General features: G+C 43.9%; 2 protein-coding genes and 1 long non-coding RNA gene across 4 annotated transcripts in view; all 3 read right to left on the bottom strand.

Moving 5' to 3' along the window:
• The window catches only part of krr1 (KRR1 small subunit processome component homolog), a 17874-nt gene extending 328 nt beyond the window's left edge, over nucleotides 1–17546 (bottom strand). The window contains exons 1-10 of one of the 2 annotated variants that reach the window (XM_067999298.1): nucleotides 17425–17546; nucleotides 13547–13722; nucleotides 10237–10371; nucleotides 9746–9871; nucleotides 8532–8615; nucleotides 7760–7816; nucleotides 6342–6512; nucleotides 3859–3936; nucleotides 3588–3681; nucleotides 1–803 (exon numbers count right to left, since the gene is read on the bottom strand). The exon at nucleotides 1–803 is cut by the window's left edge and continues 328 nt beyond it. In XM_067999298.1, coding sequence (XP_067855399.1) covers nucleotides 679–803; nucleotides 3588–3681; nucleotides 3859–3936; nucleotides 6342–6512; nucleotides 7760–7816; nucleotides 8532–8615; nucleotides 9746–9871; nucleotides 10237–10371; nucleotides 13547–13722; nucleotides 17425–17479 — 1101 coding nt within the window. In that variant the 5' untranslated portion in view covers nucleotides 17480–17546 and the 3' untranslated portion in view covers nucleotides 1–678. The remainder of the gene's footprint in view (nucleotides 804–3587; nucleotides 3682–3858; nucleotides 3937–6341; nucleotides 6513–7759; nucleotides 7817–8531; nucleotides 8616–9745; nucleotides 9872–10236; nucleotides 10372–13546; nucleotides 13723–17424) is intronic. The other variant, XM_067999299.1, reaches the window with a different exon arrangement.
• A 4268-nt stretch (nucleotides 17547–21814) lies between these two features.
• Nucleotides 21815–48238, bottom strand: zpd (zona pellucida glycoprotein d). The gene is made up of 14 exons (XM_067999996.1): nucleotides 48196–48238; nucleotides 47607–47858; nucleotides 40311–40607; nucleotides 38175–38426; nucleotides 34962–35201; nucleotides 32314–32471; nucleotides 31277–31478; nucleotides 30763–30909; nucleotides 28769–28959; nucleotides 28387–28544; nucleotides 27031–27291; nucleotides 24903–25068; nucleotides 24612–24765; nucleotides 21815–22077 (listed from the first exon to the last, which is right to left on the bottom strand). The coding sequence occupies exons 1-14, from the start codon at nucleotides 48236–48238 to the stop codon at nucleotides 21914–21916; spliced, it is 2685 nt and encodes an 894-aa protein (XP_067856097.1). The 3' UTR covers nucleotides 21815–21913.
• A 5-nt stretch (nucleotides 48239–48243) lies between these two features.
• LOC137334934 (uncharacterized) lies at nucleotides 48244–55789 on the bottom strand. The gene is made up of 5 exons (XR_010966269.1): nucleotides 55712–55789; nucleotides 52372–52441; nucleotides 51013–51164; nucleotides 48403–48461; nucleotides 48244–48304 (listed from the first exon to the last, which is right to left on the bottom strand). It is a non-coding gene; the product is annotated as an uncharacterized lncRNA (long non-coding RNA).
• Between the last annotated feature and the right edge of the window lie 16086 nt (nucleotides 55790–71875).

The following is a 71875-nucleotide window of genomic DNA, read 5'->3' as shown; positions in this document are numbered from 1 at the left end:
GGGGGCTGCAAAAGCATGAGGCTTGAATTTTCTTAAGTTGGGATCTGGGCAACACAATATAACTAGTTTAAATCAATGGTAATTTGTGTGCAAGTTTCTGATTGCAATGTACACTACAGGTAAGGGTTAAAAGCAAGTGAAACAGAGTCCAACAAACAAAATGTTCATGCAGAAGATTTCACTCATTGTGCAACACTGGCAGCCTTCACCCAGTAGTCACAATGTTTGATGTGGATTTTTTTTTCACCTGCATTGTTATAAATCTCAAACACAGCCAGAGTCCCATTCCATCAAGGTCACGATTCCACTGATGCAGGCTGAGAAGCACCTAGAGCTCAGCTGTCAAGATCGGGAGAAGAGCAACTCCTAACTGGCCCTGTTCCTATTGATAAGAGCCACATTAAAGTAGGAGATGGCTGAGGAGTCACGAGGATCACTGGTCCAACTGCACACAATCCAGCTCCTTCCTTAAGCATCAATGGCGTTGTCAGAGGAAGAGAAATGAGGAATTTGAAGTATACTGGCCATCTGTTTTTACCATTAGTTAAGGTGGTGAGAAATAGGACAGCGGCCTCCAAAAGAATTACACCCATGGTTAAGCAATGCAAATTGGATAGTTCCAATAGTTTAACCATGCTTGTCAAAAGCAGGGTGGGAGATATGGAAAACCAAGTCAGATTATTTCTTCTTCTTTTGAGCTATCTTCTGAGCAATTTCCTCTGCTGCAGGGGCTCCCAGCTTCTTTTTCTTGGCCGTTTTCACTTTTTCTTTAAGAACTTGAACGTTAATTTTGGTTTCGACTGCTAAAAGAAAATGGAGAGAACATTTTTCTTTTTAACAAAGAACATACAAATTTGCTTGGTGCAAACTTTACTGACCAATTTAAAACACGGTTTGGCCAAAGTAAGAAAATTGACACAGTCTTTCCATCAGGTCTTCTGTACATCACAGCGTAATCCATGCACACAAACACCAAGATCCTAACGATTTTTCCACTGTGGCACTAAAAAATGTTCACCCTGGACTGCTAACATGCACCAGTGGTAGTAATGCTACCAAAGTGTCTTTATATTGTTACATAATGATGCTCAGCCGCACGCTAGACTCTTAAAACCGCTTGCGCTATACTCTAATTGAGAAATGGTCCAAAATTGTCATATGACAGGTAACGCACAATGCCGTACGAAAAGAAGGACAAGAAAAGCCCACTGGGCTAATCAACGCTCTCCCTACCATTGAACAACAGAAACCTCATGTATCACCTTTCCCAAATCAGTAGTGATGCTAACGCTTTCATAGAATCATAGAAGTTACAACATGGAAACAGGCCCTTCGGCCCAACATGTCCATGTCGCCCAGTTTATACCACTAAGCTAGTCCCAATTTCCTGCACTTGGCCCATATCCCTCTATACCCATCTTACCCATGTAACTGTCCAAATGCTTTTTAAAAGACAAAATTGTACCCGCCTCTACTACTGCCTCTGGCAGCTCGTTCCAGACACTCACCACCCTTTGAGTGAAAAAATTGCCCCTCTGGACCCTTTTGTATCTCTCCCCTCTCACCTTAAATCTATGCCCCCTTTGTTATTTGTACTCAGGATGTGGGCTAAGCTGGCAAGGCAGCATCCTCAAGAAGGTGGTGGTGGGCCTTCTTGAACCGCTGTGACAAGGCTAAGACAGGGAGAACTAACCTATGGACAATTTCAAGAAAAACTGGGCATTTTATTTTTTATTATTCATTCATGGAATGTGGGCGGCACTGGCAAGGCCAGCATTTATTGCCCATCCTTAATTGCCCTTGAGAAGGTGGTGTTCTTGAACCGCTGCAGTCGTGTAGTGTAGGTTCTCCCACAATGCTGTTAGATAGAGAGTTCCAGGATTTTGACCCAGCGACGACGAAGGAACGGCGATATATTTCCAAGTCGGGCTGGTATGTGACTTGGAGGGAAACGTGCAGGTGGTGTTGTTCCCACGTGCCTGCTGCCCTTGTCCTTCTAGGTGGTGGAGGTCGCGGGTTTGGGAAGTGCTGTCGAAGAAGCCTTGGCGAGTTGCTGCAGTGCATCCTGTGGATGGTACACACTGCAGCCACGGTGCGCCGGTAGTGAAGGGAGTGAATGTTTAGGGTGATGGATGGGGTGCCAATCAAGCAGGCTACTTTGTTCTGGATGGTGTCGAGCTTCTTGAGTGTTGTTGGAGCTGCACTCATCCAGGCAAGTGGAGAGTATTCCATCACACTCCTGACTTGTGCCTTGTAGATGATGGAAAGGCTTTGGGGAGTCAGGAGTTGCGTCACTCGCAGCAGAATACCCAGCCTCTGACCTGCTCTTGTAGCCACAGTATTTTGTGGCTGGTCCAGTTAAGTTTCTGGTCAATGGTGACTCCCAGGATGTTGATGGTGGGGGATTGATGGTAATGCCGTTGACTGTCATGGGGAGGTGGTTAGACTCTCTCTTGTTGGAGATAGTCATTGCCTGGCACTTGTCTGGTGCGAATGTTACTTGCCACTTATTAGCCCAAGCCTGGATGTTGTCTAGGTCTTGCTAAACGCGTACATGGACTGCTTCATTATCTGTGGGGTTGCGAATGGAACTGAACACTGTGCAATCGTCAGCGAACATCCCTATTTCTGACCTTATGATATAGGGAAGGTCATTGATGAAGCAGCTGAAGATGGTTGGGCATAGGATAATGCTGAGGAACTCCTGCAGCAATGTCCTGGGGCTGAGATGATTGACCTCCAACAACCACTACCATCTTCCTTTGTGCTAGGTACGACTCCAGCTACCGGAGAGTTTTCCCCGATTCCCAATGATTTCAATTTTACTAGGGCTCCTTAATGCCATACTCGGTCAAATGCTGCCTTGATGTCAAGGGCAGTCACTCTCACCCCACCTTCCAGACTTCCTACGGCAATCAAACGAACTTCCAGGTTTTACTCATGATGTGTAACTATGCCTTTAACTACTCCGCTTCCCAAATGTGCCCCAATGTTCTTAGCAATAAAGGATTATATAGGACCAGAATATACCGTATAACAGACTGATCATTTTTGCTAATTTAAGGAAAACACACCATATATACACACACACCAGAACAATTTACATTTATATTATGCATTTAACATATAAAAAAAAAGTCTCAAGGCACTTCACAGAAGAATGAGGAAAATGGACGTCAAGCCAAAGGAGATCAAAAGTTGAGAGCAAAAGCTTGGTTGAAGAGGTGGGCTTTAAGGGGGGGCTTAGAGGAGAGAGGGGTGGAGGGGATTAAGGAGGAAATTCCAGAGAGTGGGACAATACATACACCTACACAGGTTGAACACAAGCAAGATTCATTTGCAAACTGGTTATTAGGTTTGTCTACTCCTGGGTACTGCTCATAGACTAACAGGTGCGCATGGCATCAGAAATAGCTTAAAATCTGAGCCAGTCAAACTACATACAATAGAATAAAGATCCCCTCTTAAGGAGTCAATAGTGGGTGCCGATAAATGGGGATTTTGTTATAATTAGCAAATGGGACCATCAGGATTTTGCTAATTGCAGTGATTCCTTTGTAGAAAGCGAACGTATAAAGATCAGTTACCTTTTTTCACTTTAACCACAGGTTTTTCTTTAGGAGGAATAAAAGCTTTATTTCTTTCTTCCTTTCGCCTAGCTGCTGCCTCTGCTTCTTTTGCCTAGGGATACGTATACAAAACATTTAGAAAGAATCATTTGGAATAAAGGCTATGGAACACCTTAGGTTGCCAAATTGAGATGAATAATCAATACACAAAATATAATAAAAATGTAAATACAGATTTTAACAGGCTTTCACTTTTTCCATCTGAATCAATTAAACAGTAAAGACCCACCTTTGTTTCATGTAATTTCTTCTTCTTCTTATCTTTCTCTTTGAGGAAGTATTCACCAGTGGCCAGTTCTTGATCAACCTAGACAAAAAAAATTCAGCAAGTAATTAAAAAAAAATCCTACAGTACAACTCAACTCCGCAGAAAATGGAACATATTTTCTCTTATTTTTTCCTTTTGTAGATGAATTAAAACCCTTAGACCTTAAAATAAATGATCCTTTAAATATCCATCTTAGTTTGTCCATAAAGCCATAACAACTTGCATTTATATAGCGCCTGTAACGTAGAAAAACATACCAAGAGGCGTAATCAAAAAAATGGATGCCAAGCCAAAGGAGGAAATAATTAGGAGGGGTGACCAAAAGTTTGGTCAAAGAGGTAGTTTTTAAGGAGGATCTTAAAGGAGGAGAGGTGTAGGAATTCCAGACCCTATGACCTAGGCAGCGGAAGGCACTGTTGTCAATGGGGGAGAAGCACAAGAGGTCAGAATCTAAGAAATGGAGAAGTTCAGGTTGTGGGGGGGGGGGGGGGGGGGGAGGGAGGTGGTGTATAGAGTTGGAGGAGGTTACACAGATAGGCAGGAGGGAGGTCAATGAGATATTTATACACAAGGATGAGAATTTTAAAGAGGAGGCGTTGAGTTACAATTACAGTGTAATAGTGTACAACCATGGTATATTTAAAAAGGTACTTATAATCATGTTTAAAAGCACACTTTGTAAATAGTGTCACAGAAATTCATCTGTGTGAATATTTAAAACCAGGCTTCATATCATATGCCTATATAACCGTTTTCTTAAGCAGAGATTCTTCTATATAAGACTCCTTTTTCACCAGTCGCAAGGCAGCGGACCCTGAATAATCACACCCAACTGAATTTGCATGAACAATACTAATATTTTCTTTCTTCATTGATAATGCCACCAATTTCTGAATTTCATGGACAAATGAAAAAGAAAATCTAGAATACCCTGTCAAGATACTGGCAAAAATTTAGAAAAATACAGTCATCAAGGATAAATTGACAGCTGTAGAATGTAATCCCCAAAGTACTGGTAAGAATCCTGGAATCCCATGCAATGAAAACAGAATTTGACTGATTCAGTTACTATAAAAGAATGGCCCTGATCATTAGAAAAAAAAGCTTTCCTGGAAGGATGCAGAGAACAAATAGAATATTTGCTACAACACCTGTAATCTTTCACAGGCTGACAATGTCACAGAAAGCGGACGAGGAGATGAAAAATAAAAATAGAACGATAGGATCTGGTCTTGGAGTAACTTCTGTTTCACTAATGAACTATTGTGACCATCTACTTGAGCACCCTCAGCAAGCAGACAATGGTGAATATACAGACCAGTTAGAACTTGGACCAAGATTCAAGACTGCAGCTTGAACAGTGACAGACCTGGAGCTGTTACTTGGACAAGAACCTCATGCATTATGAAACAGTGCAGAATATTTAAACTTATTATAACCGTAACATGTTGCTCCTTTTTTTTTTACAACTAACAAGATTTATTATAATTCATACCATGCAGAGGTCACTTAAAATAGCTAATTTTGTTGCCAATTGCCTAGCCCTTTTTGCCAAATTGCCTCCCTCCCTGAGGTTGGTGACTCACAGAATTACACAGAAATTACAACGCTGAAACAGGCCATTCAGTCCAACCAGTGTTGGTGTTTATTCTCCACACAAGCAGTACTCCGGATCGCATGTCCCCGCCATGTTGCCCTATCCCTTTATTCCCCTCCTTCAACCACCTATCCTTAAATGTTGACATGGTCTCTGCTTCAATCGCCAACTCTGGTAGTGCATTCCACAGCCATGCATCCTCTGTTTAAAATAGTTTCTCCTGCTCTCTGTTTTAATGCTCATACATTTAATCTTATATCCATGTCCCCTTGCTCTAGATCCCCCTCAATCACTGGAAAGTCAGTTTCCATCTACTCTGTCCCAACCTTTAATAATTTTAAACACCTCTAACAGATCACTTCTTAATCTCCTCATGTTGACTGCAGTTGCACAGGTGGCAACAGCCTCGCCATATCTCATGCAAACAGCCATTTAGTGCGAGACGACAGCAAATACTGGAGGGCTTTTGAACCATAGATGCGCCACTTTAGCCGAGGCCAATGCTCTCCTCAACCCAACATCCACACATCTAATTTCCAGTAGGAGTTTCCAGGTAGCAATTGGGAAGTCCTGCAGATTCTGGCAATTCTGTGGTTAACTGTAGCACTACAGCTAATAGTATATAATGGGTTTACTCTGCGGGGATAATTTTTGGAGCAGTCACTGGTGACGGGAAGCCTCAGTATCGGGATTGCATCGCGGAAAGTGGTAGGCATCAGACAAGGTTCCCTACGCCAGAGTGTACTCGCAAAGTACCTGTTAGTAGATCATAGAATTATACAGCACAAAAAGAGGCCACGCGACCCATCTTGCCTGTAATTAAGATATGGTGGCAAAAAGTACCCACCTTGCTTTCCGGTTGTGGTGGTGGGAAGGGTGTGTACTCTTTCTTAACCTTCTTCCTCTTTGGCTCTTTACGTTTGTTTAGGTTCTTGTGCTTGAACGTAGGCAGAAACCGCTCCCAGTTCTGTGTTCTAAGCTCAGTGTCTTTTGCTAATTCTCGTTTAATCATCAACGTCTTTTGAAAAGAACACAGTTTTCCCCCATTTAAATATCATGCAGATGAAATACGCAAAAGAAATCCTTAAAGTCTCAGAAACACTTAATAGAAAAAACATTTCTAGTTAAAACAAGTCTTCCACAATCGTGGTTTAAGTCCCATTACCCTCAAACAAGCTCAAATTGCAATACTAACTAGATTTCATACAGAACTGTTGTGCACCAGAACTGGTATTTTGTTAATCATGTGAAAGTGACCAGATACAAAGATTTGTTGCCAATACCAAATTAAAGGGCACGGCAAACTGTGAGAGAGAATACAGAACAGCAAGGTCAGATATGAACCAAATGGAGCGCAACATGAATAAATGTGAATTAATATCTTTTGGGAAAGGAACAGAATGGAAATATACCCTTAACGGAAATATTCGAAACAGGATGAATAAACAGAGATCTACGGCCCCTGAAAGTTGCAAGGGAAAATGTCCATAAAAACAGAAAAGATTCTGGGCTTTATACATAGGGGCACTCAATATAAAAAAAAAGCAAGGAGGCAATGTCAAATCTGTGCATTTTGTTGGGGCACAGCTGGAGTTCTACGTGCGGTTTTAGGCAAAACACAAACAGGATATTAGAGCCATGGAAAGGACACACAAAGGGTGGTAGAAGTTTGGAACTCTCTTCCGCAAACAGCAATTGATATTAGCTCAATTGCTAAATTTAAATGTGAGATAGATAGCTTTTTGGCAACCAAAGGTATTAAGGGATATGGGCCAAAGGCAGGTATATGGAGCTAGATCACAGATCAGCCATGATCTTATCAAATGGCGGAGCAGGCACGAGGGGCTGAATGGCCTACTGCTATTCCTATGTACTTCCTATGTCCTGTGATGCAAGTAGGATAGGATATACTTATAGGAAAGCGGCATTTAAGAGGGAACTGGACAAACACTTGAAAGATATTAAAGGATTCAGGGAAAGAGCAGAATAGATTGCTCTGATAGAAGAGCTGGCACTGACTAATGGGCTGAATAACCGGGTTCTCCACTGACATTTATACAATTTTGAAAACAGACCTGGAAAAGGATATTCAAATTTTAGCATTTCTCTAAAAGGGCTGAAAGAGACATTGCTCTGAGGCAGAGATAGTGCTGAGAATACACAGGATTTCTCTTTTCAGATGCTGACGAGCATGCTGGATGTCTTATCATTTTATTTCAGATTTCCAGCATTTGCAATTTTACTTTTTTCAATTTGAATAAATACCTTGATATTGTAGATGGGATGAATGTTCTTCAAGGTATCGATTACTACTTTCCTGGCCTAGAAAAGTTAAAGCACAATGAAATATTACTGCAATTATAAATAAAGTACAACTAGTACAAGACTGAACTGTTTTTTTACTTGTTCTCAGGATGTGGGTGACACTGGAAAGGCTACATTTACTGTCGATCCCTAGTTGCCCTGAGTATGCCTGTCACAGAAGTTATTTAATCATACACAGCGCACTCACTATTTGTCGCAAAAGAATGGATATCTCTACACAATCACCGGAAAAGCCACAGCATTCGGGCTATGACATAAAATACAGCAGGGCACTGCTTTTTCTTCTGCTGAAAATCCATCTTTGTTCTGTGAAAGTGCTACAAGTAGAGAAGTGCTTTCTCCAGTCCTATCCTGCGGTGAGTGTTGAAAGAAAAGTAAGAGTGGGAAAGGAATTTGCATAGTTTTAGGAAAGGCTGTTAACTTCAGACTTTAGCAGTCTAAGTTATCTTCTGAATGAACAAAATATTCTGTAATTTCCCAAACTATTTCCCTAATTCACCCACATGCCAGATAGAATTGCACTTAAAAGACAAAGCTCTAAATATAGTTTAGGGATAGCAGATTAGTACAGTGACTAAATGTAGGAAAATTATAAAAGGATTTTGTGTTACAAGAAAAAACATCTAGTTTTGTGGTCTGATTACTGAGCACATCCTTAAGTCTGCAATTCCTATGGTGAGGAGCAGCAGCATTACATTTCTGATTTATTCACCTCTTTCAGTCCAGTGTATGGTCCTAATACAGACACAGTATTTCCTTGCACCATAATATAGCAGTTTGTCAACAGCTCCAAAGCCTGTGGATAGAAGATACAATATAAAGATTCCCCATCAATAACAGAAATTTGACATTTTACACACACCTCTCCCGTGGCTCTGCTCATATGCAAGTCTAAAAATGCATTATTTTGCAAGGGCAGAAACATTATATCATGTAAAATGATGTGCTATTCTGCTGCTAAAGTGCAATTATATGAATACGACAACAAGGTATAATTGCTCTGTATTCTTGAAATGAATAGTGGGATCAATTAAAGATCAGGCTGTTTCTTCCCCAAAATAGCCGGCGTGCTTAATAATTACAAAAGCGCCGCTTATGATGTGACACTTATGGTAATGGCAAATAGTTTGCCCGATATAGGCGCCTGCCTGTGATAAGCTTGGACGGTGTAAGTGGTGGGGACTGTACCAATATTTGAAAAGTAAATTCAAGTATTTTTTTCAATCATAAAAATGCTTTAGATGCAGGGTGTGCCGCTTTCTCCCTCTTAAACAGAAGCATATACTGAGAAAAAAAACATTAAACCCATGATTCAAGAGACCAAAAACTCTGACCACCAGCAATTTTACACAAACGTAACATAAATGACTGGCCTTTCCCCAAGTCCACTCTGCTGCCTGAATTTGTCTTCAATTTTTCTTTCCAACTTAAACTATTAATATGTATCAATAGTACTTGATTATGGAATTCCTTTTACTTTTATATTGGTGAGGTGCCACCAATTCACAGTAATTCTTTTTTTAAAAACAGACACGTATTCCCCTTACGCATATATTCCTAGTGTACTAATTAGTAAAAGGGGCACAGAGGTCTTTAACATCAAAAAATTAATCTTGTTATTGTGATGATAATCCCACTCTCACACATTTGCAAACAGAATATCTAGACATTTTGAAACAAACCCAGCGTGGTTAAGGAACTTACAAAGTTTTCTTAAAATTCAATCAACTGCTTTAAGGTTAGGAGATACTTGACGTTCTCAAAGAACTGTACAACATAAATCTTCCTGCATCCCGACAGAGCCTGGGGGGGGGGGGGGGGGGGGAAGAGATTAAATGAAAGGTCTACCCTAGATATTGACACTGCAGCTGTTCATTCACCAAGTGAATACATTTTCTAAAGACTCAAGAACTAGAATGATGTTACCTTAAGTGTTGACCCTTTTGGCCCAATAAGCCTCATTCTTCTTTTTACAAATCGTTCACGGTTTCTGACTAACGAGCCGATCTTAATGATGTCACACGCCACGTCGTCCTGAAGAATACGGACAGCCTAGAACAGGAAGCAGTAACGCTTTCAACTCAAAACACCAAATAACCAGGCGAGAACATTCCTCTTTGTGAACTTTAAGGAGAGGACACAAGGGGTCATTTTACAAGTTCACACTCCCGCTGTGAGGCATCGCCCAGAGGGAGTGCACACCAGGAATTCAGGCGCACTCCCCACGATTTTCCAACCAAAAGTTAATGACAGAAAATCGCAGGGAACACGCATCCAAAATTCCGATTATGTGCTCGACATGGCAGCACTCATTTGAAAAGTTACCCTTACTTCCTATGTCATGTTTCGACAATGGAAAACCTGTTATGTCAGCATTGGTTGCTTTAAAGGCGCTCTTTGGTAATTTTGCTACTCACTTGCTCAAAAGGAACACTTCTTGCCAAAAGCTTTATCAAGTCTCTGGCCTTGATGATGATGTACGGATCGAATGTCTTCCTTGTGGTGGAAACTGTAATGCTACCTTCGATCAAATCTAATGTTGCTACAACATACTAAATAAAAAAGATAGATTACGACTACTGTGTATTCAATCAAATGCAAAAATTTTGCTCGTTAAAATAAGAATCTTAATTTACAAAATGCACGATCAAAATCAAACATGACTAGTGAACTAGGGATCTTAAAAAATCTTAAAAACAAGGATAACCCGTTAATTCAAATGTTATACAGTGTAAAGAGAGTAAAACAAACTTAGATCAAAACGTATTGCTGCACAAAATGCATGCAAAAGTAGCAAAACATCCCAAGGTACTACACAAGAGAATACCCCTCCAGCCATTCTCCTGTGTAGTACCTTGGGATGTTTTGCTACTTTAAGAACACTATATAAGTAATTTGTTTTAAAAAGAAGCATAAAGTTTAACCAGTTTGTCTACTTTGAGTATTCCAGGTGAACTTACTTTGTCAACTGTCCTGTCTGTCTAAATCTGAAGCTTGTTCATTCACTAATCTGCAAACCATTAAAAAAATATTTTCTAGGTAGTCCTGATGTAAGAATCAATGATAGGACTTACGGCCAATTGCATTTTTGACCTATACGTCAGGGTATATCAGTCTTTGAGTCTTGTATTTTTAAAAATTCATTCTTGGGATATAGGCATCACTAGCAAAGCCAGCATTTATTGCCCAACCCTAGTTGCCCTCGAGAAGGTGGCGGTGAGCTGCCTTCTTGTACTGCTGCAGTCCGTATGATGAAGGTTCTCCCACAGTGCTGTTAGGTAGGGAGTTCCAGGATTTTGACTCAACAACGATGAAGGAACGGTCGATATATGTCCAAGTCAGGATGGTGTGAGACTTGGAGAGGAACCTGGAGGTGATGGTGTTCCCATGTACCTGCTGCCCTCGTCCAACTAGATGGTGGAGGTCACGGGTTTGGGAGTTTAATGTCAGTCTTTCACCTTGTAGACACTAAATCATCTGAGATAAATACTTGAACAGGCAGTGGATGCCAATAACCAACTCAACTGCTGTTTTTATCTCTAGCCATTATAAAATCAATAAGAATTTATAAATAAAAAACAATAAGATGTTGCATTTATTTAAGTATAGCAGAGTCCAGCACGTGAGTGCAAAAGACAAGGCTGAAGCATTTGCAACCATCTTCAGCCAGAAGTGCCGAGTGGATGATCCATCTCGGCCTCCTCCCGATGTCCCCACCATCACAGCAGCCAGTCTTCAGCCAAGTCGATTCACTCCACGTAATATCAAGAAATGGCTGAGTGCATTGGATACAGAAAAGGCTATGGGCCCTGACAACATCCCAGCTGTAGTGCTGAAGACTTGTGCTCCAGAACTAGCTGCGCCTCTAGCCAAGCTGTTCCAGTACAGTTACAACACTGGCATCTACCCGACAATGTGGAAAATTGCCCAGGTATGTCCTGTCCATAAAAAGCAGGACAAATCCAATCCGGCCAATTACCGCCCCATCAGTCTACTCTCAATCATCAGCAAAGTGATGGAAGGTGTCGTCGACAGTGCTATCAAGCAGCACTTACTTACCAATAACCTGCTCACCGATGCTCAGTTTGGGTTCCGCCAGGACCACTCGGCTCCAGAACTCATTACAGTCTTGGTCCAAACATGGACAAAAGAGCTGAATTCCAGAGGTGAGGTGACAGTGATTGCCCTTGACATCAAGGCAGCATTTGACCGAGTGTGGCACCAAGGAGCCCTAATAAAACTGAAGTCAATGGGAATCAGGGGGAAAACTCTCCAGTGGCTGGAGTCATACCTAGCACAAAGGAATATAGTAGTGGTTGTTGGAGGCCAATCATCTCAGCCCCAGGACATTGCTGCAGGAGTTCCTCAGGGCAGTGTCTTAGGCCCAACCATCTTCAGCTGCTTCATCAATGACCTTCCCTCCATCATAAGGTCAGAAATGGGGATGTTTGCTGATGATTGCAGTGTTCAGTTCCATTTGCAACCCCATAGATAATGAAGCAGTCCGAGCCTGCATGCAGCAAGACCTGGACAACATCCAGACTTGGGCTGATAAGTGGCAAGTAACATTCGCGCCAGACAAGTGCCAGGCAATGACTATCTCCAACAAGAGAGAGTCTAACCACCTCCCCTCGACATTCAACGGCATTACCATCGCCAAATCCCACACCATCAACATCCTGGGGGTCACCATTGACAGAAACTTAACTGGACCAGCCACATAAATACTGTGGCTACAAGAGTAGGTCAGAGGCTGAGTATTCTGCGGCGAATGTCTCAGCCCCTGACTCCCCAAAGCCTTTCCACCATCTACAAGGCACAAGTCAGGAGTGTGATGGAATACTCTCCACTTGCCTGGACGAGTGCAGTGCCAACAACACTCAAGAAGTTCAACACCATCCAGGACAAAGCAGCCCACTTGATTGGCACCCCATCCACCACCCTAAACATTCACTCCCTTCAACACCAGCGCACTGCGGCTGCAGTATGTACCATCCACAGGATGCACTGCAGCAATTCGCCAAGGCTTCTTCGACAGCACCTCCCAAACCCACGACCTCTACCACCTAGAAGGACAAGAACAGCAGGCACATGGGAACAACACCACCTGCACGTTCCCCTCCAAGTCACACACCATCCCGACTTGGAAATATATCGCCGTTCCTTCACCGTCGCTGGGTCAAAATCCTGGAACTCCCTTCCTAACAGCACTGTGGGAGAACCTTCACCACACGGACTGCAGCGGTTCAAGAAGGTGGCTCACCACCACCTTCTCAAGGGCAATTAGGGATGGGCAATAAATGCTGGCCTTGCCAGCGATGCCCACATTCCATGAATGAATTAAAAAAAAAATTAAAAATCTGTAACTTCCTCCAGCCCTACAACCCGCCGAGATCGCTGCGCTCCTCCAATTCTGCTCTCTTGCGCATCCCCGATTTTCATCGCTACACCATTGGCAGCCGTGCCTTCAGCTGCCTACACCCTAAGCTCTGGAATTTCCTCCCTAAGACTCTCTCTCCTCATTTAAGACGCTCCTCAAAATCTACCTCACCTGTCCTAACATCGCCGTACGTGGCTTGGTGTCAAATTTTGTTTGATAATCGCTCCTATGAAGTGCCTTGGGACATTTTACTACATTAAAGGAGCTATATAAATGCAAGTTGTTGTAATTAACAATTCGATCATTTACAGAAGGGGAGATTAAAAGGAGTATTTGAAGGGCCTTACATGTTCCCTCAGAGCGTTCTGCACCAAAGGCCAGCATTCTTTCAGATAGGCCTCTCTGTATTTGGGGAAGAGAGTAGCAAAACTGCTTTCCTCCACCAGACCACAAGTGTTGTCTGCTTTGGTGAATGGCATCTCCTTCCATCCTTCTGGTACTGTCAGCAGCTCAGTTTCATCAGCTATAGAAAACAATCCCAGAAATTAGCAACTGCAAATTAACTGTACAAACATTCATCTTTCCTGCAAACAGCAGTATCGACACATCAGTATTCTCTCAACATTTTCGTAAATTAAAATGCATTAGAACGCTTTTGCAAGCTTTTAATGTTAAAATTTAGCCAATATTTGTTACTAATATTTTACACATGCAAAGTTAAATCTGCCAATTATAGTAGACCAGTGTGTCAGACTGACTTTCAGCTGATCTTACCCATGGACATTTTCTGATGGCCTAGGCTGAAAAGTAGTGAGGGGAGTTGGGTAGCACTCCATCATCAGGAGAAAAAGCCAGATCACCCCACTTGGCCCTGGATGACAGTTCCAGAATAGCAGAGGTTTAAAAACAAGTCACCTGCCCACTTATCTACACACATGCCAGTATTTATCAAGAATAATTTAAGACCGATGAAAAAGAAATATATAGGACTGCGTGGTGCTGTACATTGTCAACACTGTTCTTTCAGCTCTGGAATACAGCTCCTGATCAAGCTCAGACTGATGGAATAAAAGTCTTTTCTGTCCATGAGGTTCCTACCTGGGTGTGTCTGACAGTACTAGCCCACATGCCATGGGCATGGTCCAACAGCAAATAACTGCCTCTACTTTACATCACAGGCACAGCTGATGCAGGAAGTGGAAACTGTTGAACAGTTTCTCCCAGCAGTGTTTCAAAGATTGAGGCACATTGCTGGGACAGACTAAAGGGAGCTTCACCGTATCTAACCTGTGTTACATAGAATGTACAGCACAGAAACAGCCATTTGGTCCAACTGATCCGTGCCGCCTTTTATGCTCCACACGAGCCTCCTCCCACTCCTCCTCATCTAACCCTATCAGCTTACCCGTCTATTCCTTTCTCCCTCACGCTAAATGCATCTATGCTTTTCGCCTCAACTACTCCTTGTGATAGCGAGTGTTGTAGCTGACCTGGCAGTACTTGATGCTAATAGTAAAGGAATGTTCATTTTCAGGCACTAATGAGCATGGGAGTTCACCAATGTTTTACAAACCGCCTACTTTTGCTTGAAAATGAACCACGACTTGATTACAATGGTTATCCGAGGTCAGCCATGGTAAGAAACACTCAACTAATACGGTTCACTTAAATTGCTTGTAGGCATTTAAAAAAAAAATACCACCCCCAAACGAAAAAAAGCCCTGCACAAACAGCACCATGGAACAAGAGGATAATGCTCCTCCCCAGAAAACAGTGCTCTCGGTCACCATGGTGGGGAGGGAAACGGTTGGAGAGGAGACATGTCCCTGCTTTGAGTCATGATGTGGAGATGCCGGTGATGGACTGGGGTGGACAAATGTAAGGAATCTTACAACACCAGGTTATAGTCCAACAGTTTTATTTGAAAATCACAAGCGTTCGGAGTTTACCTCCTTCGTCAGGTGAGTGAGTGAAGCATAGCATATATTAGGCTGGGAGGCGATCACAGCAATCAAAGGTGTCGTTGGTGTTCAGACAGGTTAGCCACGGAAAACATTACATTCCAGTATACTGAATACACAGCGGGTCAGATTACACAGACAGATAGAGAAAGAGACCCGAAAGGCAGAATCATAGAATCACAGAAGTTACAACATGGAAACAGGCCCTTCGGCCCAACATGTCCATGTCGCCCAGTTTATACCACTAAGCTAGTCCCAATTGCCTGCACTTGGCCCATATCCCTCTATACCCATCTTACCCATGTAACTGTCCAAATGCTTTTTAAAAGACAAAATTGTACCCGCCTCTACTACTGCCTCTGGCAGCTCGTTCCAGACACTCACCACCCTTTGAGTGAAAAAATTGCCCCTCTGGACCCTTTTGTATCTCTCCCCTCTCACCTTAAATCTATGCCCCCTCGTTATAGACTCCCCTACCTTTGGGAAAAGATTTTGACTATCTACCTTATCTATGCCCCTCATTATTTTATAGACTTCTATAAGATCACCCCTAAACCTCCTACTCTCCAGGGAAAAAAGTCTCAGTCTATCCAACCTCTCCCTATAAGTCGAACCATCAAGTCCCGGTAGCATCCTAGTAAATCTTTTCTGCACTCTTTCTAGTTTAATAATATCCTTTCTATAATAGGGTGACCAGAACTGTACACAGTATTCCAAGTGTGGCCTTACTAATGTCTTGTACAACTTCAACAAGACATCCCAACTCCTGTATTCAATGTTCTGACCAATGAAACCAAGCATGCTGAATGCCTTCTTCACCACCCTATCCACCTGTGACTCCACTTTCAAGGAGCTATGAACCTGTACTCCCAGATCTCTTTGTTCTATAACTCTCCCCAACGCCCTACCATTAACGGAGTAGGTCCTGGCCCGATTCGATCTACCAAAATGCATCACCTCACATTTATCTAAATTAAACTCCATCTGCCATTCACCGGCCCACTGGCCCAATTTATCAAGATCCCGTTGCAATCCTAGATAACCTTCTTCACTGTCCACAATGCCACCAATCTTGGTGTCATCTGCAAACTTACTAACCATGCCTCCTAAATTCTCATCCAAATCATTAATATAAATAACAAATAACAGCAGACCCAGCACCGATCCCTGAGGCACACCGCTGGACACAGGCCTCCAGTTTGAAAAACAACCCTCTACAACCACCCTCTGTCTTCTGTCGTCAAGCCAATTTTGTATCCAATTGGCTACCTCACCTTGAATCCCGTGAGATTTAACCTTATGTAACAACCTACCATGCGGTACCTTGTCAAAGAGAGAGAGAGAGAGAATGTCCAGTTGTATTAAAAACAGATAACTTTTTTTTCCGCTGGTGGGGTTACGTGTAGCGTGACATGAATCCAAGATCCCGGTTGAGGCCGTCCTCATTGAGGCCGTCCGCACCCATGAGGACGGCCTCAACCAGGATCTTAGATTCATGTCACGCTACACGTAACCCCACCAGCGGAAAAAAAAGTTATGTTTTTAATACAACTGGACATTCTCTCTCTCCCTTTCGGGTCTCTTTCTCTATCTGTCTGTGTAATCTGACCCGCTGTGTATTCAGTATACTGGAATGTAATGTTTTCCTTGGCTAACCTGTCTGAACACCATTGACACCTTTGATTGCTGTGATCGCCTCCCAGCCTGATATATGTTATGCTTCACTCACTCACCTGACGAAGGAGGTAAACTCTGAAAGCTTGTGATTTTCAAATAAAACTGTTGGACTATAACCTGTTGTAAGATTCCTTACACCTGCTTTGAGTCAGAAGTGATGGAGGTGTTTGCTTAAAACAAGCCTCGGTTTTCAGTGCTTCCTTCATAAACATCTGAGGAAGCGACTTGTCAAGAGAGTATAAAACGAAGAACTTTCTAGCAAATGTTTAATTAAATCTTATGGTTTTCCCCTCTTAAGACTTTATTAAACACCTGGAAAGGAAGAATAATGAAATGGGGATGGGAGTGGAGGTGGGTGGTCTCCAACCTTCTGGTCGCGTTGTCCCTCCTCCCTCCCCTTCAATAACCTCCCACAGCTTCCAGAACCCCCCTCATTTATCAGAAATAAACCGCGCTCCAGGCCTGAGGCCCTGCGATCAGCTCAACCCCCACCCCCCCAACCACTACCCCTTGCACCGGGGCCGGGCTCGATAATCCACCGCCGGGCCTCAGCATGTTTATCCCGCCCGGAATCCCCCGCCTTCCACCTTCATTTTTGCCGCGTTTCTTTCTCCCTGCAGCGGCCTCGCTCTCCGACGCCATGCCGGTGCAACGCTCAACTGCGGCCGGCCGGTCGGTCGGTTTCCGCTTCCGCTGGTGCAGCGCCCAACTCCCGTCCGGGTTGCAGTCCACCAACAACAGCCCCTGTTGGTGAAGCGGGGTCAGATCTTTCCCTCCCCACCACCCACCTGAATTCTGTCACAAAGGTTATTTCAAAGAAAGAAACTTTGCATTTACATAGCACCTTTCAGGACCTGCACAAAATCTGGACTGATACTCCCAGCGCCCGTACTGAGGGAGTGCTGCACTGTCAGGGGCGCCGTCTTTGGGAGGAGACGTTAAACCGAGGCCCCGTCTGCCCTCTCAGGTGGACGTAAAAGATCCCACGGCCGCCATTTCGAAGAAGAGCAGGGGAGTTCTCCCCGGTGTCCTAAGCCAATATTTATCCCCCAACCAGCATCACTAAAACAGATTATCTGATTGCTGTTTGTGGGATCTTGCTGTGTGCAAATTGGCTGCCACGTTTCCTACATTACAACAGTGACCACACTTCAAAAAGTACTTAATTGGCCATAAAGCACTTTGGGACGTCCTGAGGTTATGAAAGGCGCTGTATAAATGCAAGTCTTCCTTTCTTTCCTCACAGCCAATTAAGTACCTTTGAATTGTAATCACTGTTGTAGTGTAGGAAAGTCGCAAATTCAGAAGCTCAACTCCCGTGGTGCGTAGAAGTAAAATAGGAGCAGGCCAGGGCTGGAGGTTATGTTCAATAGTCACATTTCTCCTTTAAATACAAACAGACTGGGGGCAAAGAACAATGACCACCGACAACCACTTGCATTTATACAGCGCCTTTAACGTAGTAAAACTTCCCAGAACAGAGGAGTGATCAGCCAAAAATGAGCCAAAGGAGGAGATATTAGGCATGGGTGACCAAAAGTTTGGTCAAAGGGGTGGGTTATAAGGAGTGTCGTTAACAGAGGAGAGGGAGGGAATTTCAGAGCACGGGGTCTAGACAGCTGAAGGCACGGCCACCAAATGGTGATGTTAAGGCAGGGGGACCATACATAAGAGGCTGGAGGAGGTTACAGAGACAGGAAGGGGTGAGGCTATGAGGGTTTTAAACATGAGGAAGAGAATTTTAAATTTGAAGCGTTGGGGACCGTGAGTCAATGTAGTAGGTCAGCAAACTCAGGGGTGATGGATGAGTGGAGCTTTGTGCAGGATAGGATATGGGCAACAGAGTTTTGGATGAGCTGAAGCTTATGGAAGAAAGGAGGCCGGCCCAAAAAGCATTGGAACAGTCAAATCTGGAGGCAACAAAAGCACAGATGAAGGTTTCGACTGCAATAGGCTGAGGCAGGGACATAGGTGGGCGATGTTAGAGATCGAAGTAGGTGGTCTTTGTGATGCAGAAGATATGGGGTTGGAAGCTCAGCTTGAGCTCGAAAAGGACGCCAAGATTGCAGGCATTTTCACATATGGCACATGTATCAGCTTGGCTCAGTTGGTAGTACTTCGAGTCAGGGGACTGTGGACAAGCACATGATCCAAGTTGACAATTCAGAATAGTGCTGAGTGAGTACCACCTTTTCAGAGGTGCTGTGTATCATTTTGAGGCCCTGTCTGCCTGTTCAGGTGGATTCCATGGCACTATCTGAAGAGAAAGGGAGCTCTCTTCTCCTGGTGTTCTGGCCAACATTCCTCCTTCAACCAAAACCATCAAAAAGCAGATCATCAAGTCATTCACCTGTGTACAAACAAATTGGCTGCAACATTACAACAGTGACTGTACTTAAAAAGTAAACTTTTGGTCTTAAAGTGCTTTAGGAGGTCCTGAGGCTATGATAAGGCAATAGATAAATACAAGTTCTTTCTTTTTCATCACGATCAAAGCAAACATCAGAATTCAAGCTGTGATTCCAGTGCAGGTTCAGTATTGGTCACGGCAAATATCGATACCCCAATCATCAACATTACTGTAAAATGGGTTCATTTCACAACAAAAAAAAATTGACTATTTGTTCATGGTGCTACTCAAATTAATAAGTGCTACATCATACAATGATACCGCACAGAAGGTGGCCATTTGGCCCATCCTGCCTGTGCTGGCTCTTTGGAAGAGCTTGTCTAATTAGTCCCACTCCCCCTGCTCTTTTGCCACAGCCCTGCAAATTTTCCCTTTTCAAATGCACACTGTGTTAGATGTTACAAGGGTAGGATGGATCATCCAAAAGAGGCCACGGGCCATATGCAGCAAATAAATCTTGTTCGATTCGCACTTCTATTTGTTACTCAGTAGCTTGACCTGCATGAATTTCAAGGCCAGCAGGACAGAAGCGGACCCTATCCTAGCTTACTATGCAAACCAGCAACTAATAGGCCAGTTTGGCTCAGTTGGTTCAAGTCCTGCTCCAGCAGCAGAGCACATAAATCGAGGTTGATATTTCCAGTGTAGTACCGCGGGAGTGCTGTACCGTTAGGAGGGGTCGTCTTTAGGGTGAGATATTAAATCAATCCCGTCCGCCTGTTCCAGTGGTGCAGGTGGGCACAAGAATTCCCTTGGACTCATTTGAGGAGCAGAACATTCTGATGATGCCCTAGCCCACTGCCACGCGCCACCAAAAAAAAAATTAAATCCATCAATCATTTCACTTGTGGGATCGTACTGTGCACTGAGGCCATGTCCTTACATAGTAGCAACTGAACTTCAAAAAGAAATTCATTGGATATGAAATGCTTTAAGGCATCTGGAGAGATGTGGCAAGTCACTGTATAAAGGCAAAATACACAGGTGTCCACAGATTGTAAGTTTTAATATAAAAAGGATTTCTAGATGTTATCCATAAGGTGTAATTCTGCCTGTCTGCAATGTTTTGCTTCATTAAAACACTACCTACTTTCAGCCCTATAACATCTCATCTCACCCCCAATGGTGTTGAAACCTTCAATCCATGCCTTGTTAGCTCAAGGCTCATTTCTCCAATACGCTCCTGGCTGGCCTTTAGAGCTCTGTCCCATCCAGGACATGGCTACTTTAACCATCCATGTCTGTTACATTTTTAGGTTCTTTTATCTTATTCTCTTCAGCGGTTCGAAGTCTGATAACTGCTCTTCAAAGACTTCAGGTCAAGGTCAGTGATTGACGAGGCAGACAATTTATCTCTCCATAACAGTAATCAATAGGAGCTTTGTGTATGTAAATAACTCAATTGTTTAATTCCAAAAGCTGCCAACCTGATACAAACATGATGTGTGACTTATTTAGATGTATTTGAATTGAGTGGTTTGGCTCCTCCCTGAGGCAAATTGGCTAGAGACCAACCAAACAGCAGTTGTAACGTTGTATCAAGTTAATCTGATCACAATTTCTGAAAGTGAATCTGGTTTTAACCCGTTATGTACAGTGACAGAATTATAGAATCAAGCTAAATTTCCGCGGCTTCCCCATCGTTTGCTACTCGCGATGGGATAATTTGCAGTCATCACCTGCCTGCACCTTGGAACTTTCATTCTTAAACCATACCTTGCCACCTCTTTCCCCTCACCTTCAAAAGCTTCGATCCTGCCTACCTTTTCAACAATACCCCTTGTCGTCTTGCAATTTTTCTCCTTCCTCCTGGTCAATGTCCCTTGCTCACTCCTTGGGACCCCTCGTTTTGTTTAAAGCGCTTTACCAGCGTAAGTTGTTTTTGGAGAGGATTAGAGCCCATCGTATATCACGAGAGCTCACAATCGCAGGCAACTCAATAGCAATGAGTTTGAAAACGGACATTAGGGCATCATTGAAACCAGTCAATCTCCACAAGGTCTGGTAAATAGCATTACTTTGAGAAACGGTTCCAATTGGAGCTGGCTGCACTTTCCAAGCGAATAAGTTAGCGAACTGGTTACTTGAAATTTTAGGCTATTAAAAAAGGTCCCACACAATAATCAGAGAACTAGTTGAATCAATCAGTTACATTCCGAAAGGGCTGACAGGAAAAGACCAGCTGGACCATCGAGCCTGTCCCACACGATAGCCTGGAGCCACCCCTGACTAGACACTTCCTCCCCACCACCCCCAAACAGAAAAAGAAACCCAAGGCCAATAAGCAGGGGGTGGGGGCCAGGGGGAAAACGCTGGAAAATTCCTCTCCGATCCCCTCAGGCAATCAAAACCAGTCTAGGAGTCCAGAATTCCCCATCAATAATCAGCAATCAGGGTTTTTCTCGTGTTTGAGGTGAGGGATTAGACATAAAATATTACAGCATGTTAGCTGATCCTTGAAGTACAGAAATTTGGTAATTATTTCTACTACCTCTCCACCAAAAATGCTCTTCGCCTTCTTAGCAGTAATAAGCCACTGGATAAATCACTGAAAAGTAGTCGAATAATACACTGTAATTAATTCTCCTTTATTATAATACACATGGCTGTAGATACATAGATCTGAATTTAATCCCAAGTAGGTTGTGAAGTTGCGAGGGCTTCTTTTAGAGGGCAGAAGAAACTGCTTTTCCTTGAATCAAGTGCCGAGCCATTTTAGACTGTGTGTTGTGAATCATAATCTTCTTCATCACAACTACTGCAAACACGATCAGCAGTGTTGTTCCAATTATCCCACCAATTACCCAGAGCAGGACTTTCAAGTGTTGCCCTGTAGAGGGAAACAAAAGCACCAAAATATTGGCATAACACATTTCATTCTCTCACACACGCCCCCGGTCCCCCCCCCCCTACAAAAGTGGCATTGTTCAGAGACAAAAATCAATAGGGTCTCTTCTCAATTGTTTTCCAGCTCATCTCTCACTATAATTCTGTTATTATACATTTCATTCCCTCTCTGCTAATCTCCCACTATAATTCTCTCTCTCTCTCTCTCTCTCGTGCACACTCACTCACTTGAGAGGTTTTGACAGGATAGAAGCCGAGAGGTTGTTTCCCCTGGCTGGAGAGTCTAGAACTAGGGGACATAGTCGCAGGATAAGGGGTCGGCCATTTAAGACTGAGATGAGGAGGAATTTCTTCACTCAGAGGGTTGTGAATCTTTGGAATTCTCTACCCCAGAGGACTGTGGATGCTCAGTCGTCGAGTATATTCGAGACTGAGATGGATAGATTTTTGGACTCTATGGGAATCAAGGGATATGGGGATCGGGCAGGAAAGTGGAGTTGAGATTGAAGATCAGCCATGATCTGATTGAATGAACTCCTGCTCCTATTTCTTATGTTCTCACTTTCTTTCTGTCTGTGTGTGTCTCTTATGTCCATCCCTTTACACAAGGCCTTTGGTCCTTTATTTACAGATCAGAGTATTACATAGGAATTAAAATAAAGAAAGCAGGCTGTTTGGTCCAACCAGTCCATGTTGGTGTTTATCCTTCACATGAGCCGTATCCTCATCACATGCACCGGTTCTGTATCTCTTTATTTTCCATTTGTTCAACTACCTATCAAACCTGTTCTTAAATTCTGACACAGTCTCTGCCTCAGTGTCAGCTGTGGTTCAGTGGGTAGCTCTCTCGGCTCTGAATCAGAAGGTTGTGGGTTCAAGTCCCACTCCAGGGACTTGAGCAAAAAATCCGGGCTGACACTCCAGTGCAGTACTGAGGGAGCACTGCATTGTCAGAGGTGCCGTCTTTCGGATGAAAGATTACAACCGAGGCCCCGTCTGTCCTCCCAGGTGGATGTAAAAGATCCCAATTTTGAAGAAGAACAGGGGAGTTCTCTCCAGTGTCCTGGCCAATATTTATCCCTCAACCAACATCACAAACAGACTATCTGGTCATTATCACATTGCTGTTTGTGGGAGCTTGCTCTATGCAAATTGGCTGCTGCATTTCCTATATTACAACAGTGACCACAATTCAAGAGCACTTCAATGGCTGTAAAGCACTTTGGAACATCCTGAGGTCGTGAAAAGCGCTATATAAATGCAAGTTTTTCTTTCAATCACCAGCCATCAGCAGACTTGATAGAGGTGTACAAAATTATGAGGGGTCTAGACAGAGTAGATTGAGAGAAACTGTTCCCATTGGCAGAAGGGTTGAGAACCAGAGGACACAAATTTAAGGTGATTGGCAAAAGAACCAAAGGTGACATGGGGGGGAAAACTTTTTTTACACAGCGAGTGGTTAGGATCTGGAATGCGCTGCCTGAAAGGGCGGTGGAGGCAGATTCAACCGTGGCTTTCAAAAGGGAATTGGATAAATACTTGAAGGGAAAAAATTTGCAGGGCTACAGGGATAGGGCGGGGGAGTGGGACTGGCTGGATTGCTCTTGCAGAGAGCCGGCACGGGCTTGATGGGCCAAATGGCCTCCTTTTGTGCTGTAACCTTTCTATGATTCTAACTGTAGTGCATTCCACAATCTCACAACTCGCTTTACAAAAGTTTCTCCTGCTCAGTGATCTAAATCTCCTACATTTAATCTTATATCCATGTCTTCTCATTCTGGACCCCTCAATCGCTGGAAACAGTCTGTTTCTAACTAATTGGTCCCATCCCCTCATAATTTTAAACACCTATCATCAGATCACCCCTGCTCTAACAAAAACACTTTTTTTTTTTTGCAGGTCTTTCTTTGTATTTCCTCATACCAGACTGCATCCTAGTGAATCTGCATTGTATCCTCTCGATCACCCCACCATCCTTCCTTATAGTGTGGAGCTCAAAACTGCACACATTACTCCAACTGTGACCTTACTATGATTTTACATAGAATCTCGACATCTCGACTTTTATATTTGCCGCAAAAACCCAGTATTGGGAGCTTGTTGCAATCAAATTATTAGTTTTGTGGAACCAGAGTTTTACTGACGGGTCTAATAGGAACATAAGAAATAGGAGCAGGAGCAGGCCATACGGCCCTTCGAGCCTGCTCCACCATTCAATAAGATCACGGCTGATCTTTGACCTCAAGTCCACTTTCCCACCCGATCCCCATTATCCCTTGAAGCTACCACAAGGAGTAGTTGAGGCGATTGGCCTTGATGCATTTAAGGGGAAGCTAGATAAACGCACGAGGGGGAAAGGGATAGAAGGATACGCTGATGGGGTTAGATGAAGACGGGTGGGAGGAGACGCGTGTGGAGCATAAACGCCGGCATGGACCAGTTGGGCCGAATGGCCCTTTTCTGTACTGTGGACTCTGTGCAACTCCATGTAATCTGAGCTAGTTCCTTGGTACTTACAGTTTGTGGCTGCATTTCCCGAATCCATTACCACACTTTTAGTAGTGCTCCACAGGTTGATGGGTCCCACAGAAACAATCCCAGTCACAGGTTTGGAGTCTGTTGCCAATACATTCCGTTCCAGCCTTTTGGGAAGCTCTGCACCGGGACACTCCTTGGGAGAGGTAGAAAAGCTCCCGATTATCGATGCGCAAAAGAAATGAAACTTGCCGGCTCGATTGTTACAAAAGGCAGCAATACTTCAATAATCTGGTTAACATTTGTTTGGATAGATTCAAATAGTAAACTTACTGTTAAGCAGTCATCAGCGGTCCCAGTACTGCAGATCTTGGCTTGACAATGTAGGTAAATGGGACTGATTGCTGTTTCGGTGAAGTGAAACATTTTGAGGGAGAATCGACTGCTGCTGGAAGCCCCGTTTGCAGAATGCCATCTGAAGGTCTCATCAATGGGGCAGCTATTTGACAAAGGAAAAGAAGGTTATTTCTTTCTTCCCCTGGACCAGGACAATGGTGATTCCGTCACTGCGCACTTCCAAGTCATCTTATCAACAGCACTTCCACAAACCGGCCTGGAGATCAAGCTATCAGTTTACTGAAGCAAAATATACGTAGAAATTACAGCTCAGAAACAGACCACTCGGCCCAACTGGTCCATGTGCATTTACGCTCCAGACGAGCCTCCTCCCATCTTACTTCATCTCACCCAACAGCCATAACTTTTGATTCCTTTCTCCCCCATGTGTTTATCTAGCTTCCTCTTGTGCAGTTGGCTCAATTGTACAGAGTAACAATAGCCTTGATTTTAACAGGGCAGGAATTGGGCAGGTGGGGAGGGGGTGGGGGTAGTAATTCCCCACGATGTTGCCACTTTGAGGCCAAAGAGATTTTAACTCCCGACCCTCATTTCAATAAGACTGACGAACCCCCGCCCACGCAATTGCATCAGGAAATGGGCAGCCCACCCATTTTCGCTGCGCAATTTCTGGCAGTCCTCCCAAAGCAGGAATGCACCCCTTAATGCAAGGTTGCATTCCCTTCGGGAAGGTTTCATTGGAACAGTGTGGAGACAATGATCCAGTCAATAGTTACATAGAATTTACAGCACAGAAATAGGCCATTTGGCCCAACTGGTCCATGCTACACAAGAGCCTCCTCCCACCCAACTGTAACTCACCCTATCCTTCTATTTCCTTCTCCCTCATGTACTTATCTAGCTTCCCTTTAAAGACATCTATGCTGTTCACTCAACTACTCTGCGGTAGCAAGTTCCACATTCTAACCACCCTCTGGGTAAAGAAGTTTCTCCAGAATTCTCTATTGGATTTATTAGCGACTATCTTATATTTATGGCCCCTAGTTTTGGACTCCCCCACAAGTGGAAACATCTTTTCTACATCTACCCTATCAAATCCCTTCATAATTTTAAAGACCTCTTTTAGGTCACCCCTCAGCCTTCTCTTTTCTAGAGAAAAAGAGCCCCAGCCTGTTCAGCCTTTCCTGATAAGTATATCCTCTCAGTTCTGGTATCATCCTGGTGAATCATTTTTGCACCTTCTCCAGTGCCTCTATATCCTTTTTGTAATATGGAGAACCAGGTTGAATCACCAAAATCAGATTGAGAAAAGTATATTAGAATTAAAAAGGAGTTAATGATGTGACCAAGTTAGTCTTCACATTTTGACAGTGAAGACAAAGGAGAAGCCCCCCCAGACACAGCATAGAGTCATTGGAATGGCAGTCATTCAGAGGCTGCTCATGGCCTTCAACTAGGGGAGGATCCAACCTAGAAATAGTACGCAGGAGGTAAGAGTGTTTCATCCGTTCTATAAATTTCAATTGGACCAGAACATTTTGGAAGTTGTACAGTTTAGCAGTCATCTTCCCATGGAGAGCTGCAGCTGTACAGAATTGTACTCCTGTTCAGCGACGCCCACATCCCATGAACGAATAAAAAAAAGTGTTCCAATAAAGTCTCCCAGAAGAATCATAGAATCTTACAGCACAGGAGGCGGCCATTTGGCCCATCGTGCTGGCTCTTTGAAAGAGCTATCCAATTAGTCCCACTCCCCCTGTCCTTTCCCCACAGCCCTGCAATTTTCTCCCCTTCAAGTATTTTTCCAATGTCCTTTTGAAAGTTACTATTGAATCTGCTTCCACCACCCTTTCAGGCAGCACATTCCAGATCATCATAACTCGCTACGTAAAAAAATTCTCCTCATCTCACCTCTGGCTCTTTTGCCAATTATCTTAAATCTGTGTCCTCTGGTTACCGACCCACTTACCAGTGGAAACAGTTTCTCCTTATTTACTCATCAAAACCCTTCATGATTTTGAGAGAACAGGCAGTAAATATCTGGGGCTAGAAGCTTTTCCCTCTGGCATCTTTATTCAAGTAAATCAGAGAACTTTGAACTCACCTGTCCTGAAGGAAGTGGAACTTTTTCTTCCCTTGAGAGTCAGGTGTTGTCGTAGCCCAGCAGGAAGCTACTTCCAAAACAAATGCAGCACCAAAGGTCCCATCAGTCACGGATGACTTGACCTCCAAATAGAGGTCATCATTAAGCTGGATTGTTGGACTTGCTCCATAAGCAGCATCGGGTGAGAAAGTATCGTCTTTGTAGAGAGACATGGTGAGATGGAGTTTCTCTCTACTGTACTGCACTATTGTCTTGAACGTCCTTCAGCAAATAAGTTGGGGGGGGGAGGGAAAGAAAGACTAATTAGTAGTGAAGGGTCTTGGACATTTAATATCTGTTTTTTAAGGAAGACTTAAAGAAAAAAAAAGAACTTGCATTTATATAGTGCCTTTCACAACCTCAGGACAACACAAAGCGCTTTACAGCCAATGAAGCACTTTTGAAGTGTAGTCACTGTTGTAATGTAGGAAACACAGCAGCCAATTTGCACACAGCAAGATCCCACAAACAGCAATGTGACAATGACCAGATAATCTGTTTTAGTGATGTTGGTTGAGGGATTAATATTGGCTTGAACTCTCCTCCTCTTCTTCTTCATCAAATAGTGTCACGGGATCTTTTACATCCACCTGAGAGATTTAACATCTCATCTGAAAGATGGTTCCTCCGACAGTGCTACACTGAAGTGTCACTCTAGATTTCGTGCTCAAGTCTCGAGTGGGACTTGAACCTACGAACTTCTGGCTCGGAGGAGAGAGTGCTGCCCACTGAACCACAGCTGACACTGAAAAGAATGGACCGGATACCCTGTTTAACCCGTAATTTGGTTAAGGGCATGAACAACAAAAAGGACACAGAACTGTCAGCTTGGCCAAAATCAGAGTGCATGATGGTCTCTTTCCTGGAAAGGTATCATGGATATTATCCTTGCCTTGGAGAGAGGGAGAGGGAGAGGGGGAGAGAGAGGGGGAGAGAGAGGGAGAGAGAGAGGGAGAGAGAGAGGGGGAGAGAGAGGGGGAGAGAGAGGGGGAGAGAGAGGGGGAGAGGTTTGCTGTACCTTTGACAGACTCTGGCTGCTAACAAGGACAGATAAGCAGAGCACAACAAAGACAAGTGTCTGATGAGAGAGTGAGCAGACTGTCCTGTCAGTAACACAAAGATATAAAAACAGCCGTTTTACAAAGATTTCTAGGAGATCCAGAAGAAGCAGTCAAAGCCAATTTAACCCGTAATCTCCCGGAATTCTGTTTATAGTTTCCACCCAGCTTATAATTCGATCTTCTCTCCCCCTTCACTCTCGAGGGCCAGTTTACATTTCCCAGACTTGCAAGTGTAAAGGGTAAAGTTCAACCTTACCTGACGAGCGGGGGGACTTCCAGAGGCATTTTCGCGAAGGAGTGACGTAAATACGCACATTTCACCACAAGTATGAGGGGATCTTCTCTGATTATAGAAGAATCGGAATGGTACTTATTAATGATGACGTGTTTAAATATTTTGTGCGTCTCGTTCATCTAGAGAGAAAAGAAACAATATTAAAACACTAAGAAGATTAGCATACAGTTGACCTCACTATTACCAGTCTTAATTTTGCATATATTTATGCAAACTCTCAATATTAAATTTAATTCTAATTACACTTTTATAAAAGTAATAAATTCAATTAGGTCAGTATAGATTACTCATGTCACAAGCATAGTCTTCAAAAATGTTTACATGGAGGAAAGATCTTTCTTACCAGAAGCTGACCCCCGCAGTAGGCCTTGGTTTCAGTAATTGTGAACCTGTAGTATCTTGGCTCTTCCTTAACTTCACAGCTGCCATCATTCAAGACAAGATGGAGTGGTGCTTTCACCCGATCTGCCAGAAATTCTTTTGACACGTTAATTTTCATAAAATCCATTTTGCAGCTTGCAAATACTCCGTGATCTAATGAGGCAAGACAATACATTACAAAACCCAAGAGCAGAGACAGACCCTCCACACCCTGATCACCCATTACCAAACTGTTCACAGTGAATTGCATATTTCTTTCGACACAAGAAAAATGTTCTTCCTTCAATTTTCGTAAACATCTGCAGCATCATTGATAACTTAGTGGTCCAGTTGCACTCTTGGGACTACATTTCATAAGAACATAAGAAATAGGAGCAGGAGTAGGCCAATCGGCCCCTCGAGCCTGCTCCGCCATTCAATAAGATCATGGCTGATTTCATATAATTTACATTACAGAAACAAGCCTAGCAGGTCCATGCCGATGTTTATGCTCCACATGAGCCTCCTCCCACCCTACTTCATCTAACCCTATCAGCATAACCTTTGATTCCTTTCTCCCTCATGTACTTATCCAGCTTCTCCTTAAGGCATCTATGCTATTCGCCTCAACTACTCCCTGTGGTAGCGAGTTCCACATTCTAACCACTCTCTGGGTAAAGAAGTTTCTCCTGAATTCCCTATTGGATTTATGAGTGACTATCTTATATTTATGGCCCCTAGTTGAGGTCTCCCCCACAAGTGGAAACATCTTCTCCACATCTACCCTATAAAACCTCTTTAAAATTATGAAGACCTCTTATCAGGTCACCACTCAGCCTTCTCTTTTCTAGATCAGAAAGAGCCCCAGCCTCTTCAATCTTTCCCGATAGCTATAACCTCTCAGTTCTGGTATCATCCTTGTGAATCTTTTTTGCACCTTCTCCAGTGCCTCTATATCCCTTTTTGTAATATGGAGACCAGAACTGTGCACAGTACTCCAAGTGTGGTCCAACCAAGGTTCTATATAAGTTTAACACAACTTCCCTGCTGTTCAATTCTATTCCTCTAGAAATGAACCCCAGTGCTTTGCTTGTTTTTTTTTTATGGCTTTGTTAACTTGCGCTGCTACTTTTAATGATTTGTGAATGTGATTTCACACCATGAAGGAGCATTGTCTTTCAGGTGGCAGATGTACTGGGCATTCCACACGCTCCAAATGTCAATGGGTTTCCCTCTGATAGCGTGAAATGCTGTTTACCATAATGGACATTTTACAAGAACAAGAGAACATTTAGCTCATTGTGAGTTTCCTCTGTAAACCACACCCAATTTACATCATCATGGAGTCTAGTCAACTTTCGACCAAAAGCAATCAATTGCAGGTAGATCGCCAAAAAATAAAGTTCTGGAATTTCACTCCAATGCCTATCCACAACCATCAATTGTGCAAAAACGCCAGATTATTCCAATCTTATCAGCCGTGCATAATTCTGAACAGTTGCATTCCACACAGTGACTCATCCTTGGTTATTGTATGCATGAACTGATCATGTTCCACTGGGCATTTGGTCATTTGGACAGCCTGGAGTGGTGCTTGAGCCACACAAACCAGGAAAGTCTCTGGTTCTATCCCTGATCCGATCTCTGCAAGTGCAATAGATGGGGGAAAAGTACACATACAATCTGATGACGACAAGGCGAGACATAGCTGTGATACCTTTTACAGTTAACAGCCCAACACTCGTTGTCTTGGCTCACATATAAAGAATGGCCATTCCAACCAATTGTACCCCAATTAGTCGACAACTTAAAAAAAAAGTGGGTAAAAAATTGGACAATAACTCAACTCAAGCCCCATCCCTTCCTTGACAAAAACCTACTAAAATGCAATAGTATCAAAAGTAGGATTCATTTTAAATGAAAAGTCCTCCATGTTAGGGTTTCAATATCACATTAATAGAATGAGGAAGGCCCTACCTCTACAAACTCTCCCTCGATCTTTACCGGCATCACTGATGTCAAAGTATCCTTGATGACAGATGCAGGTGTATGAATCAAAAGTATTGATGCAATCTGACTTCTCAGGGCAGTCATTTTTAGTAATATTTGCACATTCATCCTCATCTGCAACACAAGAGTTTTAAACTTAAGGTACACTGATACAAAATGATCCATTTTGTCAGTCAATTAATGGAATGAAAACTTGACAGAGGAATCCAAAAAGAAATACTGGGACGATCCATTTTTGTTTACAATTATACACAGACAACCTTCATGGGCTAAGAGTGCAGCCAAGTTGTGTTTACATTAAACTTGCATTTATATAGCGCCTTTAAAATATGAAAATGGCCCAAGGCGCTTCACAGGAGCATAAATCAAACACCGAGCCAAAGAAGGAGACATTAGGATGGCTGATTAAAAGCTTGGTTAAAGAGGTAGGTTTTAAAAAGAGAGGGAGGTGGAGAGGAGACAGAAGAAATCTTCTACTCACCGTTCCAGAATAGTGCACTGCCTCTGGCAGAAACATTGGAATCATTTAAATAACTCAGAAGGTGTACAAGACTTGCAGATGAGCTACTGATCGGGACGTCCATGGCTACATTCATCTCTACTGTATTGTTGCTTTTTGTCATATACAACAGTTCCACTTCAACACTGGAGAATTTCCCAGGATGCAGGAGCAACTGCACAATCTGTGAAATTAACACAGTGTGTGCATTACAATTCAAATTACTCCCATTTCCTTCTTAAATGACAACAATCAATGTTCTCAGGTCTAGTTACCAGATGGGTGATGGAAGGGTTGGACATCCTTACATATCTCAGATAACGAACCTCACCCTCAAGAGTAGTAATCCTCACCATTGCTCTCATTCTACATCCTTGCTTTACATTTAAAGTCATGCTTGTAGTGTTTCTATTCAAGTAAAATACTTCTTCGCTTCTTGAAACTTGGAATGGGAATGGCCAAATTCTAATCCATTCTCCAAATACAAATAGCAGTATCCTCACACAACAAAAGATTGTGCCTGTGCCAGCTGTTTCAAAAAGCTATCCAATTAGTCCCATTCCCTTGCTGTTTCCACATAGCCCTGCAAATTTTTCATTTTCATGTATTTATTCAGTTCCCTTTTGAAAGTTACTATTTAACCTGCTTCCACCGCCCTCTCAGGCAGCACATTCCAGATCATAACTCACTCCTGATTCTTTTGCCAATTACCGTAAATCTGAGCTCTGGTTACCCTCCTGTCAGTGGAAACAGTTTCTCCCTCTCTACTTTTTCAAAACCCCTCATAATTTTGAACACCTCCATTAAATCTCCTCTTAACCCTCTCTGCTAAGGAGAAAAACCCCAGCTTCTCCAGTCTCTCCACATAACTGAAGACCCGCATCCCTGGTACCATCTTAGTAAATCTCCTCTGGACCCTCTCCAAGACCTTGACATCCTTAATAGATAAGAAATAGGAGCAGGAGTAGGCCAATCGGCCCCTCGAGCCTGCTCTGAGATGGGCTGCATTTAAATCTTACCTTGGAGCTGGCGATGCTTGCCAGTTTTAGATATGCTCTTGAAGTTGGATCATTCATAAAATCTGCAAACTTCCATGGAAAGTAAATGCGGACGTGTACTTTTTCTGGCAGCACCGTGATGCGCTTATGAACTGAGGGTGGGGCTTCTATAGGACAGCCTAAAAGAATTTGAAAATTGGTGAAAATGTATTGAAGTAGACACCCCTCTCCAGTACATCTGCTCCAGAATGTTAGTTTTCCCCCCTTACCCCAACTCTTTTGATGTGGTGATACACTTGGGAGCATATTTCCATAGAAGCAGCCCACCAATACATTGCCCGAATAGCTGTCTTTCCATGTGTTAGCAGGCTATTTGATCATGGGAAGCATCATAGACAAGGCCAATGACATCCTTCCACAGCATCCTCTGTAGATACTTCTCAGGAGCAGGAACGCTGTCTGATTCTTAGCCAGCACCTCCCCACTCCCCCATCCCTTCCCAAACCCTAGGGTGATTGAGGCCAATTGTAGACCACTGGTATCACCTCAGCCACGACCAGCTATAGAATCAGGGACTTTCCTGGCCTGTATGGTTCAGTAGAGCGTCACTTGATGCATTTACCCACAGAACCAGTACAGGTCCATAATGTCCATCACATTAACGGAGATGAGCTGTAATAGAGATTGTTTCCCTTTTGGACTGCTTGGAAGCAGTACTTTCTCTGCATCCCGAGATTGAGAATGTTAATAGCAACACACACAAACACACCCCCCCCACCCTGAAATCATCGTTGAATTACTCCGCATTGGCGCAGAAAGTTCAACACCTGGTTGAAATGGGCTTACACCGTACCTAGCCATTCAAACATTTCACAACACGTTGCTTAGAAGTGATTTGATGGTTTTGTCATCATGCGGAATGATCAGTTGTCTGGCATATCTTTAATTTAAATAGAAAAGTATCTAATCTCTAGACTGCACTAGAAACCACATTCAACTTCAGAGGAGTGATGTAGTGGACAGAACTTCTGCAGACATGATCTCTACAAGAAGTGGAATTCTGATGGGTAGAAGTTTGGGGGGGGGGCGGAGGAAAGGAGGAGAATTGAAAGTGGCCAACCTTCAGCCATTAGAAATACTACACACAGCTACTACAAGAGCTTGAGGCTTTCTTGAAGTGATTGATCAAAGATGTGTTAAGGATGGGGAAACGACACACGCAATGAAATGAAACACCTCTGGCTAATATTGGATGAAAGGTCTGATCTTTCAAGCATCCTTCATGAACAAAACTAATTGATTTTTCCTCCCAGCTTTTACCAACTGGAAGGCAAGCAGGCCAAGATGGTTGTCAGGTGAACAATAACCAGGAATCTCCATTTGATTATTGGTGCGCTATGCAACAAGCCTCATCTATCCCAACGTATATGGATGATAGCAAGAGTTAGACCAATACTACGGACTTTATGCCTATTGCATCATAAGCCTTTGAGAGTGTCTCTGCAATTGTTAACTTTATACTGGTTTGGTCTGAATTTTCATAGCAAACTGTTCCTGGAATGAAGCCTGCCTAAGAATCTAATTATTCCAATGCAATAATGGCCCTTAAAAGATTTCAATATTAAAGTTAGATTTGTAATCAGTTGAGAGATGAGTTTGCATTGACCAGCATACACTAGCTGTGTTTAATTTAGAGTGTTGTTTGCTTTAGTATGTACAACCAAGAATTTTTAAAAAGGGATACCATCTCCATAAAATGTTTGACCAACATTTTTTAAATGGAGATGGTACCGCTTTAAGGATTCCATTTTATTTGGGAAACAACATGGAGCCTGAAGAACTGGGCCTCGTTTTTTTTAAAATCGCAACGTTGCACACAGGTGATATTTTGTACTTTTGATCATGATTTACATCATTCTATCATGCATTTGGCACATCTTTTTGTTCATTTACACTTCCGTGTGAAAACAGTGCCCCTTTAAGATTTCATTACACACACACACACACACACTCCTTTGAGTAAATACACAAACTGACACTTTAAACTGTCAGTGAACGAACATTCCAGCTTCTACTTGCTCCTCTTGTGGTCAAACTGTCCACGTTTCACAGAAGTGGGAGATTTGATCAACAACAACAACTTGCATTTATATCATGCCTTTAATGAAGTGAAACGATCCAAGGCGCTTTACGGGAGCCTAATCAGACACAATTTGACACCGAGCCACATAAAAAGAGATATTGACTGACCAAAAGCATGGTCAAAGAGGTGGGCTTTAAAAAAGGAGCAAAAAGAGAGGCGGAGAGGTTTAGGGAGGGAATTCCAGCACTTAGGGCCTAGGCAGCTGAAGACATGGCCGCCAATGGTGGAGCGCCAAATCGGGGACGCGCAAGAGGCCAGAAATCTCGGAGGGGTGAGGCTTTGGAAGGATTTGAACACACGGATGAGAATTTTAAATTTGAGGCCAGGAGCCAATGTAGGTCAGTGAGTAGTTAGTTTTCAGTATATTGTGCTGTGTTTTTATTTTGGAGGTGGGTTGGTGATTGGGGGGGGGCGTAAGAAAGAGAAGAAACACAAACCAACATTAAGTTTTTTTTCCACACACACACACAAAATGACTTTCGCAACACTGTTTTGAAGTTTTATTTCACATTAAACGTTAAGATACCTGTGAACTCTGCCCGAGTGACAGCTTTACTATTCCATCTTCCACAGACTGCTTCAAACATGTACTGGTATCGGGTGCAGCTGGCCAAGCCACACACCTGGTAATAATTCTTCCTGGTGAAAGCCATTAAAACGTTTTCAACACTGATACGAATACCGTGAAATAGTGGTGGGGAATGCCAGGAGAAAAAGCCTCCATCCGCAGTTTGTTTGTAGGCCAGGTTAGTGATCATCTCTGGAGCTGGGAGGGAAAAAAAAAAGATATTTAATAAATAAAAGCCCCATAATATAGTCAAATGCTTTAAAACCCAACAGTAACCTTTTAATCCTGAAGAACCTCTATTATTATCAGCTGTGGTTCAGTGGATAGCGCTCTGGCCTCCGAGTCAGAAGGTCATGGGTTCAAATCCCACTCCAGAGACTTGAGCACAAAATCTAGGCCGAGACTGAGGGAATGTCTTTCGGATGAGACCCAGGCTCCCTCTGCTCTCTCTCGAGATCCGACGGCCACTATTTTGAAGAAGAGCAGGGGAGTTCTCCCCGGTGTCCTGGCCAATATTTATTGCTTAAGCAACATCACTTTTAAAAAAAAATGATCGGGGTCATTATTACATTGCTGTGCGCAAATTGGCTGCCGCGTTTCCTACATTATAAAACAGTGACTACACTTCAAAAGTACTTCATTGGCTGTAAAGCGCTTTGGGAAGTCCCGAGATCGTGGAAGGCGCGATAGAAATGCAAGTCTTTCTTTCTATGAGCGAAGTAACACAGCTCCTTCACCTGAACGTTCTGGGTTGAATCCAACTCATGGGTTGGATGGAAGATCCAACTCAATTCTGCCGCGAACATGAACCCAACCATCATTCTTCAGGGCTCAAGGATGTCATGATGCAGGGGAACGGAAATGTCTCACTGCTGCAGCGCAAGGTACTTGGTGATTGAGGAGCATTTTTGAACGAGACCTTTAGCTGACCTGGGTATATTTGGTGTGTGTCTCCCCGACTCCGTGTCTGTGCCCCTAAGAGAACGGGATCTTCTACATAGCAGTTGGAAAACTTCATAACTTTTGTAAAAACGGAAGCCTGACCAGGTACTGCCAGCAAAAGAGCCATTTTTATCTCTCAAATTGACTCAACAGGATGAGAATGGCTTCAATGGGGAACGGATAGGGTGGATAGAGAGAAACTATTTCCGCTGGTTGGGGATTCTAGGAGTAGGGGGCACAGTCTAAAAATTAGAGCCAGACCTTTCAGGAGCGAGATTAGAAAACATTTCTACACACGAAGGGTGGTAGAAGTTTGGAACTCTCTTCCGCAAACGGCAATTGATACTAGCTCAATTGCTAATTTTAAATCTGAGATAGATAGCTTTTTGGCAACCAAAGGTATTAAGGGATATGGGCCAAAGGCAGGTTTGTGGAGTTAGATCTTATCAAATGGCGGAGTAGGCACGAGGGGCTGAATGGCCTGCTCCTGTCCCTATGTTCCTAGGTGACCTCAGGCGACTACGTGCCTCAAAATCTGGCCGCGATTTGAAGACAGCCTCTGAGGAACAGCCGTTGCAGGAAACCCACATCTCGTCACATGGGGAGTCGGGGGGCCATTATAATGGGCGGAGACGCTTCTGGGCAGACAGATCGATAAGGCAATTGTCAAAGGATCGAGGAGACTTGGGCCTACTGTATTTGCATGCATAAACGGCCAAAATTTGGACCAGCGTACTTCTTTTGCGCCTCAACTGCGCATGTATCTGGGCATGTTGTGTATCTGGGCGCAAACTAGCGTTGCCAACTCTGGTTGGACGTACTCCTGGAGGTTTGGTCACATCACCTCTGGCCTCTAACCCCCGGACAAACTCATCTCCAATATTTTTATAATTAATAAACAAAAGTGTTAAGAAAATGAAAAAGATATTATTTTTAATGCCCCCTCAATGATTTTCCTTCCTGGTTTTTCTCGCAGCAGTGTTCTGGAGATTAATCTTCAATTCCTTGAGACACCAGGACAATCCAGGAGGGTTGGTAACCCCTAGCGCAAACACAAAGGAAATTCCTGACCTTTAAAAAGAATACTGATGGAAAAAAACAATGGTACAGCTCACATTTTTCTTACTTTTTTTTTTGCATATGTCAGAACAAGAGCTGACTTCAAGAGCTTTTAGAACATTTGAATCCTTGAAAAATTTAAATCAAAGCTAAAAATGCAAAATTTCCAAGTGTGCACATAAAGGTCATTCAGATCGTTACCAGAAAAAAAAAGTGAAACTGTTCAGCAAGGTTTATTTTTTATTGGAAAATCAATGTTGAAATATGATTACAGCGTTAAATAATTGCTTTAAAACTACCACCATAATTCAGATCAATTGTCAGCACTTCGTCCCACTATGGTGAGAGACATCAGAAATGCATGTTGCATTCTGGCTATCGATTTCATAGCTTGAAATGGGAGAAGTATAAAGTTTACAAAAATAAGGAAAATGGCAGAGTCAGGGAGAAGCGGGGGGGGGGGGGGGGGGGGAGGGGGGGGTGGGGGGGCAGCGGGGAGCTGGTTACAGGAAATTGTGTTTAAATCTAAAGGCAGATTGTGGTACGTGAATGTTCCAAGGTCAAATATTGCGAGACTGCAGTTTGACAATGGGAGTTCAATCTTCAGTATTTTAAATGGTTCCCCACCCACTCTTCCCCACCCCCCCCTCCACAGTGTCAGCCGTGGCTCTGTGGCTAGCACTCTTGCCTCATAGAATCTTTACAGCACAGAAGGAGGCCATTTGGCCCATCAAGCCCTTGCCGGCCCTTTGTAAGAACAATCCAGTTAGTCCCATTCCCCCGCCCTTTCCCCTGTAGCCCTGCAAATTTTTTTCCCTTCAAGTATTTATCCAATTCCTTTTTGAAAGCCATGACTGAATCTGCTTCCACCACCCTTTCAGGCAGCGCATTCCAGATCATAACAACTCGCTACGTAAAAAAGTTTCTCCTCATGTCGCCTTTGGTTCTTTTGCCAATCACCTTAAATCAGTGTCCTCTGGTTCTCGACCCTTCCGCCAATGGGAACAGTTTCTCTTTATTTACTTTATCTAAAACCTTAGCGCAAAATCTAGGCCGACACTCCCAGTGCGGTACTGCGGGAGCTTACGACAAGAGTCTAACAATGAGAAACGTCGCAGAAGTGACGAACTCGTGCGTTTTATTTTAAATGTTTTTAAAAAAGGCACTGACCTGTCGCCACGGTGATTGTTCTGCTATCTGCCACCGCACCAGCCCTGCAAACTGCCTCCAGCGTTAATGACTCTTGGGTGCAAGGTCTGAGCCCAGTGGCAACGTACTCGGTCCGTTTCTGGGTCAGTTGCAGGGTTCCGTTTTTGTAGATGTAAAAGAGGATTTCCGATGGATCGCCAGCCACTGACCAAGACACACTGTAACCATCAGTAGAACCAGCCGTTTGGGTGACCTTCACAAACTTCACCGGAGCTGTGTGCGCGGAAGGAAGAAGCATCCTTAAAAAAGGTTTTTACTGATGGAATAATTTCAAAGAATAAGTGTTGAATTAGCGGTGCAGGAGTTCCGTGCGATCAAACAGCCACAACACCAAGTACTTGTGTACTTAGAACTTCCCCAACTCAAAACGAACGAACTTGCATTTCCCACAGCGGCTTTCACGACCTCAGGATGCCCCAAAGCGCTTTACAGCCAACGAAGTACTTTTTGAATCGTAGTCACTGTTGTAATGTAGGAAACGCGGCAGCCAATTTGCGCACAGCAAGGTCCCACAAACAGCAATGTGATAATGACCGGACAATCTGTTTTTAAGCGATGTTGGTTGAGGGATAAATATTGTCCAGGACACTGGGGTGAATTCCTCTGCTGTTCTTCTTCGAACAGTGCCATGGGATCTTTTACGTCCACCTGAGGGGGCAGACGAGGCCTTGGTTTAACGTCTCATCCGAAAGACGGCAGCTCCGACAGTGCCGCACTCCCTCAGTACCGGCACTGGGAGGGTCAGCCTAGATTTTTGTGCTCAAGTCTCTGGCGCGGGACTGGAATCCACAACCGTTGGACTCAGAGGAGAGAGTGCAACTCACTCAGCCACGGCGGACACCTTATGCTACAACACAAAAAGATGATAAGATCTCTCTCAGTGTCTGGTCCTGCTTCAAGGCCAATCTGTTTTTACCCCCCAAATTCATCTCTTTTCCTTGCCTGAACAGGAATCGGTGCTATTCTCTTTTGAATGGATCAAGATCAGGATTTACTGCACTGACTAGCAGCCTATTCCAGAAGTAAACTACCCAAAGTCTGACAAGTGAAACTTGGCATTGAAACTTCATCATTGTCATTTTTTTGTGATGCCCCTCAGTCGATGGGCAGTTGAATCTCATTTACGTTGCATCTGACAGAAAACAACAAAAGAAAGAGCAGAACTGTACCATTATTCGAGTAAAGAAAGGGAGCTCTGGGTACACAGTCAGGAATTTAGACAAATTATCAAAGGAGTGCTCCTTATATAACAACAAATTCTGTCAGAGATGTTCGGTGAAGGAGGAAAGATGCAAATTAATTTAATCTTTTCTTCAGTTTTGGGTTTTTCGGTCCACACTATAAAATCCAACCCCTAATCCCATGGAACAGTCTGCTTACTGAAATCAATAGGCAAACCTGCCGTATTTAACCTCTACCCCTGTTAATCTTTTGAAAGGTATTTAAATCATCCACCTCTCACAAGATGCTCCCTGTTACAAGATACTGTAATCCTTCAGGCTGTTGGAAGTGTCAGCTTGACTGAAAGGCCTTGGAGTTTGTGGGTCACATAGGAACAGGAGTAGGCCATTCAGCCCCTCAAGTCTGTTCCGCCATTCAGTTTGATCGTGGCTGATCTGTATCGTAACTCCATCCACCCGCCTTGGTTCCGTATCCCTTAATATCCTCACCTAACAAATCTATCATTCTCAGTTTTGGAATTTTCAATTGACCTTCAGCGTCCACAGCATTTCGGGGGGGGGGGGGGGGGGGGAAAAAAGAGAGTTCCAGATTCCCACTCCCCTTTGTGTGAAGAAGTGCTTCCTGACATCACCCCTGAACGGCCGAGCTCTAATTTTAAGGTTACGTCCCTTTGTTCTGGACTCCCTCACCCCCCCCAACACTAGAGGAAATCGTTTCTCTCTAACTACCCCATAAAATTCTTTAATCATCTTAAACACCTCAATTAGATCACCCCTTAATCTTCTACACTCGAAGGAATACAAGCCTCGTCTGTGCAACCCGTCCTCATAATTAGCCCCGGTATCATTCTGTAGGTTTGACATGACCCTTATTTTCAAGGAATGAAGTTTTGGTCATTCCCACAGACCGGCTTACCTGTATCGGTCACCACGAAGATTCCCGCACTTTCCTTCACCTCAGCTGCTTCACACACGGTCGCGAAAGAAATATTCACCTTCTGGCAAGCCGACAATCCATCAATAACAAACGTAGTCCCACTTTGTATCAAACTGTAAGACTGAAGTAACGGATTAGCAGACTCTCCCTTCTGCCCAAGCAAGTAGACATTCAGTCGAAACCAGTCGAAGCTTCCCAAAGCCGGCTTGTCCCAGTAAACAGTAACACTATTGGAACTCGAAGTTACTGCTGTTAGGTTGCTCGGTGGCATGGGATCTACAGAAGAAAAACATTTCATTAAAAGTTAATACAAAAAACACCAACTTGGAACTTTAATATTCCATTTTGTGTAGTATTATGTTTGGATTAAAAGGTTAGTATTTGGACCTTGTTTCATTCAACCCTTGCAAGCAGCGGCAAGCTGCATTTACATAGCAGTAACATAGTAAAACGTCCCAAGGCGCAAATGGAAAGCAAACTCCGACAAATAATTAGTATGGAAGATAGGAGGGGCTTTTATTGGACTGGAAACATTGTACCAAACCAAAAAAAACCACAAATACCCAGGCAAAATTTTATATTAGGCCTGGGCCAATTCTATTCTTTGATCAGGTATGAATTAATCTGGTACTCAAAAGAGCTAAGCATTCTAAAAGGAGGGAAAAAAATAGTTGAAAAGTTAGCTCTTTATCTTACGCAGAACGTAGTTTGTACTAGAAAAGAAGAGCTACAAGTAACATTAGAAAAAGCTTCAAACTTTACCCTCCAGAAAGCCTGTGTTTACAGTGGATCTCAACTAAGCATGTAAAATATTAAAAATGACAAAGTAAGCCCCGATTATCACTTCAAATTGCAACAGGAAAACACAATAATATGTGGAAAGTAATTTTAGAACAGACACATCATGGAGAAAAAAAAAATTCTCAGTGAAAAAAACATTTGGAATAATCTGCCAGGCAAGGTGAGAGAGACAAAATAGAGTTATGTGAGATAACGTACCAGAGGGTCACACTTCAAAGAATCAAATGGCCTCTGGACCTTGACTTTTCTTACTTTTTAAAATTTCAAGCCCTGCATTCGCCCACACTCAAATAGAACAAGAGCACTGGACATCAACACCAGAGTCACAAGAATGATGGGGAGGAGGTTAGATTAAAAAAGGACAATGCTTTTGGGGAGCAGTCATTTGTCAGGTCCACCTACAATATCTTTTGCACAAGCAAATATGTACATCACATTAATTCAGCGGCATGGTTTTAAAAACCACCAGGAACGGAGGGACCAAGCAGAGTTTGAGAAAATATGCTGGAAACTATCTCCAACTCCATTAATCACAATGGATATTTGCGCACTGCTCACTTAATCTTTATTTATGAGGGGGTTGATCTTCTACAGTGCATGGATTGATGGTTCAATTTAACAGTCAGGAGTAATACAATTCCCTGCCCTCAATATCAAGTGTAAAAGGAATAAATAATGGCTTTGCTAGGGGTTGCCTCATGGGCTTTAAAACATTTTAATGCAGCAGTTTACATCACGCCTGTGGTTTGATGCGAAATTGATCATAAGGGTGCTGAACAGACATTTTTAAAACCACCAAGGCTAATTATCTGGAATTCCAACTCAGTTGTCCCATGGGATCATTAACTCCTAACCAAAGCCAACACAACTTCCATTTAACAAATATTTCTGTCAAAACCAATATTTGCAAAATCTACGTCCGAATAAATCTAAACAAGATCTCAGGGGGTGGGGGAGGGAGAAAAGGAAGGAAAGAATGGCTTTAAATATTGTGATGGTCACTAGCCCTGTCCATCACTCCTTGAAGGTCTGCACTACTTTGAATTGTTAAGAGAACAAACCCACAACAAATTCATCACAAGAATCTTTCACCTATTGTAAAAAGAAAAGCATCTTAAAACGAGCTGACATTCTGAAAAATCCAACAAGAGCAACGACGACTGGGATATAGAAGCAATTTCCTTGGCAGCTGACCCCATCATTTCGCTGTTTTGTAAGTCACTAGGTCCTTTCCACATTAAACGTTTTCTACATCCAGGGAGGTGGGGGCAAAGAATTGATGGCTCCTACTGTTAGCACACACTATCACCGCTAGGATTTGGGTTCATAACCAGCATATCGGAGAACGTCGCCTCTGAACTGCCTGCTACAGTCCTACCTGAAGTACATGTAGCCAATCGCAATTCAGTTCCCGGTTATCACGGCTTCATAGCACGGAACTGGCCACAAGTTGGGCACAAATTCACTCAGGTCACAGGATCACCGGTGTGGGACGTAGAACAATTCATACTGCTACAGTGGAAGATACTGAGCTTTGACTTAATAGAACCATAGACATTAATGGCACGGAAGGCGGCCATTCGGCCCACTGTGTCTCTGCCAACTCTTTGCTGGAGCAATCAGAAACTAATCCCACTCTATACATTGCTCTGGATGGTACATTATAGGGAAAGAGCTCAAAATCTGCTTCTTGCTTGTACTGTGCCTGATGTCCAAGTGTTTGGTGCCAATACTTTAATTTTGAAGAGATAATTTTTTCTGCAATTTGTATCTGGTTGAACGGTGACTCTTTGTTCATCACCAGTGTTGCAGCTGATCAATTGGTCATCTTCAACGGAAGATGCAAGACAATTTGAGGCACATTTTCAAATCAATATTAGAAAATATGCTCACTGATGAGCCTGCTTATAAAGCCCCTGATTTGGAATCAATAATATTCCATTTCACTGAAGTGAAAAGCTATGAAATATGAAGGATGATTGGGTACCGAAGGGTTGCTTCACTGATGCTTGGAACATAGATACCAAACCCAGGAACAGACGAAAGCCCTTTTGTCAGGCTGTGCAGGACAACTAACTCAAGGGTTGCCTCTGCCCACCTGGGGGCAAAAATCCCAGCTGGGATTATAATACTGTGAACGATCAACATAGGAATCCAGAGTTCAGGGTTGGCGTAGTCGACTGTGATTAACAGGCCAATTTGGGAGCGGCGAATAATTGCAGACAACTCTACATACAAACAATCCACGTGGGCCACACAGAGGGAAACCAGGCTGCACATCACAAGGGTAATGGAGATCTAGGGCACGACTTTAAAAAGGGAAAAACAGGTGGGTTGGGGGCAAGGGGGGAGGGCAATTAAAATCGCTGTTTTTGCGAGCGGGGAGACATCCCGGCTGGAACCCGCATTTTTGAATGAGACTCAGGCAAATCTGTGTGCGTGCGTACAGCAGTCACCAGGAAGTCCCGCCCCCTTATTCTGAACGAATCCTAAATAAATTCCTAACATTACCATCTTTCAATCTATAGGAATGAGGCTCAACAGTTTAAATAGTTCCCTTTCTGGGCTGGCGAGATTGATTGGCATTGCATTAACAATTATCACGTCATTAAGAACATAAGAAATAGGAGCAGGAGTAGGTCACATGGCCCCTCGAGCCTGCTCCGCCATTCAATAAGATCATGGCTGATCTTTTACCTCAACTCCACTTTCCTGCCCAAACCCTTGATGTCCAAAAATCTATAGATCTCAGTCTTGAATTTACTCAATGACTGAGCATCCACAGCCCTCTGGGGTAGAGAATTCCAAACATTCACCAGCCTGAGTGAAGAAATTTTTCCTCATCTCAGTCCCAAATCGCCAACCCCGATCTTGAGACTATGACCCCTAGTTCTAGACTTTCCAGCCAAGGGAAATAGCCTCTCCGCATCTACCATGTCAAGCCCTCTAAGAATTTTATACATTTCAATGAGATCATCTCTCATTCTTCTAAATTCCATAGAATATGGGTCCATTCTACTCAATCTCTCTTCATAGGACAACCCTCTCATCCCAAGAATCAATCTAGTGAACCTTCGTTACACCCCCTCTAAAGGCAAGTATATCCTTTTTTAGGTAAGACGACCAAAACTGTGCACAATACTCCAGGTGTGATCTCACCAGAGCCCTATATAATTGCAGCAAGACTTCTTTACTCTTATTCTCCAGCTCCCTTGCAATAAAGGCTAACATATCGTTTGCCTTCCTAATTGTTTGCTGTACCTGCATGTTAACTTTCTGTGATCCATGTACAAGGACACCCAGATCCCTCTGACTACCAACATTTCTTTTTAAAAATATCCTGCTTTTCTATTCTGCCTACAAAAGTAGATAATTTCACATTTCCCCACATTATAATCCATCTGCCAACTTCTCGCCCACTCACTTAATCTGTCTATATCCCTTTGCGTCCTCTTCACAGCTTACTTTCCCACCTGATTATATATAGTCACCAAGCTTGGATACATTACACTTGGTCCCCTCATCTAAATCATTGATATAGATTGTAAACAGCTGAGGCCCAAGCACTGATCCATGTGGCACCCCACTAGTAACAGCCTGCCAACCTGAAAATGACCCGTTTATTCCTACTCTATTTTCTGTCCATTAACCAATCCTAAATCCACGCAAATATACTACCCCCAATCCCACGAGCTCTAATCTTATGTAAAAACCTCTTGTGTGGCACCTTATCGAATGCCTTTAGAAAATCCAAATATACTACATCCACTGGTTCCCCCTTATCTACCCTGCTAGTTACACCCTCAAAAAACTCTAATTTGTCTATTTGTCAAACACTATTTCCCTTTCATAAAACAGTGTTGAATCTGCCTAAATCATATTATGATTTTCTAAGTGCCCTGTTACTACATCTTTAATAATAGATTCTAGCATTTTCCCTACTGATGTCAGGCTAACTGGCCTGTAGTTCCCTGTTTTCTTTCTGCCTCCTTTCTTGAATAGCGGGGTTATATTTGCTACCCTCCAATCCACAGGGACTGTTCTAGAATCTAGGGAATTCTGGAAGATCAAAAGATCAATCTCTGCAACCTCTTAAAACTCCAGGACGTAGGCTATCAGATCCAGGGGATTTGTTGGCTTTTAATCCCATTAATTTCTCTCGTACTTTTTCTTTACTAATCTTAATTGCTTTAAGTTACTCACTCTCATTAGACCCTTGATTCCCCACTATTTCCAATATGTTTTTTGTGTCTTCTACTGTGAAGAGATACAAAATATTAGTTTAACGTCTCAGCCATGTCTTTATTCCCCATTATAATTTCTCCTGTCTCTGCCTCTAAGGGACCCATGTTTACTTTTGCTACTCTCTTCCTTTTTACATGCTTGTAGAAGCTCTTACCATCTGTTTTTATATTTCTTGCTAGTTTACTCTCATTTTCAATTTTCTCCCTCTATCAAATTCTTGGTCATCCTTTGCTGATTTCTAAAATCCCCCCAATCTTCAGGCTTACTACTCTTTTTGGCAATATTGTAAGCCTCTTCTTTTAATCTAACACTATCCTTAACTTATCTAGTTAGCCACAGTTGGAGCATTTTTCCTGTGGAGTTTTTATTCCTCAAAAGGGAATGTATATTAGTTGAGAATTAAGGGTTATTTCTTTAAATGTTCGCCATTGCTTATCTACAGTCATATCTTTTAATCTAATTTCCCAATCTACCTTAGCCAACTCTCCACTCATAACTATGTAATTGGCTTTGTTTAAATTTAAGACCCTAGTTTTGGACTTAACTACATCACTCTCAAACTCAACATGAAATTCTATCATATTATGATCACTCTGCCCCAGAGGATCCTTAACTGTAAGATTACCAATCAACCCTGTCTCATTACAGAATACTAGATCTAAAATAGACACTTCCCTAGTTGGTTCTTCAACATATTGTTCTAGAAAACTGTCTTGAATGCATTCCATGAACTCTTCCTCCAAACTACTTTTGCCAATTTGATTTGCCCAGTCTATATGAAGATTAAAGTCCCCCACGATTATTGCATAACCCTTTTTACAAACTCCTCTTATTTCTTGATTAATACTCTGTCCAACAGTATAATTACTGTTAGGGGGGCCTATAAACTACTCCCACCAATGTTTTCTGCCTCTTGTCATTTCTTAGATCACCCATACTGATTCTACATCCTGATTTTCTGAGCGAAGATCCTTTCTCACTACTGTCCTTGTCTCATCCTTTATCAGGGCTGCCCCCCTCCTTTTTTCCATTTCGTCTGAATTTTCTAAAAGCCAAGTACCCTGGAATATTTAGTTCCCAACCTTGGTCACCCATCTCTGTAATGGCTATTAGATCAAACCCATTTATCTCTATTTCTGCCATTAATTCATCTATCTTGTTACGAATGCTCCATGCATTCAGATGCAGTGCCTTTAATTTTAACTTTTCACTGTTTTTCTCTGATGTGACCTTAGTCATGAATGCCCTATTACCTTTGTTAAACTCTCTCACCCTTCCTGACACACTGCTTATTTTTAACCCAAATCACTACTCTGCTCTACAGCCTTGACTTTTCTCTTTGGACTTATAAATTTACCCTTACCTGAACCCTCCCCCCCCTCTTATTAGTTTAAATCCCTATCCACCGCCCTAGTTATCCCAGATTCACCAGGACACTGGTCCCAGCCCGGTTTAAGTGGAGCCCGTCCCAACGGAACAGCTCCCTCTTTCCCCAGTACTGGTTACAAGGGCACTTATGGTCTAAAGCACGAATCCTAACTTTCTGCTGAGAACTTAATGGGAAATTAACGTGCAAATCCAGCAAGTTCTTAAAAATAAAGGGGCGGTTGAGGGCATGCTACTGTTTGAGTGAGGCAAACGGAGAAACAGCGCAAGTCGACCAGCAAGTTATGGTGATTCACAACTCATGGCATATCTCTTAATCCACTGAACTTGCTGGCCGACTTGCGCATCAATAACGGGTGTGAGTTGTGAACTCACCATTATTTTCCAGCAAGGTTTGGCCCATTGTATTCTGAAGGTATCACTCAACAATCCAGTCCTCTTTTACACAGTGTTTGGATTGGAATTAACCTCGGGTATAAATATTACTCATTATATGGAGGAGTAAACTTTCGTTGCCAATTTTAGAGTAAACTATTAAATTACGAGTGGTGACGCCCACGGTTAGTTTGAATACAAGATTTTTTTTCCCCCAAATATATAAGATGCCGACAAAGTTGGGAGAGATTTCAGAAACTTGCTCCATGGCATCACCCAGTGGTTAGAGCCTGCAACTACAGCGTGACAGTTGACATAGCACAATTGAGGGAAATGTTGACATAACTTTTAATGGTAAATGTTGATGGAAAAATGTGACAACGGGAAGTAGGGTTTGTGGAAAAGAAGTGCAAGATTTTTTTTAAAAGTATAGACAACTGGGAAGTGCATTACGGACCAGTACGCTACCTGTTATGGTTGCAGCACAGACGTCATGGTGCCCTGCAATACTCAAGCACACAGTGTAGTGTTCACATGGTGTTAGACCTGTGATTTCACGGTTCTGGTCATGAACAATCTCTTGATGCAAGTTGATGCCATCCACATCAAACAATAGAAGGGTGCAAAGAGGATCTTTAAGGAAACAGCCTCTGAAATCCCAGGAGAGACTCAGAGAAGTGCTAACTGTATTGATCGTCAAAGGGAATCGATCAGCAAGAACTGCAAGACAGAATCAGTTTTAAAGGTTATTGGTAAGCAAAAAAAAAACCTGCTAGCCATTTTTGCCCTCGAAACATCTACAAGCAGTTTGACAGGTGTAAAAATGCCAGATTTAGAATTAAATTGCAAACGCATTTATTTAAAACATTTTTTTTTTTAAATGTTCTGATGAAAGGTCAACAACCTGAAACATTAACACTCTCTCTCTCTCTCTCTCTACAAAGATGCTGCTGGATGTTTTCCAGCATTTTCAGTTTTTATTTCAGATCTCCAGCATCCACTGTATTTTGCTTAATGTTTATTTTAAAAAGAGGTTAAGGGAAAGCATGCTTCTCACCTACTGCCAAAGCAACACCATTTCTCTCCGAGGAGTAAAGCATTTTCCCTTTACAGCCCAATCTGTTGCTCCTTCGGAGCTGGAACCTTGGTTCTGAATGTTCCATTTTCTAGAAAGCAAAAAGGAATCATAGATTGGAATTTTATAAAGCAAGAAGCTCAGCTCATACTGTTAAACTCCCAACACATTCAACAGCATTCCTCTTACCAAGTTATCTGTACGGATAGGGACCATTTCTGCACCACTTCCACTGAATGACATCACTTCTACGTATGGAGGGTCTCCATGTCATTACAAAAAAGGAGAAAAAAATTATTTGCGACATTTTTAAAACTAAAAAAAAACCAAACTGCATCTTTGACATGTCCAAGTAGAATCATTTTTGCACTTAAACGATGGTCCCGTTCCCTTAAACTACCCACCGTATTTCAGGGGAAAAAAAAAAAACAGTATTACTTTTCTTCAGCTCATGTGAGGGAAAAAGAAACAGGCCCAAGAAAGAAAGCCTTGCATTTATAGAGAGCATCATCGCATCCTCAGGCTGTCTCGGAGGGCTTCGCAAATGAGTTACTTTTAAAAGTACGGTCCTCACCGTTTATAGCGGGCGCGGTGGTGTTACCGCGGTTTTCCCGCTGCACGCGGTGGACGGTAAAACCAAAAAGTAACCAACAATTTTTTTTTTTAAAAAACAGAAATTCTAACTTAGTAACTGCCTCTCCTAATTGTTGTCAGTTGCATCCAGAATCTCATCACCAAGGAAACCGTACTTGAACGAGATCCGAACAACTGATCGAAACCTACTTCAAGACCCGACTTTGCCTGAAATCGGCAGAGCTTTTTTAAAAACAGAAAGTACAAGGCAACTACTTATTGAACTGCCTGAAATAGTCAGCGCGCTAAATAAGTTATAAGTGGCATCTTTGTAATTGACTCCTATGGCAATGGCAAATGGTTAGCGCTGTTTGCCTGATGTGGGCGTCTGCCTGTGATAAGCACGGACGGTGTAAGTGGTGGGGACTGTACTAATATTTTATGTAGGCAAACACTGCAGCCAATCTGCACAAAGCAAGGTCCCACAAACAGCAAGTGAGAGATGAAGGACCAGCTAATTTGTTTTGGACGGTGTTGGATGAGGGAAGAATGTTGGCCAGGACATCGGGGAGCTCTCCCCTTCTCTTGGAAATAGTGCCGTGCGATCCTTTAGCCCCACCTGAGGGCAGAGGGGGTCTCGGTTTAAATTCTCATCTGAGAGACGGCACCTCTGACAGTGCAGCACTCCCTCAGTACTGCACTGAAGTTTCAGCCTGGATTATGTGCTGAAGTCCTGGAGCGGGGCTTAGAACCCACAACCTTCTGACCCAGAGGTGAGAGTGCTACCAACTGAGCCAAGCTGACAATTTGTTTCTTACTGAGCATAGTATTAATTTAGTTGTTTAACACCTTTCAAATTAACTACTATGCATGCACAGAACACTCTTACAAGAGCTTACTTTGGCTTCTAATAGAACAGCTACTTATATTACACCAATAATGGTATACAAAACCCAGGGTCAACAGCCACAGAGATTTGAAACATTGCCAAGCCAATTCCAAACTTTGCTCCAGTGTAAGTTTGATATTGTAACCAGAGTTTTAGGACTCAAAGCGATACAGAGAGAGATGGTACTGTACATACAGGTGCTGAGTGCAAATAACTGAAGCCAAGTTAAACTGGGCACAATTTGCTTTGGTCTCAATTGCAAGCAGGGTGGCATCACCCCAGGAAGGGGGAAGAAAGATCCAACTGATTTAGTAGTAGCTGTAAATCTGATTGGGTTACATTGCACACAAAAGGTCAGCCTATTTTTTTTTTGAGCTACTCCTCTTAATGTTCAACATAACCAGGTCTATAGTCTGTTAGTTCTATTCCATGCTATCCTGGCCAGCCTCCCACCTTGCACCCACTGTAAACTTGAGCTCATCCAAAACTGTGCTGCTCGTATCCTAACTCACAACAAGTCCCGTTCCCCCATCTCCCCCTGTGCTCGCTGACCTACATTGACCTACATTGACCTACATTGACTCCCAGTCGGGCAACACCTCGATTTTAAAATTCTCATCCTTGTTTTCAAATCCCACCATGGCCTCACCCCTCCCTATCTCTGTAACCTCCTCCAGCCCTACAACCCTCCGAGCTCTCTGCGCTCCTCCGATTCTGGCCTCTTGCGCATCCCCGATTTTCATCGCTCCACCATTGGCGGCCGTGCCTTCAGCTGCCTGGGCCCCTGAGTTCTGGAATTCCCTCCCTAAACCTCTCCGCCTCCCCTCTCCTCCTCTAAGACCTTCCTTAAAACCTACCTCTTTGACCAAGCTTTTGGTCACCTGCCCTAATGTGGCTTGGCGTCAAATTCTGTTTGATAATCGCTCCCGTGAAGCACCCTGGGACGTTTTACTACATTAAAAGGTGCTATATAAATGCAAGTTGCTGGTTTTGTTATTGTCAACCAAAGTCATGGGGCAGATTTTCCTGTTTATGGGCTTGGGTATATTGGGTCACCTGGGTACAAGGAGGAAAATTAGGCAATTACACCCCAGACACAGAACCAGTCTGATTTCCATCCATTAATTTGGAATGAATGAAAAATTGGACAGGCTCCTTTACTGGCGAGCAATTCTCTCTGCTTGATTTTCCTCCATACATCGTGCCCAGGTGATCCAATAGGTCCAAGCATAGCAACAGGAAAAGCAAACCATCATTATGGTTCATTCGCAATGCGCACAGTGCTCTGAGAGCTTGGAAGAATTTTGGAGAATGCGGCAACGTCAATATTTACATACACATGGTGTAGATTCTCCAGGCAAATGACTCATTAACATGCAAGTAGTGAAGGGTGTGCTCCGCCCTTGGCTCCAGGGACCAGGATCCAGATTGTCTTACTCTTCCAGCTTTAAGGATGTTGATGCTGTTTAAATAAAGTTTCCTACTAGAACTGCAAAGCAAAAAACACTTTTACCAAGTTACATGAGCAACCCAGATTATCAAATGCAATTACTGAACTTCTTAAAAAAAAACCTCAGGGTGTGGGCATCACTGGCATTTATTGCCCATCCATAGTTGCCCTTGAGAAGGTGGTGGTGGTGGGCCGCCTTCTTCTTGAACCGTTGCAGTCTGTGTGGTGAAGGAGTTGTAAATGGCAGCAGCAGAACCATTACCAGCACTAGCTGACCGAAAAAATGGGAGCAGTGGTTATGATCTGAAGTTATTAAAATCAGTGTTGGGTCCAGAAGGTTGTAAAGTGCTTAAACAAAAGATGAGGTGCTGTTCCTCGAGCTTACGTTGAGCTTCATTGGAACAGTGCAAGAGGCCGAGGACGGAAAGGTCAGAGGAGGAGTGGGAAGGGGAATTAAAATGGCAAGCGACTGGCAGGTCAGGGTCACGCTTACGGACAGAGCAGAGGTGTTCAGCAAAGTGATCACCCAGTCTGCAATTGGTCTCCCTAATGTGGAGGAGACCGCATTGTGAGCGGTGGATACAGTATATTAAATTGAAAGAAGTACAAGTAAACCGCTATTTAGAAGGAGTGTTTGGGGCTCTGGATGTTGGGAAGGGAGGAGGTGAAGAGCCAGGTGTTGCATCCCCTGCGCTCGCACGGGAAGGTGCCATGGGGAGGAGAGCAGGTGTTGGAAGAGTGGACCAGGGTATCGCAGAGGGAGCGGTCCCTGTGGAATGCTGAAGGGGGAGGGGAAGATGTGTTTGGTGGTGGGATCGTGCTGGAGGTGGCAGGAACGGCAGAAGATGATACGCTCATGTGAAGCACCTTAGGACGTTTCACTACATTAAAAAGGTGTTATATAAATGCAAGTTGTTGTCGCTCTGAGTTGAAATGGTCAAATTTAAGTTCACACAATAGCCTTACATCCAGCTATATAAAAGAGGTTAGAATATTACTGGGCTAGGCAGCACCAGACAGCTCACGGTAAGTAAATTAGATGTAATACACATTGAAATCAATCTTTTGGTAAAAAAGTTTTAAAAAATTAGCACATCGGTGTGTCTTCTGAACCTGTCTATCTGTTGATTATAGAACCTAATCACTGCTACTGTGCACAGTTTAAGGGCTACTCTATTCATGGAGGTCTTTATCTGTTGCAATGTGTCCATCTACACCTGTACAATATCCTCTCTAATGAATTTACCTCTCAGATGTGATACTTGATGTTATTTCCCAGCAAAGCGAGATGGCCCCACAGGTTACTGGTCCTGCCCCTTTAGGAAAAAAAAAGTACATTCATAAGATGATTTATTTTGCAGTTTGCAGAATAATTTGTCCTATATACAAATATTAAGATAGGTTTTCTCAGTTTACATGTTTGAAACGACAGTTACTACAAAGAGTTACAGTAATCATTACCATCCCAAGATCTTGAATGCAAGGCATTTGATAAGATGCCTCAGAGGCTTGTTTTTTTAATGTGTCTGTGAAGCTCCTTGGGGTGTTCTTTATGTTAAAGGCACTATGTGAATACAAGTAATTCAGACATATGGTAAAGAGGACGTGTAGCAGCTTGGATATGAAGTTGATTAAAGGACAGGAAACAAAAGCCGGAACTTTCAACTTTCGGGGGTCGTAAAACGGGTGGTAATGGATCAGTCGGCCGTCCGTCCGTCTGTCATACAGACCCTGCCCCACCCCCTCCCCAAAATCACACGAGGTATGTAACAGATCCGCCAAAAGTTACATCCGCGCCAAAGTTGAAAGTTACGCCCAAGGGTTAGGGTGAATGGGTGATGCTCAGATTGGAGAAGGGTTGGAAGGGGTGTACTCTAGGAGTCACCGCTGGATCTACTTTAATTCTGGATATATGTTAGATATATGGACTTGGGTATGGGGAGCACAATATCAAAATTTACTGACATCACAAAAATAGGAGGTTTGGCAAACATTGAGGAGGACTGTAGAAGACAGGTTAAGAAAGAAAAACAACTTTTATTTCTACAACACCTTTCACGACTTCAGGACATCCCAAAGCTCTTTACAGCCAATGAAGTACTTTTGAAGTGTGGTCACTGTTGCAATGTAGGAAACGTAGCAGCCAATTTGTGCACAGCAAGATCCCACAAACAGCAATTAAATAAATGACCAGATCATCTGTTTTAGATGTCGGTTGAGGGATAAATGTTGGTACTGTTGTCCACCCGAGAAGGCAGATGGGGCTTTGGTTTAATGTCTCATCAGAAAGGCTGCACCAGAGCGTCAGCCTAGATTATTTGCTCAAGTCTCTGGAGTGGGGCTTGAACCCACAACCTTCTGATTCAAGAGGTAAGTGTGCTACCAACTGAGCTAAGGCTGACACCAAGGTTAGCAGAATGGGCAGACAGTGGCAGATGCAATTGAATGTTGACGGGCGTGGGGGAATACATTTATTGGAAGAAAATAAGGAATGGGATAATAAACTTAATGGAAAGACAGTGAATGATGTGGAGGACACAGAACCCTAGAGTGCAAACACAATCACTTGAAAGTGTAAGTGAAGGAAAAAAAAAGCCAATGGTATTTTGGGTTTTATAAATAGGATTATAGAAGTTATGATAAACTTGTACAAGGCAATAGTTTGGTCACAGTTGGAGAACTTTTGTGTAGTTTTGGACACCCCATTATAACAAGAACATTAAAACCATAAAAAGAGTGTGCAGCAAAGATCCAGGGACACGGGATGATACCAGGGATGAGAAACTACAGTCATGAGGAGACACTTGAGATACTGGGACTATTTCATTGAAGAGGAAATTTAATAGATTGTTTTTAAACTATGAAGGATTTTGATAAGAGTGAATAGGAAAAGACTACGTCCAGTAGGGGAGTCAGTGACAACAGGTTATCAATTTAAAATCATCAACAATGGTGATGATAGGTTAGGAGACTTTCTTTACACAGTGGGTTGTTGAATAGTGGAGTACTTTGCCATCAAGAGAGGTTGAGGCAGGGACTATTACATCTTTTAAGGGAAATTTAAATAAACATTTGAAGCAGATGAAGGTTATGGAGCTAGAGGGAAAACGAGCAGGGCAGTGGGATTAGATTTGAATCGCTCTAGCAAAAAGCCAGCATACAGACAGTGGGCTGAATGGCCTCCTGTTGCGCCATAAACGTCTAATTGATTATCCTTTCAAATTAAGACATTGACAAAACTAGGGCCCCATCAGCTCTCAAATATTGGGGGTGGGGGAGGGGGAGGTTGCATGACCACCAAATCCAATGCCCAACACTCAACCAAACCCAGGCACAGACCCACGAGGACTTGCTAACCCCGTGCAGGGGGGGGGGTGGCGGTCGCTCCGACTGTCTGCCTCTCTTCCGCGGCATTCTCCGCGCCCGGGTGGCCCTGGAGAGGGAGCGCGCGGCGTCTGCCGGTACGCTTGAGGCTTTCCGCGACCGGCGGGCACCGCAGGGGCCGGAGTGCATCCTGGACCAATATAATAAAATTATTTGACACTTATTTTGGTTTTATTGATTTGCTGCACATAAAACACACCCTAAACCACCCCCCCCTCCCTTCTTATAAAGGGGGGCCTAAAAACACAAAAATAAACTCAATGTCTTTAGGATCCTCCTTTAAAAAAAATCCTATGCAGCTACTGAAAACAAACAGCGTGATTGAAAAATGGACTCCAAAGTTGAGGTACAGCCCTTTCAAATCCGGTCAAGTCAGATCATCTTCCAACCCAGGGTTCAGCAGTTTCAGCATTGATCCATCGGGGGGAGCTGCTAGCGTTCTCTTTCAAACAAGAATAGACCTCAAAGATTGTTATTGAGTGTAGACACCGGTAATGTATCATCCAATGGAGGGGTTTTCTTAACCCAATTCAGTGGATTCTGATGGCTGACCATTCCTTACATTGGCTGATGTTGCACATCTGTGGAAGTGTGCGACTGCCAGTTTGTGTCACCAGTGGGAGATTTGGGGGTTGACGGATAAATTGGACATCAAGATATCTCAACTCAGGAGGCAACACCAAAGGACAGGGGAGAAAGGCCATCCTAGATTCAACCCTCGACCGCCGCAAAAACATAGTTCCACGTGTTTAAAACCAATTCATAATCTTACTCTGTTGGCTGATCAGAAATCTCATCTTAATTCTTGGGGAAATGTCTGCACTAATTTATGTTTAAACATCAAAAAATCCAGAAGATACATCAAGACAGACCAAAACTCTAGACCAAAGTACAATTAGTTTCATTTCGGAGCTTTCAGATAGATAGTGGATTTCTGTAATCGTTGCTCAAAAAAGTATCAGCAGTTTTTTTTATAATCACTGCTTTGAGTTAATGCGGTCACATTGTGTGATTTACTGACCAACTTGTTCAGAATTAGACAAAAGGTAAAAGTTTCTCGGGGCCATTTCACATCCAAACTTGTACTTTTACAGAAAATTCTAACGCTGTACAAGAAATAATCACGTTGAAACAGATTAGAGAAAGGAGCCGTTAGGGTGAGTTTGACCTGAATCTCTGGATGGTCCCAGGCTCTTCCTTACCTACATAAGGTTCGTGGCCTCCCTTTAACAAAACTGCAGTGAAAAGCAACAACAGGGTCATGCTGCTCAGCTATTTCCCCCCAACGGCCCTCTGTCGACGGGTAGAAACTATTTGTTGCCCCCCTGATTGTTAACCATAATTTCACATTAACACCTCGCTTTACTGCTCCTTGTAAACGAATTGAGAAGATGACCCGGGACCATGGACAGCAAGTCAGAACTCAAGAGTCCAGGTGAAGGCTATCACATGTAAATCGCCAATAATCTTACAAGGGGAACGAATGGTAACTCCGTTGTGGCTCAGATTTGTAGCGATTGAACATTTAAAGGGACATTACCTTCACTGAAAAGGCATTTGATAATCTTGGAGGGCAGTGGAATGGGAAGAATCAATGTGTTGTTTCTATCTGGAAGTTGTGGGCTCAGGTCAGGCAGTGACTCATTGCAACAAGATTAAATTTGGTGTCTGTGTACAAACAAGAGAGATTTACCAAACATTTTTTCATGAAGATAGTGCCTTTTAAGGGGATGAGGGAGGCAGTTTCATTAAACAGACGATGCACCATCGATATTCAGTATCTTTAAAGAAAGAACTCTTATTTCTCCAGCGCCTTTCACCACCTCAGGGCGTCCCAAAATGTTTCACAGCCAATGAAGTACTTTTAAAGTGTAGTCACTGTTGTAATGTTAGGGAAACGCAGCAGCCGATTTGTACATAGCAAGGTCCCACAAAGAGCTATGAACTAAATGGCCAGTTAATCTGTTTTGGTGATGTTGATTGAACGATAAACGTCAGCGAGGATACTGGAGAATTTCCCTGCTCTTCTTCGAATAGTGCCATGGGGTCACGTACATCCACCTGAGAGGGCAGGCACTTCATCTGAAAGACGGCATCTCTGACAGTGCAGCATTCCCTCAGTACTGCACTGAACTGTCAGTCTGGATTATGTATGGTCTAAATAAAGGAAGTGCAGTAGATGTGGTGTATATGGCTTCTGAGAAGGCATAAAACCAGATGTCTCACAGGAAGCTTGTTACAAGTTCAGGTGTAATATATAAAAAAAGGATATGCAACAGCATGAAAAAAAAAATTGGTTGATTGAGAGGATGAGAAACTGGACCAATGGGGAGTGGTTCAAAGTTTAAGAAAGAACTTTCCTTAAAATTTATTAAATCCAATTTGAAATGTATCCTGCATTAATGATGCCCACACCTTCTAGAACCATAGCACATTACAACACAGAAGGAGGCCATTCAGCCCATCGTGCTGAGGTCAGCTCTCAAAGAGCTATCCACTTGGTTCCATTCCTTTGCCTTATCAGATTTCTTTTATCCACTTCTCTTTTAAAAGCCATTACGGATTCTGCTTTCATCACTTTCTGGTCAAGTATTTTATGTCCTAACAACCTAAAAAAAAAAAATTCTCTTAACCTTTCCCATTTATTTGTCAATGTTCCTAAGCTTATCGAGTTAGTTATTAACTCACTGACCGGTGAAAAACAGATCCCCCCCAGTATACCTCATCAAAATCCTCCACCATCATAGTCTCTCCTCTTTCTCACTTCTTGCCTTCCCTGCTCTGTGTTATTTATCCCTGATACCAAATGGAGCAGCCTATTCCTAGACCTTTCTATGAAGGACAGAATAATACAAAGAGGAGGAGGAGGTGGAGGTGTGGCTATATTTATTAATCAGGACCTAATTGTTCTAGAGAGGGAGGATATTGCTTTATGAGGTGCAGCTGAAACTATTTGGGATCAGGTGGATCAAGCTATTGGCCCAAAATTGATCATTGATACCTGTTATAGACATGCTGGTTAAGGGGCCCATTAAGATGAGCTTTTTAATTAAACCAATAGAGGTGACACTAAATTGCCTCACTATCACCCAACTAAACATATAACCATTGTAACAAGTGCCCTCGGCACCACTAATCTAAAATAAACTAAAGTTCCAATTAAAATAATACACTTAATAAAGCAACAGAGAGGGGGAAAAAACTAGAAGTGATTCAACAATTAAATTATAATATCATCAGCGTCCAGGAGAGAGTCTGAACCCCGCGGTGCCCACCGGTCGCGGAAAGCCACCACCATGCTTCAGGACAGGTCAGGCTCGATGCATCGGCTGCTCTTTAGCTGTCGTTTTTTTTTCATATGTTCCTATGTAAGAAGCCACCGCTTCTGACTAAAGTGGCCAAGGACGACTCTCTTGCCCCTTTGATCTTTTCTTCCACTCTCCGCAGAAGTGTCTGATCTCTGCTCGGTAAATCCTCCATGGTACCATGGGCGAAATAGGTAACTCACTACATGGGTGGGGATAGTAACTGTGCCCCCCCACTCCATGTCATAGTGCACTCGCATTTCGAAGTGCATGTTTCTGTGCCACTTGTTAACAAGATACTTAATCACTTTGCAGTCCCTGCTACGTTGGTTGTACAATTGTTCTGAATTCTCTTTAAGCCTGGGACCTGGATCCATCACTGAGCAGTTGCCTGACTCACATTCTGGTTTGAAATGATAACAAACCATATCTGTACTCCATTCTCATTTTCTACATCTGCAACTAAGCATAGACAGAAACAAATATACCGCCGTCATTTTGTGGTGAAGACTAATTATCTTGTAATTGATTTAAGTCTATTGGTTATTGGAAGGATTAATGAAATATTCAAAAGTAGCAAGATCAATCATTCTGACATTACCACATTAGGCTGAGTTTAATTTTTTTTAATCGTGGGTGGTTTTACATGTTGGTGTTTTAAAATTGCTATTTCTACCCAGTTAATATTAATGATGTGACTACTGTAAGCTCCCATCACACTTTTATGCCATAATTTTATCAATGTGGTAGGTTTTAAAGGAGTGTCGCACACAGTGTACAAAATATGGAGTTCTATTTCCCATGTGGGATGGAGGAGGAACATCAGCAATGAAAGGTTTAAAATGAGCATTAAGGCCTTTTGAACAGCATCCCGTTAATAGATGAATGCCTTAAAATTCAGCAACTCAGCACTAATTGAAAATGAAATGCGGTGTTTTGAACCTGTGACTGTTTAGGCGTATCACTTAAACATTGGCAGAATTTCAATTATTGCATCTTGGGCACTGCATTAATGCCAACTTCATCCTCATCCCCTGTTGCATACTGAAAACTTAACCCACTTTGCCAAATGGGAAGGGATAAATTTCTATTTATGGACCAAATGCATGTTTGCTGTGATAGGAACAGAAGTAGGCCATTCAGCCCTGTGAATCTGTTCCGCCATTTAGTTAGATCATGGCTGATCTGTATCTCAACTCCATTTACCTGCCTTGGTTCCATATCCCTTAATACCCTTACCCAACAAATGCACACAAAGTAGAAATCAGTAGGTTGGTGTGTGAGTCACTGATTGCAGTATTAACCAGCAAAGTATAAATTGATGCAATCCAAAGTATGCTTTGCTTAGTCATTTCCGGTTCCTGAGAGATTCCACAGTCAAGCCCCGAGGTTTTAATGACTGATCAACCATGTTGACAGAAGGAGACCATTTGGCCCATCGTGCCTCTGCAGATGCTAGCTCTTCAGCTGTAGCTTGGATACCATTTCCATGTTCTCCTTCATGCATTCTTCCTCCCTAAAGCTGAAAATTGGTGGTTTACCTCTTTGCAATCTCATGGATACAGTTACATAATCTATTGGAATTCAGAGTTATATATTATTTTGCAGAGGTAGATTGTCCATAAATTTCTTAATCTACTTGTGGCATTCAATTCACACTGTATTTGGTTAATTTTAATTGCTAATTACAAGCTTGTGTGCTAATGCCAACTATTGTATGAGAGTGAATTACAGAAATGTTTTATTTTGGTACCTGTGTTTCAACAACAAAAAAAACATGCATTTATAAAGTGCATTTAAGGTAGTAAAACGTCCCAAGGCGCTTCACAGGAGCGATTGGCAAAAAAAATTTGACACCCCGAGCCACATAAGGAAACATTAGGACAGGAGAGGTAGTTTTTAAGGAGCGTCTCAAAGGAGGAGGAAGAGGTAGAGAGTGGAGAGGTTTAGGGAGGGAATTCCAGAGCTTAGGGCCTAGGCGGCTGAAGGCACGGCCGCCAATAGTGGAGCGATTAAAATGGGGGATGTGCAAGAGGCCAGAATTGGAGAAGCGCAGAGATCTCAGAGGGTTGTAGGGCTGGGGGAGGTTACAGAGATAGGGAGGGGTGAGGCCATGGAGGGATTTGAAAACAAGGATGAGAATTTTAAATTTGAGGCATTGCCGGACTGGGGAGTCAGTGTAGGTCAGCGAGCACAGGGGTGATGGATGAACTGGACTTGGTGCGAGTTAGGATACAGACAGCAGAATTTTGGATGAGCTCAAGTTTATGGAGGGTGCAAGGTAGGAGTCTGGTCGAGAGAGCATTGGAATAGTCGAGTCTAGAGGTAACAAAGGCATGGATGAAGGTTTCAGCAGCAGAGACCTGAGGCAGGGGTGGAGACGGGCAATGTTACGGAGGTGGAAGTAGGAGGTAGGTCTTGGTGATGGAGAGGATATGGGGTGAATTAAATGTTGTTAAAGGGACAATTATCCAAACGCTGTGGGACCCTAGGTCTCTGGCTGTACATATCAGGGGATTGGGGCCGCACTTTCCAGGATGTTCCATCCCACCACTTCCCGCCACACATGGTCGTTGGGTGAGACCCCCCACCTGTAGCAAGCATTCGGAATTTTGTTTTTACAATTTAATTCTCTATCCTTTGTGAATCGTCTTAATTTTTCCTTAACAAGGATTCCTGGGTCATCAGTGCTCATAGCATTCCTTCGTTGTTTTTTTTAGAATTAAAGAAAGCATTGTTATTTTGACGTGACCATTGGGAGAGTCCAGAACAAGGGGGGCATAACCTTAAAATTAGAGCTAGGCCATTCAGGGGTGACGTCAGGAAGCATTTCTTCACACAAAGGGTAGTGGAAATCTGGAACTCACTCCCCCAAAAAGCTGTTAAGGCTGGGATCAATAGTAAATTTCAAAACTGAGATTGATAAGTTTTTGTTAGGCAAGGGTATTAAGGGATACGGAACCAAGGTGGGTAGATGGAGTTAAGATACAGATCAGCCAAGACCTAATTGAATGGCGGAACAGGCTCGACGGGTCGAATGGCCTCCTCCTGTTCCTACGTTCCATTGTTATAGCGTAGCAACATCCTTTTATCTCCTATAAGCCGCACACAATATGCAGTATCCTGCTCTGCAATCTGGCATCTCCTACTTTAAAATCTGCTGGATTACATTTTAATTTTCTCTACAGTAATATGAAAAACAGCTTCACTGGCAATCCAGGAAAATTATAGAGTCGCAAAGACAAGCAAAATTATAACGTAGTCGTGATTGAATAATGTTAATAGGAGTAAATCCTTAGCACACATTATTATAATTAAGCGGCTTGATGTTCAAGTGAGTGCCATGGGCTATTAACCATGCATAATACAAGTGTAGTTACGTTAGCGTAGCACAGACAGTGTTTGTAACAGCATTTTAGGAACATAGGAATTGCTAGACGAGAAAAGACCAAGGTCCATCTAGTTGGCCTTCTACCATCCTGGCAGTAACATGATACAATGATGATGGAGTTGTTGACTAATCATAGCAATCAATCTCTATCAATGAGTCTACAACAGACCCAGACATGAGGCGAGGGAAACCCCCAGTGGTGGAGAGCTTTGGGAACCATAGGTCCAAAGTCACCTGTTCCTCCCGAGCCTGTTACACTCACCAAATGTCCTGTCTCAAATTACTTTAAGCTTCTAGGAGCTACTTTCTAACCGTTATTTGGAGTAAACTTGTTGTCACCTTTTGGATTTTTTGCAGATTGCATTGTCTCGAAGGATAACATGAAAATTAATGATGGCTTGAAATCATCCTTTCATCTGCAGCATCCGATTCTCCCCACTCATCTAAGGAGATTGGTCCGATTATCTTTAGTTGCTTTATATGTGCACGTGGCATCACAAAAGAGGGGCATAGGTCGTACTAGATCGATAAATTCAGCATGCCACGGGCCCACTAATTAATTACAGAAGCTTCTGTTTATGGAGCTGTAATAATTCAGGCGATGGAGGACAGTAATGTGGCATCAATGAGACTCTTTTCGCTGAACAATCTTGAAAGTTATTGATTGAAATTGCTGACCTGTCACCAGTGACAGTTCCGTTACAACAACCCATCTTTAGAACATAAAAACACTCCGGCATTCTGCATTAGGACACCGGCCTATATCCTTTCACCATCTAGTGCACAGTACTAAAGGTCTCCTTTCCCTGATGGCTATTAAGGATATCAAGGAAGGCAGTCAATTTAATTTCCCTCACCACCATATTATTGTGCTGCACTTAGCAATAGCTGTAGCGGGGCAACATTTTATTTGAGAGGCTAGAATAGAAGGAATGGGAATGACACACTGGGGAGGAAGGTTGTCTTGTTCCAAGGTTGGGAGCAAGAGGGCATCTTCAGGACCAAATGTGACCATTGTCACAACTGACTTAAGTTTGATACCAGCACTGAATGTGAAGTGATTTATGTGATTTCAAATAAAGCTGTTGGACTATAACCTGGTGTTGTAAGACTCCTTACATTTGCGTATAGTAAGCCCTCAGCTGGGATTTGAGTTGGAACTGGGTACTGCTGGTCGGGGAAGGCAGAACTCCGTAGTTTTTGCAAGGTTACCCAATAACAAGTTCATGATAGCATGGCCAAGATAAGGAACTCAGCACGTGAGGGAATGTGGGCGTGAGTCCTGCACTTTTATCACTCCGTGGCAGAGCGTGCTAGGAGCTTTTAAAACCAGGTTGGTGGTGGTGGTGTAGAAGAGACACTTAAGTTTCCTTTTCCAAAGAAAGCCAAACATGGGAACACCGCAAGAACCAACCACATTTGTGCCATTTTCAACAATAATGGAAAGAAATCTCGATCGGGAAAAGGCCCCTTTAACTCATTGGTGGTTTGTTAAAGTGCCTCGTTGATGGTGTTCTGTGTAAGTGCTGACCGGTCGGTGCAGCAATATTGTGTTGTGTGGTCAAAGTAATGTAGCTTTTGTTCAATTGCTCCGTGAAGCTGCTACTAACGTCAGTGCAAAAAATAATATGGAAAAATACTTTTGTTCAGTGCTATTTGTGACCAAGGCGCTGGATTAAAGCTCCAGTCTCTCTTGGGGGGTGTGAGTTTGAATCCTACCACTTCCAGAATTTGAGAAGGTTAAGGGGAGTTTTTGATTCTTGTGCATGACGGAGTCCCAGTGAGAGTTGACAACTTCAGGAAAAAGGGACAGAAAAAGGGGCTTCCGTTACCTGGAGAAACTAAAGAAGCTGGGATTGTTCTCCTTAGAGCAGAGAAGGTTAAGGGGAGATTTAATAGACGTGTTCAAGATTGAGGGATTTTGATAGAGTAAATAGGGAGAAACTGTTTCCACTGGCAGGAGGGTCGGTAACCAGAGGACACAAATTTAAGATAATTGGCAAAAGAACCAGGGGGGAGATGAGGAGAATTTTTTTTATGCGGTGAGTTGTAATGATCTGGAATGCACTGCCTGAAAGGGTGGATTCAATAGTAACTTTCAAAAGAGAATTGGATAAATACTCAAAGGGAGAAATTTACAGGGCTATGGGGAAAGAGCGGGAGAGTGGAACTAATTGGATAGCTCTTTCATAGAGCCGGCACAGGCAGAATGGGCCGAATAGTCTCCTTCTGTGCTGTATGATCCTATGATCTGTGATAATAGTGGTACTGCTGCTGGTTAACTGCATGGTTATGAGCATCATAGTGACCGTGCGTCCCAGTCCTTTTGTGATGTAAAGAACGAGCTTGCATTTATATAGCACCTTTCACCTCAGCATGTTCCAAATCACTTCAGCTAATGAATTACTATTAAAGTGCAGTTACTATTGTTATGTCGGCAAATGCGGGAGCCAATTTGCGCACAGCAAGATCCCACAAACAACATGTGATTTCAATAACCTGATAATCTGTTTTTTGGTGTGGTTGATTGAGGGAGGAACGTTGGGGGTTAGAGTTTAAGAGTAAGGAGGTCTTGCTTCAATTATATAGGTCTCTGGTGAGACCACACCTGGAGTACTGTGTACGGTTTTGGTCTCCTTACCTAAGGAAGGATATACTTGCCTTAGAAGGGGTGCAACGAAGGTTCACTAGACTGATTCCTGGGATGAGATGGTTGTCCAATGAGGAGAGATTGAGTAGAATGGGTTATATTCTCCAGAGTTTAAAAGAATGAGAAACATATAAAATTCGTAGATGCTGAGAGGCTGTTTCCCCTGGCTGGAGAGTCTGGAACTAGGGGTCATAGACTCAAGATAAGGGGTTGGCCATTTAGGACTGAGATGAGGAGGCATTTCTTCACTCAGAGGATTGTGCATCTTTGGAATTCTCGAACCCAGGGGGCTGTCGATGCTCAGCCGTTGAATATATTCAAGATTGAGATTGATAGATTTTTGGACAGTTAGGGAATCAAGGGATATGGGGATAGGGCAGAAAAGTGGAGTTGAGGTAGAAGATCAGTCGCGATCTTATTGAATGGCAGAGCAGGTACGAGGGGCCGAATGGCCTACTCCTGCTCCCATTTCTTATGCTCTTATGACTCCTGGAGAACTCCTTTCTCTTCAGAGTGCCGTGGGAACTTTTGCATCCACCTGAATAGTTACCTGGAGACTCATCCAAAAGGCAGCACCTTCGAAAATTCAGCATTCCCTCAGTATTGTTGCTGGCATAGATTGTGTTCTCAAGTACTAAAGTGGGGCTTAGAACCAGAATGATATCGGGGCTAAAAGGGTTAAATTATATGGACAGGTTGTATAGACTAGGTTTGTATTCCCTCGAGTACAGAAGATTAAGGGTTGATCTCATTGAGGTGTTTAAAATGATTAAGGGATCTGATAGGGTAGATAGAGAGAAACTATTTACTCTGGTGGGAGAGTCCAGAACAAGGGGGCATAATCTTAAATTTAGAGATAGGCCGTTCAGGGGTGACGTCAGGAAGCACTTCTTCACACAAAGGGAGTGGAAATCTGGAACTCTCTCCTCCAAAAAGTTGTTGAGGCTGGGGGTCAAAAGAACATAAGAAATAGGAGCAGGAGTAGGCCAATCGGCCCCTCGAGCCTGCTCCGCCATTCAATAAGATCATGGCTGATCTGATCCTAACCTCAAATCTAAAGAACACAAGAAGTAGGAGCAGGACCCGGCCACTCAGCCCCCGGGCCCGCTCCGCCACCCACAGGGCCTTGACCGATCCGAACTCAGCTTCATGTCCAATTTCCTGCCCGCTCCCCGTAACCCCTAATTCCCTTTACTTCTAGGAAACTGTCTATTGAAAATGTCAAAATTGAGATTGATGGATTTTTGTCGGGTAAGGGTATTAGGGGTTACAGAACCAAGGCGGGTAGTTGGAGTTAAGATACAGATCAGCCATGATCTAATTCAATGGCGGAACAAGCTTGAAGGGCTGAATGGCCTCCTCCTGTTCCTATGTAACCCACAAACTACAAGGCCATTCAGCCAAGCTGATACCTCAACAACCTGAAGGATTACAGCATCTCGTAACAGGGGGCAGGATAGTGCACAGCTGCTTCTGAAGTAATTACTGTAGTATTCACGGTAGAGTGTATTTTAATTGTCAACATTATCCCACTTAGTGCATCTTCTCCGTTTCAGTTCTACTAACAATAACATGTGGTAAGATAAATCTTACTAATGATTGGGGGAGAAAAAATTATAAAACTGTGACAACTAGTTAACTCGCAGGGACCTTTGGCTTCCAGCTGGTATCACATTTAGGGGCCAACGTTAACAAAATTGGGCGTAACGTGTCGACCAAAGGGCTAGGGAAATTTGTTGGGATATGTGGCTTCAAACCTGCAATCTGCGAGGACTGGGTAGCAAGAGTGAAGAAGTAGCAGCTAGCTGGTGAACGCTCTACGGTTCCCTACAGTGCCAGGGGATCTTTGACATCCACCAGGACAGGGCTCGGTTTAACATCTCATGCTGCAGGCTGAGAATGCAGCGTTCCCTCAGTGCTGCACTGAAGAAAGGAAAGAAAGAACTTGCATTTATATAGCCCCTTTCACGACCTCAGGATGTCCCAAGGCACTTTACCGCTAATGGAGTACTTTTGAAGTGTAGTCACTGTTGTAGGAAACATGGCAGCCAATTTGCACAAAGCAAGATCCCACAAACAGCAATGTGATAATGACCAGATAATCTATTTTTTTTTAAGTGATGTTGGTTGAGGGATAAATATTGGCCAGGATATCGGGGAGGCCTCCACTGGGAAGGCAGACAGGGCCTCGGTTTAACGACTCATCTGAAAGACGGCACCTCCGACAGTGCAGCGCTCCCTCAGTGCCGGCACTGGGAGTGTCAGCCTAGATTTTGTCAGATTGTGTTGTGGACCTGGGGTAGGATATAGAAGCCACAACTTTCTGACTCACAGGTCAGAGCGCACCCGACCGAGCCAAGCTGACACTAGAGTGATACTCCGGTGTGGTCCAACACTTGCGGGAAGCACTGGTTGGGGGAACATGGAACCCACGTCCCCCGATTTCCCATCCTTCTAAATTAATGGAGGGAGAATTGGGCATGCGATTCTCCAACCCGCACTCCCTATGTGTCCTGCCTCACACCAAGAGAGCCCGATTGGCGAATCAGTCCTTACAATTAACAAGTAATTAAATTGGGATCTTTATTCCCCCTCACTTCTCACTCACCTCTTTTTTTTAAGAGGTAGGAATTCTCAAAGCAACACTATAAAAACGAATTAGGTGTTGTCATTTCTCCCAACATTCCTCCGTTCTTCACTTAAGTCCATATTTTAGCTAAGACTAGTGAACACAACTTGGTGGGGGTGGGGGGGGGTGTTAAATTGGATAATGCCAATTATCGGGTGCGGGTAGCGCGATCAGCTACTAACCCGTGCCCGGTGGCCCCTGCATGTGAACTTCGTGCTGCCCGCTAATTAGAATGAATGCTCCGTGCAGCCAGCGCTACCCGCGCTGCTGAGAGGCTGCGCAGAGAATCAGGAAGCCCGAAATGGGGCGTGGCCAGCACACGTCATCAGCAGCCTGCACCTCTTAAAGGTGCAGGTGCACATTTTAAATGGCACATGTACAGTACGCTGGGAGGAAGGAGAGGTGGCTGGAAGGATGGGGGTGGGGCTGGTGCGAGAGCGGGCCCCACGCTTCTCCGACGATGCACAGGAGGCCCTGGTGGAGGGGGTGGACGAAAGGAGGGCCAACATGTGCCCGCAGGGTGGCGGAGGGACCCTCCAGACTCCAGCTCCGCAGGCATTGGGAAGCTGTGGCCCAGGAAGTGAACGGCAGGAGTATGGAACCACGCACGTGGGTGCAGTGCCGAAAGAAATTCAATGATTTGACACGAGTGGTCAAGGTGAGTGAATGCAAGTGTCAAGTGGCCCATCCTGCCAACTGCACCACGCATCATACCCTCCCGTCAACCACCCACCAACAAACACTGCCCATCCATACCCAATGCGGCACTCGGCATGCTGAATCTCACCCACACATACCACACTTGCAGGCCGCACAACCACCACTCACAGGTCACCACACACACTGGCAGCTGATCTACCATGACAGGTGCATCGCCCAGACACCGTGCAGGATACTCACTGACGCACTGTCCTCTGCCTTGCAGGAGAAGGTGGCGCATAACAGCTGGCAGCAGGAGAGACCTGAGGGAGGACAGGCATGCCTACACGTCCTCACCCCCATGGAGCAGACTGCGCTTCGGATCATTGGACAGGCCGTCGCTGCAGCCATGACAACATGCTGCACTGGAGATCCCGATGAAGGGGGCCTCTGCCTAGCTAATGCTCCTTCTCCTTTCCCACATCTCCCTCCTCCCATAATCTTTTCTGACTCACGTGCTGCGGATGCTGTCGGTACGCACGTCTTACTTGCTGCTCTCCCCGCTCCACAGCTCAACCTTGCAAAGTAAAATAGGGAAGTAGCTCCAATGTGATTTAGACAAGTTGGGTGAGTGGGCAAGACCATGGCAGATGCAGTATAACATGGATAAATGTGAGGTTATCCACTTTGGTTGTAAAAACAGAAAGACACCAGTCACTGAAAGCGAGCATTCAGGTGCAGCAAGCAGTTAGGAAGGCGAATGGTATGTTGGCGTTTATTGCAAGAGGATTTGAGTACAGGAGCAGGGATGTCTTACTGCAGGGCCTCGGTGAGACCACATCTGGAGTATTGTGTGCAGTTTGGTCTCCTTATCTGAGGAAGGATGTCCTTGCCATGGAGGGAGTACAACGAAGGTTTACCAGACTGATTCCTGGGATGGCAGGACTGACGTATGAGGAGAGATTGGGTCGACTAGGCCTATATTCACTAGAGTTTAGAAGAATGAGAGGTGATCTCATCAAAACATATAAAATTCTAACAGGACTAGACAGACTAGATGCAGGGAGGATGTTCCCGATGACTGGGGAGTCCAGAACCAGGGGTCACAGTCTCAGGATACGGGGTATGCCATTTAGAACCGAGATGAGGAGAAATTTCTTCACTCAGAGGGTGGTGAACTTGTGGAATTCTCTACCACAGAAGGCAGTGGAGGCCAAGTCATTAGATGTATTCAAGAAGGAGATAGAAATATTTCTTAATGCTAAAGGGATCAAGGGATATGGGGAAAAAGCGGGAACAGGGTACTGAGTTAGACGATCAGCCATGATCATTTTGAATGGGGGAGCAGGCCCGAAGGGCCGAATGGCCTACTCTTGCTCCTATTTTCTATGTTTCTATGATTCTAACCTGTGTCCCTTTGTCATTGCAGATACCCAAGAACACGTGGCGGCACCGTCCGAGGAGGAGGAACACTGAAGCCACACCGTCACTCGATCTTACACTCGCATCCAGCAGCTCAGAGACTGACACTGCGCGTCCTTTAGAGGTTAGGTTAGAGGACGGAGCTGCACGTGGTGAGACATCGGGCACAACTGTGCAGGAGCCGGGGCGGGGGGGGGGCGCGGATACCACCGGTGCCAGCTCACCGGAGGGCGAGGTCGCTCAATGGTTCTGTTGTAGAGGAGTCAGATGAGGACTTCGATGGGCTTGGCTACAGAAGACGGCTGACGGGCGTACACCACCAAATGCTTGGTGCACTGGAAAGCCTGCCAGAAAGCCTGCGCACAATGTCAAGGGACATGGAGGAGTCCACTTTGAACTTGGCGCAGGGCTTTGCGCAGAGCTTGGAGCCCATCCTTTCCCACGTGGAATGGATGGTCACCTCCATCAGCCCACCTGTGGAACCCACCATGACGCAGCACCTCATGGCTGATGTCGCGGCTTCCATTGCAGCACAAACCGATGTGATCAAAGGTCTGCAGGCTACGGTTGAACCTCGGACTGCTGCTATCATGGCTCTGGGTACCACAGTGGAACGGGGCTCCCAGGGTGTCACAGCACTCCAGCAATCCATTCTCCACCCCAGGAGAGTGGCAGTGACAACATGGCAGTCGGACCTGCTGTCCTCTCTCAGGGCAACAGCATTCCTGCTCCCCCACCCCTGCCACTCCGCCAGTCCCTTTGTTGTTGCCTATCGGTCAGCCAGGCCAGGCTGCTGCAGCCCATGCTGAGATGGTGCAGTCTGAAGCCGGGCCCTCCCAGCCCAGAGCTGCTCGAGGTCGTCCTCCAAGGCCATCTCCTCCATTGCAAGCCAGCAGCCTCCCACCGCCCATGCTCCAGCCACTGGGGATGCACCTCGTAGGAGCACTAGGAAAGGTAAAGGCACACGAACACTCGGAATGCACAAGGGTGAATAGTTCTGTTCTGTTTGCATAATTTAATTTGTTAATTGATAAATGTGACTTTGAATTTGCATTTGGTGGTGGTTTTTATTTGTGCAATGAGCTGAGGGGGAAAGCAATGTGCAATCAGATGGAGCGCGATTTGATGGTCATGTGGGAGCGGACAGGTGGGGAGTGTAGGACTGCTGGTGAGTTGGGGGATGTAGTTCACATTATTGATAGCAGGCACAGATCAGGCGAGCACGCAGAGCCTTTGCAGACAAGGCATGTGTTCCCCGTTGCACTCTTGCGTCTTCCTCCACTTTCTCCACCGGCTTCTCCCCCTCAGCCTCTTCCTCCTCCTTCTCCACCTCTTGGCGCAGGGTCATCTCTGATCATTGGGGGCAAGGGCTGGTCCCTCATGATGGCGAGGTTGTGCAGCATACCACCATGAATCTTCCCATCCGCTCAGCGGAGTACTGGAGGACATGACTTGATGCGTGTGGTCGCACAGCAGCTGCACGTTCAGGGAGCGGAAGCCCTTTCGGTTGACGAAGACGGCCGAGTTGATATGCGGGGCGCGCAGGGCAATGTGCGTGCAGTCAATGGCACCCCGCACCGTGGGGAAGCCAGCAATGCGGGCGAACCCCCGTGCTTGCTCGTTCTGCTTGCCTCTATCAAGAGGGAACATGATGAACCTGTTCCTCATCTGGTACAGTGTGTCTGTGACCTCCGTTATGCAGCAGTGCACTGCATACTGTGAGATGTTGCACGTGTTGCCAGCAGAGGCCTGAAGTGATCCTGAGCCGCAGAAGTTCAACGCCACGGTCACCTCCACAGCCACATGCAGTGCTGTCCTTGCCCCTGCTCTGAGGCTGTACTTGTGGCCGCAGCAGTTGACAGATCTCCATCACAGCCTCCTTGGTGAACCTCAGCCTTTGGATGCAATGCTCCTCACTCATGTTGAGGTACGAGAATTGGTCCTGGAAGGCCCTCATTGGATATGGCCTCCTGCTCAGTGCCCTGCGCCTCCTCCTCTTCCCTCTCCTCGCAGCTTGACCTGCTGTGCGTGGCCCCTCTGCATGCTTCCAGTCGTGCTCAATGACCAGCGGGAGCCCTAGCAGACCACCCATGGTTGCCAGGAATATTTTCCAACCACGGTTGTAACTTTCCGAACCGTACCTGCTAAACCACTCTCAAATGAACTCTAGCAACTCTCAGTAAGAATAGGGAGCTTCAAAAAAGCACTTTCTATTCCAGCAGCAGCCAGAAGCAATAATCCAGCAACTAACCTGCAAACACCTGCATGGTTCCTTTAAATTGCGCTGGTGGGGGGGGTCCTCCAGGCCGTCTAAGACACGTTCAGGTGTGCGTGGTTAAGACTGTGCGTTGAGTTAAATGTTAGACACCATTTTGGAACTTATCACTTTAAATTGCACACTGATTGTACGCATTTTCTCCCAACTTTACATGCTGCCCGCGTTCGCTCTCTGCGCACGCGCTAATACTTATACTAAGATGGCGTCCGGCGCCCGTCACGCTGGAAACGTGCATTTGTAGCCAAGACGCCATCTTGGCACATCGAGAGGCCGCGTGGCACTGAAACAACGGGCGCTACACGGCCCAATTCTTCGCCGAAGATGTCAGCCCCTTTAAATAATGATCTGCTTTCTCTTAACTGGAAAATTCCGGCTACAATCCCAGGGGCTGAAGTGTTTTGAATTTGATGCTGACCCACGTGATTCAAGAGAAACCCAATTCCTCTCAGAGTTTTAAAACTATAGCGAGGGACATCACCAAAGGGAGGTCAGGGGTTCCAAACAGTGGATTTGCTGAGCCACTTCCGACAAACATTAATATACTGAGGTAGAAGAACTTCAGCAGATAAGAGACTAATTATAAGTGAAGTTTAATCGCACAGAGGCAATTACAGACATGACATCCGGCGGCAATCATTTTTCACTGCACATTTTGAAAAGCTAATTAATCTTAAAAAAAATATGTGCCAGGATTATCCTGTGTGGGATAATCTGCCAACTGATTGCGTTGTATCACCGCTGGCACCACTCCAACACTTGCAGCCGTCCGCTGGCAATAACTCATCGCAACTTTAACGCAGCGATGGAAGTTGACAAAGGAGCAGGAAAGTTATTTTTCAAGTGAATTTTCACTTAAATGAGCAAGACTCAAATCATCTGCTTTCTTGGGGGAAGAGGGAGTGGAAGGGTTAAAAGTGCACTGGAAATTGAGTCATTGCAATGCCCTGTCATCGCAGTTACCTAAGCAACATCTTAAACCCTTACTTGATTTACAATCTATATACACGGTTTTAGTAGCCCTGAGTTTTTTTTCGCTCTTATGTAACAGCTTA

This window comes from Heptranchias perlo, chromosome 18, assembly GCF_035084215.1.
Source record: "Heptranchias perlo isolate sHepPer1 chromosome 18, sHepPer1.hap1, whole genome shotgun sequence".
NCBI classification, from domain to species: domain Eukaryota; kingdom Metazoa; phylum Chordata; class Chondrichthyes; order Hexanchiformes; family Hexanchidae; genus Heptranchias; species Heptranchias perlo.
The sequence above is the reverse complement of the archived record's forward strand: the minus strand, read 5'-3'. Positions and strand labels throughout refer to the sequence as shown.

Excerpts from the sequence above, each read along its gene's own strand:
- zpd (XM_067999996.1), bottom strand. The coding sequence starts at position 48,238 with ATGCTTTACTCCTCGGAGAGAAATGGTGTTGCTTTGGCAGTAG. Across the intron at positions 47,859-48,195 it reads TGGTGTTGCTTTGGCAGTAG|TTCTTGCTGATCGATTCCCT; the intron begins GTGAGAAGCATG and ends TCTGTCTTGCAG. Across the intron at positions 25,069-27,030 it reads TTCCACTTCCTTCAGGACAG|CTGCCCCATTGATGAGACCT; the intron begins GTGAGTTCAAAG and ends TTTGTCAAATAG.